At 34.2% G+C, this 72,089-nt stretch overlaps 1 pseudogene; it reads left to right on the top strand.

Moving 5' to 3' along the window:
• The first annotated feature begins 30,110 nt into the window (after positions 1–30,110).
• LOC118621443 lies at positions 30,111–32,453 on the top strand (annotated as a pseudogene).
• Positions 32,454–72,089: the final 39,636 nt, after the last annotated feature.

The following is a 72,089-nucleotide window of genomic DNA, read 5'->3' as shown; positions in this document are numbered from 1 at the left end:
GTATATAAAATAAATGCCAAATCACTGATGTACTTTGGTCAGCATTTTACTTCCCTTATCACATTTTTAGGTTTATTTTATGCGCAGTTTGGGTCTTTTTTTCCATCCACTGTAGTCAGCACTTCCTACGCTCTCCTGTGCTTCAGAAAAACATTCACCAGCACTTCTCACTTCCTCGGGGACCAAATGCAATGAGAAAGGAGATGTTGTTACCAACTCAAACCTACTCAGAAATATAAACATTTCAGTTGGTATTTTTGCTGCATTTCATATTTTGGCACTGGGAGTTTTTCTGGCAAAAATGGTAAGATGCCAATGGTATATCTGGATGATTAAAAGGAAAAAAAAAACTATACTGATTATACATTTGTACAATTTCTATGAATCAAAAAACAAAACAAACAACTACAATAACAACAACAACAAAAATACAAAGAGTTTAAAAGGAAGTAAAGTTCCAAAAATCTGTCCTTTCTCCTACTATTGAGATATTTAAAAAATATATATTGATAAGTCTTCTCTTTGACTTGATATTAGACAACTTGATATTTGCCAATGCTAAAAAAAAAAAAAAAAAAGTGTTTAAAAAGTAAATGATTTAACCATTCCATTCCTGCCTTGAAAAAAATCTAAATGCTTTTCTGATGCTACAGTTTCCTAGTTCTATTTATATGACCTCTGGTGTGAAGAAGACCTATGTCTTTTTCTATCCCAAATTCTATTCATTTGGTAAATCTATGTCAACATTGCTCTGGAAAATGTTCTTCAGAAACATGTATTACTACACAATAAAAGGCATTGTTTTTTTTCAGACATACCGAGGGGGGTGTTCTTTGATTGAGTTTTAAATAGAGAAGATATGGCATGGGGGAAGGAAGAGATAAACCAAAGAACTTATATACATGTATGCGTAACCATGGACATAGACAACAATGCTGGGGATGGGGTGGGACTGGGGGGATCGGGAGGAGGGTGTCAATGGAGGAAAAAGGAGAAACATCTCAAACAAAAATAAATAAAAATTAAAAAAAAAAAAAGAAAATATGGCATGTATATACTTTGGAATACTACTCAGCCATAAGAAAAGAGGAAATACTGCCATTTGCAACCACATGGATGGACCTTGAAAATATTATGATAAGCGACATATGTCAGTGAGAAAAAGCAAAGAATCATATGATTTCACTTATATGTGGGATATGAAACTGAAAGTAATAGACATAGACAACAGTATGGTGGTTACCAGAGTGAAGGGGGTTGGGGGTAGTAAAAGGGCCAAATATAGGGTGACCGAAGATGATTTCACTTTGGGTGGTGGGCACACATTGCAATATACAGATCATGTAGCATGGAAACGTACATTTGAAACTGATATGACCCTATTGACCAGTGCCACCCCATAAATTTAATTAAAATTATGAAATAAAAATAAAACCAACAACCCCTCCTCCCAAAATTTAAAAATTATTACAGTATTTTTCTATTAATCATGATAATGTACTCATGACATTTTGGTTATTCTCTAACATTTTATTTATTTATTTGCTTTTTCGGATAAAGTGGGAGGGCGAGAGAGAGAGAAACATTGATGTGAAAGGGAAACATCGAGTGGCTGCCACCCACACAACCCAACCAGGGCCGGGGACAAACTGCAACTGAGGTACGTGCTCTTAGCGGGAACCAAACCCGGGTCTCTCTGGACTGCAGGCAGATGCTCTAACCACTGTGAAAACCGGCCAGGGCATTTTCTAACTTTTTAAATAAATGCACATACATTATGTTGGGGAAAGCAGGATAGGGGTGGGAACAGGAAGGGGGGGTCAATGGGAAATAAGGGAGGACATATGTAATGCTTTCGACAATAATATATATATATATATTAAAAAATAAAAATAAACGCAAAAAGCAGAGAGTTGGTTTGTGTAAAATGCAACAATTCATGCATTATACTTCTTCTTCTTCTTTTTTTTTTTTTTAATTTAGAGAGGGAGGAAGAGAGAAATGGAGAGAGAGAGAACCATACACGCTCGACCACGGATGGTGCACGGGATGATACTCCAGCCAACTGAGCCACACCAGCCAGGACTCATGCATTAAACATAAGTTTAATAGGCCGCCACCTGAATTTGGCCTATCAGGTTTACAGTTGATGGGTATACTTCCATTCTTGTGGTCATCCTAAAACATCCTGATTAGCAAATATGTTTTGGAAAATGAGAGTTAATAATACTAATAAAATTTATTTTAGCACATCATTTTATATTAAATCAAAGGCTTGTTCTGCCATTATTTAGCTTTTTTTTATATATTTTTGAAGCACTGTTAAAAATAAAATTTTCTGTAGTTTGGGTGAGTAAATGCAATAATTCTTTCAGGGTACACACACAAATACAGGGACTCCTGTGCACAGATGCACACAGATATACACATGTATACTCATAACGAGCTGCCACTCTATGTTTAGCATATGCACTCTAAATTGACCTAGTTTTATTTTGGTTTCTCAATACAATATACCTACTTCATTATATATTAATCCTTGGCTTTTATTTATACCCAATGTTTTTCTCATCTCTCAAGAATTTCAACATCACCTCCTATGAGTTTCCTTTAATGTTGCAGTAAACATAGGGCCAAGAATACTAATGATTTGGCATCATTTTTTCCATAATTGAAAAAATGATAAATGATCATCTCTAAGGGTTGAACATGTAATCTATAATCAATCTACTTCGTTGTTACAGAATGAGGAACAATAGACTTCATTTCATTAGCAAGTCTATTTTATTTGTATATCTTGAAATTAACACAGTCATAGTTTTTTAATGTTTTTAAATTCTAAGATTTATTATTTTTCATTTATGTGGGTAATTTAATGTATTGAACTATATATTTTATATGTGTAAATTAATCAGCAATGTTTATATTCCTTGGTGATGTACTCATTAATTAAAAGTGAAGTAATCATTTATATTATCTTTATTTTTAATTAAAAATATTCAGAAAAAATTGTACTTAACTTGGTTGAGAAATTACTAGAAATTATATAATAAAAATAATTAGTTTTGAATGTTTATTAAATCTTTGAAGAGAAAAGAAAAATATATACTATAGGACTATTAAATGATAAATAATCTAACAAAGTGCTAATTTGGGATATAATTTGAAATCTTTAAAACATCTATTAACAGGAAACATCTATGAGAATGGGTAGTCTGGGAACTCTTTCACCCAATCCTCAGTCTTTCTGGAGTCAATGAAACAAAGACTTAGCAGAGGGTTATAACAATGCCAGGTACAATCTGAAATCAAACTCACAATTCTGTGAAAGCCACCAAAATGTATTGATCCAACTTTCATGAAACATATAAGAAAACTAACCAGTAGACAATATCTTGATGGCAGCAATGATTATTCCCTAAGTTTAATTTAGGAAAGCAACACATCCTCATTTTGAAGTTCTTATATCTTATGCTGAACTCTCAATTGTATCATGTTGTGTTAAGATAACTGTCTATTAAATATCTCTATTTTATATAATTCTGATAAAACTAACTTGCTATAAGACAACAAAAACCACCATTATCAAAGTATGAATACCAAAATATTGATTTTTAAATACAGTTTGCTTAAATGGGTGAAGAAACAAAATACATAATCTATACTATTAGACTAGCATGATTAAGAATTTCTTATATAAAATGACATCTAATTTTATTTTTCAGTGAAATAGCTATAAAATAAATTGTTAAATTTAGCTGATGTACCCAAATATGTAAAGATTATTAAGTAGTTAATTTGAACAAGTTAATAGCAAACAGTTATACTTATTAGTGTATTTTTCTACACTATTTCCATAAAAATGATTTTATCAAAGAGACTAAATAATGTGTTACGTATAAAACAACATTTCACTGTACATAGTAGTCTCATAAAATATAAAAACATCTTGTTCCAGACAACTTTTTCAAATAAGCTAAAGTTAAATTATAAAAAGCAAATATTTTGAGAATAAAACTGGATGGTTTTGAAACATGCATAGCCTTGCAACTGTCACCCCAAGTAAGATATAGACCGTTGTTATCACCCAGAAAGTTGTGTTGTGTTTCTTTATAGTCAACTCCTCCCCACCCAATCAACATGCCACAACTAATATGCTTTCAATCACGATAGTCATTTTGCCTGTTTTCAATTTTATATACGTGCAATCATACAGTAAGTCCTCTGGTCTGACTATTTTTTACTTGACATAACTTTCAAATTCAAAACATTGTTGAGTATATCAGCAAATTTTTCTTTTCTTACTGAGTAATATATCATTGTATGAATATTAAACAATTCATTTATCCTTTATTCTGTTAGTGGGCATTTGGATGGTTTCCAGTCTGAAGTAATTATGAATAAAGCTACTGTAAACATTCATTTACCAATCTCTTGATAGACACATGTTTTCTTTTTCTTTTTCTTTTTTTGGTAAATATGTAGAAGTATAATTGTTAGAATAAAGATGAAATGCATTCCAAAGTTGTAAATTTTACAGTCCTGCCATAATGAATATAAATTCTGGTTACCTCCTGGCCAATACTGTGTGTAGTCAGACTAACTGTGGCCATTTTAGTGGATGTAAAAGGGATCTCTATGTAGTTCCAATATGCCTTTATCAGATGACTAATGATTCTGAGCACCTGCTCAAACAATTTTGTATATCTTCTTTCATGAAGTATCTCTTCAAATCCTGTGCATATATTTCATAAAATATCTCTCATTTTATTATTGGCTTGCATTTATTTGTTATGTAGTCTGTATGCAAGTTGCCATATAGGTATTGAAAATAGTTTCTCCCAGTATGCTGAATGCTTTTGATTTTCTTAACATATTTGTTTGGTAGTATAATATAAATACTGTAAGAAGTATAATCTAAATACAATAAGATATATAGGTCTTCTGTACTCATTTCAATTACTTGTCAGAATTTCATATACTATATAACCAACATGCAGAATAGTGTGGTCATTATCCAAAACACATCCATTGTGTCTTTTTCTAGTTCATTCATATATCCACAGAGACAACATTTTTTAATTTCTGTAACCATAAATCAGCTTATATTGTTCTAGAATTTATATAAAGAAAATTATATGCTATATTGCTTTGGGCCCATCTTCTTTTTCCTCAATATAATATTAGTGAAATTGTGATGTAACTATTTACAATGTGTCCATAATCATCAAAACTTAAACAGCTAAAAATTGATCAGTGATATTGGTTTTGACCTTTGAGATGTAATGTTGAACTTTTATTTTTTTAAAAAAATTAATGAATTTGAGTATAAAAATGAATCAGCCATGGGGAAGAGTTTACTAAATGCAATATAAGTTACAATATAAATAAAAAAGTTTTCTGAAGAGTAAGGACAGGACAGTGTTATGATATCTTCAAAATACTATGAAAATAACCATCAAACCATACCTTTGTACTCAGCTACATTATGATTTAACCATAAGGGCAATCCTAATACTCAGTTTAAACAAGTACAAACATAGCATTTATCACTGTAAAAACAGACATTTGGTTTAGAAAAAAAGACATTCTCAAAGAAATGTTGACAAAGATGAGTGGTAAGCATATACGTTAATCTACAAAAATACTGATTGTTTAAATTTATAACTAATTTGATTTTTAAAAAGAAGTTGATTTAAAAATTTGCCCCCGCCAGGTTTCCCAGTGGTTAGAGCATTGGCCTGCAGACCAGGGAGTCCCAGGTTTGGTTCCCAATAAGGGCACATACCTCGGTTGCAGTTTGTCCCCGACCCTGGTTGGGGTCATGCAGGTGGCAGCCAGTCCATGTGTCTCTCTCATTAATGTTTCTCTCTCTTTCATTCTCCCTCTCTCCCTCCCTCTCCATCTGAAGATAAATGCAAAAATAGCCTCAGGTGAGGATAAAAAAAATTAGATCATAGTCAGTATAAACTAATATGAAATGATCAGATTCCAAGCTTTATAAGATTTTTCTATTAGAGAATAGGATACATATTTTTTTCTTTTTTTAAAACATCTTTTTAAAACTTTTATTTTTTCTTTATTAATTTTAGAGAGAGAGGAAGGGAAAGGGAGAGAGAGAGACAGAAACATTGATGAGAGAGAACATCGATTGGGCTGCCTCCTGCATGCCCCCCACTGGGAATTTGGCCCACAACTTGGGTATGTGGTCTGACCAGGAATTGAACCAGTGACCTCTTGGTGCATGGGTTGATGCTCAACCACTGAGCCACACCGGCCAGGCTATAATATATATTTTTACTATTAATTTTTTTTAAGTTAGTCTTTTTAATAAATTTGAGTATTAAAAAAATTAAAAAGAGAATAATTTCTAAACTATTCAGAGGAAAAGGTGAAAAAACATCCATGATCCAAATAAGGCAAAAAAGTAGGACAAATGAAGCATAGAAAAAGAGAGGTAAATGAAAAGCACAGATTATAATGGCAGAAATAAATTAAAATATGTTAGTGGTTACAAGCAATGCATATGGACTATTTTCTTTAGTTAAGTGGTAGAGATTGTAAACTTAGGTTGAAAATGTGGATGTATAACTCTTCTAAGCTCTGTCAGGGCATAGAAAACTGAATAGGAAATAAATGTATGGAAAAATAGATTAGACAAATACTAATAAAAAGAAGGCTTCTGAAATCACAACAGAGTGTGCACTTTCTATGAAACTGGTGTATTAATCACTTAGTGATAAGCAAAAACTAAAACAATAACAGGAAACTTAATTATCTACACAGCAGATAACCATAACAAAAATAATTTGAAACAAAATAAATTATACCAATCACATCAGTTATAATACATGTCAATGATTTATCCCCAATTAAAACCCACAGCCTGGCTGGTGTGGCTCAGTGGTTGAGCATCGACCCATTTACCAAGAGATCTCCAGTTCGATTCCTGGTTGGGACACATACTCAGGTTGTGGGCCCAATCCCCAGAGGGCGGGGGGCATGCAGGAGGCGGCCAGTCAATGTTCTCTCTCATCAATGTTTCTCTCTCTCTCTCTCTCTCTCTCTCTCTCTCTCTCTCTTTCTCCCTTCCGTTCTCTCTAAATCAATAAAGAAAAAAAAATTTTTAAACCCAAAAGTAGTGTCAAAATAATTAATAATAATAATAATAAGATACAAAGTATTTGCTGCATCTTAAAAACATTCCTAAAACAAACTGACAAAGGAAGTTTGAAGGCATGAGAATGGGCAAAGAAGTAAAAAGAAAACAAGTGAAATTAAATGTTGCAATATAAATTTAGGCAAGGTATAATTAAGGCAAAACGCATTCAGTGGGACAGACAATGTCATATTATATTGATACAAGATACTTTCTACAATGAAAATATCATAGTCATAAAATTTTATGAGCCAAATAACAGAGCATTAAAGTATATTAAGCAGAAAGTGTTAGAAATTCAGAGAAATATACAAAATACACAAATGTTCTTGAAGGTTTTAACACACCATTATCTGCACATAACCGTAAAATAGTGAAAAAAATAAGGTGATGCAGGATTCTTACTATATACTGAGTATTTTAATGGTATCATGTTGCAGCAAACTAAACAACTGAAATGTGAATTTTTCTTACCTTGCCTTTTCTGTTTCCAAAGTGTACACATACATTTATTTCTGAAGCATCATTTGGGGGATATGTGAATGGGATATTGGAAATCAAGAGAATGACTCCTTAGTTATTAAAAATATATATTTTTTTCATTGTAGATAAAACTGTGGAGAAACCATTAATCTAAATCTTATGTTCCTGTATGGTGTGCTAACAGCTGTATTTGGTAAAGATTTGGGGTAACTTTATCAAGAGCATGATTCTCCAAAGTTAGAAATCTTTTCGCTCCTATAAAATATAAAGTTAGGTGACCAAGGTGTTAAAATTATTAATTGGGAGCCCTGGCTGGTTTGGCTCAACACTTAGAGTATCAGCCTGTGGCCCTAAGGGTCATGGGTTCGATTCCCAGGGAAGGGCACATAACCTGGGTGGCAGGTTTGATTCCCGGTCCCAGTCAGGGTTGTACGGGAAACAACCAATCGACGTGTCTCTGTCATATTGATGTTTCTCTCTCTTTCTCCCTCATTCCCTCCTTCCCTTCCTCTCTCTCTAAAATCAATAAAGAAAAAAAATTTTTTTAACAAAATTATTAATTGGGAGAGGTGAATGAATATGTTTTCCCTCCAGCTTTCTTAACATGGGATAATCCATGACAAAAAGGTGGCTGCGCCCATCCCCACTTAATATGATTTTGAATAATATACAGGGTGGGGCAAAAGTAGGGTGACAGTTGTAACACAAAACAAAGACTTTATTCTTGATTAATTACTGTATTACTTTCCATATGAACAACTGTGAACCTACTTTTGTCCCTCCCTGTGTTATAAAATGTTATTACAAGTTTAGTTGGTCAAGTACACTGATTCTTTTTTATGTTTTTTTGTTTCTTATGTATCAGGACTTAGTTATAGAGTACTTATTCATGTGCAAACAGAGTAGCTTTCAAGAAGCGAGTCTTACCACAGCGCTGCCTCTTTTTGACTGTATTTTCTTCCATGTTTAACAACAACAACAACACAATAAAAAAGATGAAAGTTTCATTGTTTCCCACATGAAAGCTAGGCGGTTCCGGATGGAGCAGGGCTCTGGGGTTGTTATGGATTCTGGGCCTTTCTATTTTCTTATTCTGCTATCCTTTGTGAAGATGGACCAAGGAGGCTGCCGGCTTCAGCCTTTCTATGACCTCTTTTCTCATGCAGCTCTGTGGTTTGTTGCTTGCCTAAAGCCTGAGCTCCAGAAAGAAATATAGAACAACAACTACAGTAAAAACCACCTTGCCTCTTAAATTACTATGTCCCCGTTGTGGCCAAAAATCAACTGACCGTCTTGAACTGAGAGGCCATGTGGCTGATGAGCACTTCAGCATATTGAAGATAGATATATGATCAATACTGCCTAAAGGACTTGTGCATTATAAGGTCCAAAGCCCTTTCTTAACCAGAAGCAGCAGCTCCAAACTTTCTGAGATGGAATTACTTCCCAGTTTGGGGATCTGACTCGAAGTTATACACTGAATGTGTATATCACGAACATATGTTATTATGGCCTGTATTGTGTCCTCTCAAAATTCATATATTGAAGTCCTACATGCCAATGTGACTGTATTTGGAGATGGGGCCTTTCCAGAGGCAGCTCTGGTTAGTGAGGTCATACGGATGAGACCCTAAACCTAAGAGTCTGATGTCCTTATAGGAAGAGGAGACAGCAGGGAGCTTGAGCTGTCTCACCGTGCACTGGCAAAGGAGGGCCGTGTGAGGATGCGGTGACGAAGAGGCTGTCTTCAAGCCATAAAGAGAGCCCTTACTGGAAAACAAATTCACTGGCACCTTGATCATGAAATTCTAGCCTCCAAAACCTCCAAAACGTGAGGAAATAAATGTCTGTTGTTGAAGCTATCGAGTCTGTAGTATTTCGTTATGGCAGCTTAAGCAGACTCATACATATGTATGTGTGTGTGTGTATAAAAGAAAACTATTTTGTAATTTTATTAAAAGTATTCATGGGAGTTGTCTAGGCAAATAATTATCATATTGGTATGTTAAGAATTTTAATTTCAAAGATGCTTTTCTCTTAAATTTTGATCTACTGTTAAATTTATAGAAGAGTTGCAAGAATAGCTTCCCATAACCCTTCATTCAGTCTCCTCCAATTGTTTATGACTTACATAACTAAAGCTCAATTATCACAACCAAACATCTATAAAAATGGAGCATAAATAATGAATATCCATTGAATGTGTGAATGGTAACTCGGTTCTCTTTTACATTAATAGCAGTTTTATATCAATAAGAGCTACTCATTATTATAAAGCATTTGTGCTTATTAACTCAGTTCTTTCTGCTTATTCTGAGAAGTCCTGCATATAAGCTTGCTTTGGACACAGTAGACACTTCAGTTGACAGACTGTGAGACCATAAAAATAGAATTATGACCTTTTAATGTAATCAAACAGAAGGGGAAGGAAACTGTTCAAATATGATATATTTAACATTTAGCAATTTAGAAAAGGACATAACCATAAAAAAACAAAACACCTAATTTAATGTATTTTCAAAAGCATGTATGAATTGTCAGTAAGGCTCAATTCAAACGACTGTAAAATTGCAGGGACATCTGTCCCTGCTGTGCTTTCCTGGGCGTTATCAGAGAGGGTGAGGCCAGCGCCACTGCAAACCGTGGTCCTGAGCCACTCACAATATTCTTAGTCTTACAGTTACATTTAGCTTTAAAGTGATAGCACCTAGAGCTTTGGTAAAGTTGTAGCATCTAGTTAATATCAATTTCATAAAAGAGCTTTGGTAAAGTTGTAGCATCTAGTTAATATCAATTTCACAAAAGAGCATGATTGATCTACCTTACTCTACCATTTATATCATCCCATGAAAGATAAAAGACTGTTTAATCAAGACATCTGATTCTAAAAGTTTCAGAAGAGAAATTTTCAGTTTTCCTATCTTCTCAATTTAACTTATTGGAGAACAAAACCAATGTTAAAAGAATAATGGCTAGCAATGGGCACATCTGTGTTCAGGAGAGAACAAAATTTAAACTCCATCTTTTTTATGTGGTAAACGTCTTATAATTACATATTTTATGCTAATTGATATCATTTAAGGACTCAATCTGAAAGAAAATATTGAGAAAATGTATCCACTTACTGGATAATATTTTGTTCACATAGTGTATATAATATTTAAATAAAACCATGGCTTCATAAATGTCTCAGTTATATAGACAATAAAACATCATTGTTAAATAGAAAAAAAATGTTCTAATGTAAGTTTAGCTCTTACTATTTTTGTTTTAAGTTTACTTATGTGGAAAAAGTTATATGAGGTGCTTTAAATATTTTATTACTAATCACTTAATGAATTTTGTTATTGTTAACTTAAAAATTATTTAAAAATAACAAATTTCTTCTTTTACTATTATCCCTAGATTATTTTACTGCCAAAAATATTTATTATTTGACAGTCATAAAGTGTTATTTCCTTGTTAAATATGCCATTTTGCAACCTTTAAAGAACAGGAAGTACATATTTGATCTGTTCACAGCTTCAAACAGGTGAAACAAATTATTGGAGACTATACATCACTAAAGGTGTAATATTTAGACTGAAAACTATGAGTCCACAAAGCAGTTCGTCACCTTATGAAATTATACTTTCTTATGAAGTGATAATTAATACATGTATTTTCCCATCAGAGTTTGACTGTCTATACATATACAATAGAATGAGTAGGGAGTCAAACAGAATATGAAATAACCTGCAAATTAGGGCAAACATTCATGTCTCTGCTGAAATTATGTGTATGTATTGGGTGAGGGGATGGTGTCTTTCTAAAAGGCTGACACTCAGGTTTATTCTGGAGCCTCTTTACAGGGGGGAAAAATGTATAATGGAGTTATATTAGCTTTAACCCTAGGATGAAGGCTAAATAGAAACTGCTTGATTCTGCTCTGTTGTACACTGGAATCCGAATGCCCCATAGGTTTCCATTCGCTCGCAGGATTCTAGCTATGTTGCAATTGTCATGCATAAAGTTGAAGAGTAAAAGTAAATTTACCAAATTTCATGGAATGCATATTGCATAAGTTGTAAATCAACATACATTAAAACCCCAAATCCATCTGAATTGTTCAACTCAGACAGGGGTCCTAATCAATACGGATCATTAAAGCCATAATGAGTCTTCAAATTTCAGCTGTCACTGTGGTGAAATCACTGACTAACTAGCATTGCTTTCTTCAGTATATATTTTTAGTCACTTGTAGAGTCAGATTCTTGGGCAATTATTAAAATGACCAAATCTATAAAGCATTTGGAATAAAGTTTTCAAAGGTGGTCTAATGAAACACATAGTGTACAATCAATACAAAACAGCAGGACTGAAGTTATACAGTGATTCTCAATCATATATTGTAATGCAAATAGGGCTTGCTGTGTAATGTAGTCCATAAATTTAACATTTCAAAACTGTAAAAAATGGTAGAATTTTTTTTTTTTTTGAAAAAAAGATCAACTTATATTGAAGATACTAAATACTTGAAAAATAATAAAATATACCCCTAGAGTATGGGGAACATTATAACATTGGTATATAGTTGTTTTTTTTTCTGTTAGCCATACCTATACCCTCCTCCATAAAAATCTTTATGTTTTTATTTTTTGCTTGTTATTTTTCTAATTTCCAGTGATATATCTTTCTCCTTTGTCCCCTGGCATATCCCTAGTGTCACTGACGCCTAATAGCACATAAAGGCTAAGGAGACCGGGATTTTTCTCTTCTTGTTCATAAGCACATAATAAGTTGAACTCCCCCAAAGACTGTGAGGTCCTTTACTGTGCCTTAAAAAAAAAAAATCAATGGGTCTCAACCAGGATGATGTTGCCTCCAAGAGGATATTTTAAAATGTTGAGACATTTTTAGCACCATAGCAGGAGGAGGTTGTTACTGACACCTAGTGGTAGAGGCCAGGGATAGGTCAGGCCCCACAACAAAAATACATTCATCCCAATATGATGATTGCCAGAAGATTAAGTAAGCATGATTTATATGGATTTTGGTTTGCTCATCTTTTTTTGGTATGCAAATAAACTTTTCATGAAGTTTAATAAATTTACTTTTTCTGTTCAGTGTTAACTATGACTATTGCATATTCTCTCTCTCTCTCTCTCTTTTTTTTTTTTTTTCCTGCACTTGTCTTTATTTTAATTCTGTCTAGTCAGCATTCTGTGATGTATCTTTTTTTGTTATCAGCTGTCATTTCCAGTCAGGATTCTTTGGCTTAGAATAACTGTATATTCACTAAATTCTTTTTTTTTTTTAATCCTGATAATACTTACCACCTCCCATTCCAAAACCTAAGTAGAACTTCCAATGATATACATTACTTTAAAATTAGGCTTTTATTAAGCATATGTCGTGCACAAAGTTTGCTATAAATATATATATCTTAAATATAAGAAAATATAAAGCATTTACACTGCTATTTTGGGCTTTAAAAATTTGGAGGCAAGAACACATTAAGTAAATAGCTAACATCCCTCTTGCTTACAATGGAGAAAAAATCCACAAACTCATAAATAATGGCATATGTGTTGGAGTGTATATGTACATATTCATGTTTATACATAGACACATAAACAATTATAGATAGACACACATATGCATAATCATGACTGTAATTTTTTTAAATTATCTGGATGACAGAGTTCTTTGAAAATTATATTGAACTCATGACAAATGTAAGCTATTTTAATTTTGTGTTGAAAATTATTCTCTTGAGCTAAACTATTTTGCACTGTAGTTGACAATGAAGTATGCATAGTCACTTGATTTTTAAAATTTAATTCAACTAAACAAAATGGTATTGCATATATTCAAAGTGTTAGACAAGAAGAAACTTAGAAGTATAGAAACAGTCAGAAATTAGGCTATATGAACTTGTGATTCAAAGGTAGAAGAGTTTGGCTTAACCATAAAGCCCATGACACGGCCAAAGAAAAGGGCTGGGAGAAAGGAAGATATGTAAAGTCATTGCAAAGAGGCAGTCAAGAAATCAAAACAACATGATTTTTGGTGGATCATTCACAAATACAGAAAGTTGTTCAAAATCTAGGCTGTGAAGCAATTGCCAAAGTCTTTAGAGAATGAAGGGGGTGGGGTGACTAGAATGTTGGCATATGAGACAATGATTACACTCTGTAGGACATGAAAACAAGTTGTAAAAGTTTAACAGTCAAGGGCTTTTATGGATTATTTAAAAATTAAACCCCCCACAAAAAAGACAGTGGTCTCAAAAAGATACTGGTTAGTAAGATGAAGAGTAAAGTGATACTTCCCAGATATATGACTATATATAGACTTTGACAAAATGAACACATTTCACCTAGGAGAGATTCAACAAAGCAAATTCCTATAAAACACTCATTTTTAAAAAATTTATGGCCAGTGTTCCAGGAAGCATTCAGGAAAGAGCTTGAGGATGTTGAGGCAGCCCAGTAATTGTCCTCTACTTCCAAGGAAAAGGAAAAATTTTTTAAATAAATAGAAAAGTCAAATTTATTTCATCTTACACATTTCAATTAAAAAGATGTGTTTGATCATCTTGAAAAAGAGCTTTAAATCACTTAGTGTTTTTTTGTAAGGCAAAATGCCATATTTGATGGCAATTTTTTTACTTTTCATTTTTATGGCGATAGCGCTAAACCCTGACTCAAAAGAACATGTTGAAAAAGAATCAAAACTCCCACAGCTCACTTTGACAAAGAAGGGTAAGTGGGTCAAGGAACAACAAAATTCTCTGAGAGAAAGAAATTCTCTCGTTGAATGAAATTCATGAAGCATCATTCCCTTTGTCCTTAAGTCAGTGAGGTCATTTTTGGCAAGTTCTGCATCATTGATTTGCTGTCTATATCACCAAGGAAAGGATTACAAATCCATGCTTTAATTTTAAGGTCATCTGAGCAAAACTAACCTTCAACAATTTCCCCAGTGTTTCCAGGTTTCCACATATTTCTGCCTGCTGGTAACTTAATTGGGAAAATTTGCATAGTTGTCTTTCTCAAGTAACTTTAATACATGGCATCAGCTTCGCCAAAGCAGTATTCACAAATGGTGACTTGCGGCGCTTTGAATTGTGAAGGCTTTATTTAATTCACTCCTACCATCCATGGAACTCCACCAAATAAACCACAATATGGACTTCCTCTGGATTTTAAACTGTTCTGAAAGTGACCATTTCTCATCTTTAAAAAAGTAAAACTTCCACTGAGTTGGAATATATTCTTGCATGACATGGTCAATTAAATCATTTGACAGACACATGAATATCCTATAGTTTGAAAACTTTGTATTTTTCTCCTTCCTTTTTACAAGTCCATTTGAAAAGGTGATGACTCAAGGTTTGCTTCATAGAGATACAATTTCATGGCACTAGGAAAAAAGTTTCAGAGTCACATATTAGTGTTAGACACCGATGCATGCCACACAGAAACAAATAAAATATCACAATGTGTGGTATTTTTCTCTTCATGAAGTCCATAAAAATCAATCAGTTGTGAAGAATCAAAACAGTCTTATACGTGAGTAGAATACCAAGGATTTTCTTCCAGTTCAGCTTTTCTTTGACCAAAAAGTCAGCAACCATTTCAAAGTTATCAGCTTTTTTAGCTCTTTAAATAGGATTAAACAAGCCTTTGTTATCCTGATAGACATCAGTAGTTTCATTTTGAAGTGTTATGGCAAGACCATTTCTTGAATAACCACCATCTAAATGTTAGAAAACAGGATATTAGAAAGCAAGATTTTAGTATAGTTGAAATCATTTGACAGACACATGCCCTACATTCCAAATATACAAACCTGCTAAATCTCTGGCTTAACTAGATGCTCCACAATTGTATGATTTTCTTTTGAATATGATGAACAAGTATTTTGTGCTTATGAAAATCTAGATTTAGATAAAGTTCCAGATGTCTTAACCTAATCTTTAATTCTAAACAAAGATTTTATATTTTCCAATTTATTTTCCTTACTCTTTTGCTTTCCTGATGAATTAAAAATATAATTTTAGGGTGTCAATGGGGGAAAAAAGGAGAAACATCTGTAACAAAAATAAATAAAAAATTGAAATATATATATTTATATATATATAATTTTATATATTGTGTTTTGTCTGTTAGATTTATTTTCATTCCACCAGAATCAGTTTAAATAAAAACAAAGAATATCCTGCTTTTTAGTTTATTTATATACTTACACATTTATAAAGAAGACCTATCAATGTAAAGAAAGACCCAGGCCCTCTTTTAGGATATTTCCTTTTAGTTCCAATCTATTGGGAATTATTTGAGACACCATAAAATAATAAAATTGAAGAACATAGTATGTGACAAAGTATTGTACTATCCTACATCTATCTAAATACTAAAGAAAAAGAAATACCTTAAAAACTTAATTTGAGGTTCCAGGTTAAGAAAGAGAATTAAAGAATTAGAATTAATTTTGTCATCATCAAGAAATCTCACTTCAGTTATTGTGAGAAAATTACTTTAAATACATAAAACTACAGGGATAGAGATTATAGGAGATATAACATCAGCAAAAATATTTTGTCAGTTGGAAAGCAGATACACAAAATGTAATTGGAAGCAACATTGAGACAGAAGAGACCTCAACCAAAAGAGGGCAAAAGATGAGAAAATACCTGATTTGTACTGAAGAACCCTAAAAAGATCAGGAACTGCTATCAACAAGTTCCGTTAAAATTTGGGATAAAGGGCTGGTGGCTAAAATAGGAAGGATTAGTTGAAGGCTCTTCAGTTGGGAAGCAGTTCAATCCCTAGGTCACCTATAGCAATCTGCTACAAAATTCTGCTTTCCCCACCCCAGCAAAAGTCTGGAGTTATATCAGTTGTAACCAAGGTCAATGAAAGTATTCATATTTTATGCTATTGTTTCTTCGAGAACAAACATACAGGATTATAAAAATAAATAAAAATATTATGTTCGATTATGAGATCCACGATAGTGATACAGTATGGCTAAGAGTGAATAATGAACCCAAAATGAAGTATCTTACAAAGGTCAAATGGCTGCAGCAAAGCTTGACAATTATCTATTTGTTGTTGTTGTTGTTAAGCTTTACCCGAGAAAACTTCTCCATCGATTTTCGATAGAGTGGAAGGGAGGGAAGGAGAGAGACAGGGGAAGAGGGAGAGAAACATTGATGTGAGAGAAACACATCAATTGGTTGCCTCATGCAAGACCCAGAGTGGGGCCGGGGATCAAACCTGCAACCCAGGCCCATGTCTTGACTGGGAATCCATGATCCGTAGGCCCTCAGGCAAAGGCTCTAACCCCTGAGCCAAACCGGTCAGGACAACAATTGTCTTTTAAACAACTTGACTCATATCTCTTAAAATTAATAAATGGTAATGCAGATGAAAACACAATATTGCCAAAGTAAAAGAGATTATCACACATCTGTAATAAGCACATGTTTGCATATGTATAGATCCTTGGCATGAATGTGCAGGAAGCAGGTATAATTGTTTGCCTTGGGGAAAAACTAAAACTAGGTGGCTAGGATAACCGGAGTGAATGGAAACTTAGTCTGTACTTTTAATCAACTTGTGTTTTCTGACCTTGCTTAATATCAAGGTTTACAATTGTGAGTACATAAAACACAGTTTATTCTTATATTATTATTTATTGATTATTGTATTGGTTTCCATATAAACAACTGTAAACTTACTATTGCCCCACCCTGTATATCACCTGTTCAGAAATAATAAAAAATATATTTCCCTCCACCAATAGGAAAGTAGCAATACATATCAACCTTTGAGGGGGATGAATTTTAAAATGCCACCAAATATAAAATGTTTCTTAAAATAAAAATTAAAAAAGAAAAGGAAATATTTGAAGAAAATATTTCTTTACATTTGTAATGAATTTCTTCAAGTTTATTCATTAAATTTTCATTAATAATTGCAGAATTTAGAAATTTCAATAAAAAGGAATCTTAAAATTTATGTACTTCTTGTAATTCATAACAAGCAAATATATACTTTATTAACATATAAAGAAATATGTTTATTCTATGCAACACTTTTTCCTCTTTAAATCTGAATACAGAATATACATAGAATGCTAACAGCCAAATTAATATAGTTTAAGAACAAAACAAACAAATGCTGAATTATAAGATCCTAGATTGCTAATATATCTGTTAAGAATGCTTTAGCTGCAAGTTACAGAATACCTGACGAGACTGTCTTAGAGAAACTGGATTCTATTTATTGACATGAGACGTCTAAAGGTAGGCATTTACTGGTTCAACAGTGCATGTTATCAGGCACACCACACCTGTGATTCTTTTGGCCTTATCCTCAGAGTTGTCAGATTGCTGGGAGAAATTGAGCTATCGTATAAATATTTTATATAAAAAGGAAGGAAGGAAGAGGATGAAAATAATTCCAGGAAATTTTGGTTATGAATCATTGATGATAATTGGACCAAATAATCATGCGTTTTGGGAGCGCTGATATTTAGCTGTTAAAGTCTCTATCTCAGTGGCAGACATGAGAAAGAGAGAGTTGGGTGTATAATCCTTCTGCCACAGCATAAACAAAAGCTACTACTTGACTGCCAAACCCTTATTTTCTTGGTGGGAACATAGCTAGATCTCACCTTGAAGAATTTCTAAATTTGAGACCTTAAAAATGAATTGCCATATTCTATTTCTGGAAATGGCCATCACACCATTCTCCATTATATCTTTCTGTCTGTCACTGGATGCTGACCTCCAGGGTTACTTGGATATCATGTGAAGATGGTAGAGTCTCCTGGATCTTTAAATCACTGTTTATAACTGGTCTTTCTACTGCCAACGAGAAAAATCTATTTTAGAAATAATACTAGGGGGAAATAAAATTTTGTGTTAGAACTACTGAAATTTTGAGATATCTCTTAGAGCAAGGAGCTTAATTAATGTAGTCCCTTAATTTGTCTTTATCCCTACAGCATTTAACACATTTTTTTTCTAATATTTAGCTGCAGATTAGATATTTCTCATGACAATAACAAAGTCACATTAAAAATATTTATTTTTGTTTTATTTTTTTTTATTCCCCTTGCTCTCAATGCAATACTTACTGAGCTACTGAAGTATCTTAAATGGGTAGTGATATCAAGTCAGTGATTTTAAAAATTCACACTGGCTGTGCTATAGAGCATCTGGATCTAAGACTGAAGATTAAGAGAATACTGTCATAATAAATAGAACCGAATGATGAGATTCTAAAATAAGAAGTCCATTGATTAAAAAAAAAAAAGATGATGATGATGAAGTGAAAATGACTTTAGTAAGAAAATTACAGTTGAAGTCAATAATAAACACATTAAATAGAAGGAAAGATAAAATATAGCAATGATCTAATGAACATACACAAGATCAGTATGAGCTGATAATTACTAATAACTGAAACACTCCACAAAAAAAGAGCTGTATGAAAGCAGTATGTTAGCAACCACCAAAAGACAAGGGACAGATCACATTCTGGGGGTGGCACCAAGATGTAAATAGGTAAAATAATATATTTCTAAATATCAACCAATTCCACTGTGTCTTCAAAAAAAAATAGAACCAAAAATTGTATGTGGAAAAAACCTAACAGGGTCATATTCATTTGCTTTACTTAAATAAATAGGTCACATTGGTTTGAAGTTTCTGTCTCAGAAACTTTATTGCCAAGGTAAACAAGAAGTTGGCTTTGAGGAAAAAGACATCTCCATTGGGAGTTTTGAGCAAAAACATTTATTTCAATCTGAGCTATTTTGATCAGACTATCATCACATAGGATACCAGTAGCAGAACTCAGGGATGAAATACACAACCATCCAGCCCTCAGCATGAAATCAGCATGGGCTGTTTCTGGTAAAACCTCAGGTACCTGTTAAACCAAAGTAAAACTAATGGTCTGATTCTATCTCATGTCAAATCAGGCCTCAACTAAAAGGACAGTAATGAGTAAAGATATAGATAGCGATGAAATAGAAGTGTAAAGTGAGGTAAATCATAAAACTTTATAGTAAAAATATTGAGTTGTTGAACATTTTTTAAATATGTATACTTATGTTTCTGTCTTAAAAATACAGAAACACTTTTATGCTGGTCTTTTTAACATAAATTTTCTCTTTTACTTATTTTTGTTGAGGTATAATTTTGTGGTATGCAGACTAGTGGCCACTCAACATGTCTACATGATAATCCCCAGAACCTGTGAATGTATTATTTTACATGGCAAGGGAGAATTAAGATTGCAGATGAAATTAAATTTGCTGGTCAACCGTCTTTAACACAGGGAAATTATCCAAGATTACCCAGTTGAACTGATGTAATGACGAGGATCCTAAAATGTGGAAGAGTGAGGCAGAAGGGTGTCACAATGATGAGATGTGAGAAAGTTACAGACAGCTTCACACAGAGTGGATTTCTTCTATTTACCGAGAATTCTTCTACTTCTGCTAATTCCTGAGAAAATAGTGCCTCCAGTGATGGTGGGTTTGTCTAATCCTCCCTATTGTTCTGTAAGGATTTTATGTCTCTTGAAACTCTATTATTATTGGCATACTAAATGGGTGTGTTACCTCTTCCTTGTAAATTCTCTCTTTTATCATGATCTTTATATGTCATTATATTCCTTGGCTGAGGTCCAATTTGTCTGACATTGATGTCGCCACACCTGTTTGGGTCTTGCTTTCTTATTCAGTCTATGTCTTTTAATTCGAGTGTTTACTTCTTTTAGATGTAATATAATTATTGATATGACTTAAGTCTACCTTCTCATCTTTATTTTTGATTGCCCAAGTTCTCTTATGCAGCTCTCTTGCTTTTTCCTAGCTTCTTTTCATTCAGTAAAATACATTAAAACATTTTTTCTATTTTATGTTTTCTTTTGGGGTGATAAATATCACCTCCTTCAGTACAGGCACCCCTGACTCATTAAAGTATGTATAGCAGTAACACTAAGCCAGTGTAAACTTCACACTTGACAATTCACACTTCCCAATTCTTTTATTTATTTTCTTTATTGATTTTAGAGAGAGAGGAAGGGCAAGGGAGAGAGAGATAGAAATAACGATAAGAGCCCTGGCCAGTTTGGCTCAGCAGTTGGAGCATCGGCCTGTGGACCAGTCAGTTTCGGATTCGGTTACCTCTAGGGGCACATAACAAAACAATAAATAAATAAATAAATAAATAAATAAATAAATAAATAAATAAATAAATAAATATTGATAAGAGAGAGCATCAGTTGGCCACTGCCTGCATGCCCCACACTGGGGATTTGGCCCACAAGCTGGTCATGTGCCCTGACCAGGAATCAAACCCATGACCTCTTGGAGCATGGGTTGATGCTCAACCACTGAGCCATACCAGCTGGGCTACACTTCCCAATTCTTACTGCCCACATCTAACTTCATACATAAAAAGTCTCATTTTCCACTTTGCACTACTACATTCACATCCCAATTCCCTGTTCCACCCTCAACTTTCTCCTTCCTATTTCCTCCATTCCAAATATGATAAACATATAGTATAATTTCATTCAGTTACCTTAATTGTGCTACTAATGACAGATCTTATCTATATACATATTTTAGAAGCTCTGCATTGCTACCTGTGCTGAGAAATGTTGATGTTTGTTCTAGCAGGTAGTTCAATTATTGCCTAATCACCTTGAGCTCCTCGAACACATGCAGACCTGGTTTAATTCTTAGAGCAGATATGCGGAAAGTACAGTAAGTTTCCTAAGGTCATTTAGTTTGGTTGTTTTCAACGTCCAAATGTTATCTCCCCTGTGAATCTTACGAAGCTTAGTTTTAAACTTCCTAAGAGTGTGTCTAGTATGGTATTGTCGGTGTCTTGGTTAAGTACCCTGGGCATTGAAATTATGGTTAGGTCAATGCTAAATGATTTCTCAGAATGTTTGCCCTCTAGTCTTATTTTTCTGCTCACAGCCTCATAGCAGCTGCTCTTTTGTGAATATTATATTGTCTTGCCCTACATTACACAAGTACAACCCTCAACTAAGAACTTATAGAAAACTCCTATACAGGCTTCTTGTTCCAATCTACTTTTCTAAATAAATGCTTTGACTTCCAGATTCCAAATGCTTCAGCCGTCCCAAATTATCATCTTCCCTTCTTTAGCTTAACAGAATGACAACATTCTACTTTGAGAAACCGTTCACAAGCTGGGGTGATGGTGTTAATTCCGTGAGTTTGCATTCTATCAGGAATTGCAATGCCTATTTTCCAGTATATATATATATATATATTCTGCTCATTTTTATAGTTGCTGCTGGTAGAAATTCCATTGTAATAATTTTTCAGATATTTCTATAGATCTGAATTTTTATCCAGAATCATTTATTTCCTTTCAGTCTGAAGACCTTCTTTTAATATAGCTTCTCCTATAGGACTACTATCAATGAACTGTTTTTCAAATAATTATATAGTATGTGTAAATAATTTGGTACACATTAGTAAAAAAAATGTATGTTTAACATGATACCAGGATAATTACATTTAACACAAAAAATTTGTTGTTTGCTGTTTGAAATCTTTACAAATAGACTATGGAAAATTGGACAGTATAGGGTATAAACATTTTAAGTTGTTCAAAAGGAGTTTGTGCCAACTTGATTTATTGAGCACATACATATTTATAAAATCAGCCATTTCTTTGTGGCTATAGGAATTAGCTTTCTATTGATTATGCCTACTTATCTGTTATGTGTGTGACAATATGAAAATGGGCACAAGCTGCTCCTATTGATTTACTGTCCAATAAATAATTACTGTTCATTACTTATTGATTATATACTTCCAGAGTCACCTCACTTCTCTCTTCTTTGTGGCATCAGTGTCAGTTTTAGACTCTGACAATTTTATGCATAAAAATTAAAAATCAGAAAATGTCAGTCGTACAGATAATACACTCTGTCAAAGTGTCTCCTCTTCGCTTGCCTATTTGCCTGTGACAAACGGATACATTATTCTGATTACCAGCATCAACTCTTCTAAATATACTGAGCAGCTCTCACTAAATGGGCATTAGAGACTGTTTTGATTGATCATAGAAGGTTTCAACTTGTCTACTGTAAGAAACACTCCATTCCTTTCCAAGGTCCAAGACAAGGCATCTTTGAGGAAGTATACACAGAGCCCAGATTTCCAGCTGGGAAAGAGGGCAGGGAGTACTTTAGGCAATTATCCATAATTTATTGTTCATCTTAGTGTCCCTAATTGCAATTGGTAGAAATTTCTTCTGGCATTTGTTTCACGGAGGAGAAAACAAGACAATCACAAATGAAGAAAGCAAACTAGATGATTACTCAAATGGTATCCACACAATGACCGGGGCTGCGTCTTTCTGTGTTACCATGGTTGTTAACACAGTATCAAGAATTTTGAGGACATTTACTAAGTCAGTTTCTCCCTAATGTGTCCCAGACTAAAAAAGTTTTTAACAGATATTCACTTAGGTGTGAATGAAGTTTTTCGGCTGAAGTATGGACTAATTCTGTGTGTTCTTTCTGTAGGGATCACCTGGCATCAAATCCTAAAGGAGGAGAGAGAACCATCCCCAAAAGGGTATTAATGGTATTTTTGTTTTTATTTTATTTTATGTTTTTATAATAACTAGCAAACATAAAAATAAGTTAGAAATGTAACATTTTTCCATAGGTGGAATAATAAATAATTATTTTACTTGGATTTCTGTAAGCACTGAGAGCAATTTATTCTTCTTTCTATTGTTAGCACAGCCACTGAGACTAAAAATTGCATGCCAAAGTAAGAAAGTAACAGGTGGTTCAGTTATATTTTTATTCATTTTTAAGTGGTAGTAATAGTTAAAACTAAAGCGTATCATGTTAACTACTGACAAAAGAACAAATAAAAGTATATGATATTTGACATGTATTCACAAATTCATATTTTCTCTCAATACATAAAATTATAGATACAACTGAAAACCAGCAAGCAAATTTAAAAATTGAATTACACTCATTTTTCACTACAGTCACTATAAAGTATTTTCTTTCTATTAGTTGAATAAATAAAAACAAGTCCAACAATTAGATCAAATTAGAATTAACCTCATTATCAAAAAACATTCCTATCATAATGCTGGTTTATATTCAGTCGGTCTGAATAGGAATCAAGATGTCCTATTCTCCCATTTGACCCATCAAATTGAGGCAGGAGAGTAAGAAGCTAGGAAAATTCCTTGGCAAGTGGAATGGAGAAACTGAGACCAATAGTTAAGTGGCCAAGCAATTTACAGCCAGATAATACATCGCAAGATCTTATCTTTCCTAACCAAGGACACTTAGGATCAAGTAGTTTAGAGTCCAGTGGTTTATTTCAGACAATCCTGGTCCCCTGCCACCTCTCTCTCTTTTTTTAATGTTCTTTATTGAATTTAGAGAAAGAGAGAGAAACATTAATGAGAGAGAAACATCACACACCTGCACACACCCCCACTGGGGATCAGGTTACAACTCTGACATGTGCCCTAACAGGGAATTGAACCTAAAATCTTTTGGTGCGCAGGACAATGCTCAACCAACTGAGCCACATCAGCCAGGGTCCAATCCCTCTTTATTGACATTCTCTGAAGGTTAAACTGACCAGAGAATGACACTGGCCACTCTATACGCTCATTTTGATGAATCAGCATATTAAAAAACACACCTGGAAAGTTCATGAATATTCTATTGAGATCCTCCCCTAAGACTTCACCTTAAATTTTCACCTTTCGAAAATAGATAAAAATTATTAAGACAAAAGATTCAGTGACTGCTCTCCCTGGAGCACACCCATGCCTTTTATCTTATTTCCGCAGGCACGAAGCTTTACTCTCTTTCTCCTTAGCTCCAAGGGACCCAGACTTGCACACAGGGGAGCAGCGGCTGTGGCAGCTTGTCCCAGGATAACCCCCTTGAACCTGTCTACAAGGGCCCTCCTTTTGCCTCGGTAACTTGTTTCCTGAGTCCACACAGCCCAAGGGACTCACTACTTCTGACTCTTGTGACTTTTCTTTCCAAAGGGCCAAGGCAGTTCTGCCTTAGGCTCACTCCTGTTGCTATGATCTTGCCTCTTTTATTTGAGCTCTCTCTCTATGTTACTGTCCCAGTTTTAATAAACATACTCTCAAAATCTCTTAGAGTCATATTGTAAAATCTTTCCTGTGCAAAGTCAAACACCCACCCATTCCAGACCATGCCAGGGCAGACACGCCTTAGTCCCGGTACTTTTCCAAAAGTGTCAATAAAAATTAATTTATTTGATGGATCTATATAAAGCATATTATACCCTTTACCCAAATCACCTGCGTCTACTGCTTGATGTCCTTTGAGCTGCCTAGATCTGTCTTTTGCTATCTGTCATTAACTTTGAAATATTCTTAGCCAATATTACTTCACACATTTCTTCTGCTCTAATCTCTCTCTTCTCCTTTTGGCATTTCAATGACGCGTCTGTCACACCTTCTGAAGTCCCACAGTTTATGAATGTTCTATTTATTCATTTTCCCCCCTGTCTTCGCATTTTATTCTGGGAGGATTCTATTGACATTTTCAAGTATATTGATTCTTTCCTCATCACCTCTGGTCTACTAATGAGCCCACTGAAGGCATTCTTCATTCCTGTTACAATGGTTTTAATTTCTGACACTTTCATCTGATTTTTTCCTTACAATTTTTATCCCTTTGTTTACATTGTCCGTCTGTTCTTATATGTTGCCTACTTTTTCCATTAGCAACATAATATTAATTAGTTATTTTTAAAATCCTGTGAAATAATTCCAAAATATGTGTCATACCTGCATCTGGTTCTGATGTTTAATTTGTCTCTTTAGATTGTGTGGTTTTTTTAAAATCTTTTTTGTTGTTGTTGTTTTTAGCTTGGTATAAAATATTTTATTTAAAACCAGATATGATGAATTGGGTAATAGTTACTGACATAAATAGTCCTTTGGGATGAGGTTTTTATATTAATCTGGCTAGTAATTGCTCTGTGTGCAATATTTGCTATAGCTCTGGGTGTCAAAAAAAACTTCAAATTCCTTTATTGCCCTTCTAATATTCCATTTATTCCTGGGATTTCCCTAAGAATTTCTCCTCAGAGACAGCCTGCCCCTTTAAACTCTGTGCCTGACTGGTGTGGCTCAGTGATTGAGCGTCAACCCATGCACCAAAAGTTCACCAGTTTGATTCTGGTCAGGGCACATGCCCAGGTTGTGGGCCCAATCCCCAGTGGGGAGCATGCACGAGGCAGCCAATCAATGTTCTCACTCATTGATGTTTCTATCTCTCTCTCCCTCTTCCTTCTTCACTCTCTAAAAATTAATAAAGAAAAAAAATTAAAAACAAACAAAAATAAACTCTTTCAGCTATAATCCACTATACTCATACAGGAGCCCTGCTGGGGTGGTCAAATGTGAGGGGCAGAAGCCTTTTTAAATCTTATGATTAAATCTCAGGTTTTAGTGGGATTGCATTTCTGGACTGTGACCTACACCAGTGTTTTTCCTGTCCTATGTGAGACAAGAAGTCTAGCCAGGACTGATGTCAGAAAAATGCTCTTCTTCCAGGTAAGATAAACTCTGATCAAGTATTTTATTCTGCAGAGAAGGCTTTGTTGTAGAGAGTGTTCTGTGTGTGTTTTAAAATGGTTACTCCTCCCCTCCCCTGCCAGAGCTATGAGGGGATGGTCTTGGCTCTTCAATAGGAACACCTGATGAGATTCCTAAAGGTAAAACCACCAAAGTTTAAGGTCCTCTTCAAACTTTGGGCCCAGCAGGTGTTTTACTCTCAAGCTAGTGCATATTTGGCCTCTAGAAGTTCATCAAAATTTCCATTTAAAAGTTCTACCAGTTTATGGTTCACTCGCTTCTGGTCCTGGGGAGCAGACCTCAGCTGTGACTATCTGGATTTGTCTCTTTGTTTAAATTGCAGAGTGACAGTTTGTCCCTCATCTCATTGTCTGAGGCTAAGAGAAGTCATTGATTTTCAGTTGAGTCAGCTTTTATCTGGATGTTGGGATGACTTCCAAGCTTTATACATGTCAGAGCTAAAATGGGAAGTCCCCCCAAATATTCAGTAAAATAAAATAAAAATGTTTAAATAAAATATTTATACCTATTAAACTGAATAGTGAATGAAAAGGAAATACAAAGAAACAGACAAAAAGAAAGAAGAAAATATATATTTTTTTAAAATTACAGTCTAGACAGAGTAACAAACTTTGGTAGAGAAATATGTGGTTGAAACTACAGCATAGAAGGGTAACAAATATATATCGAAGAACAAAATATGCAGGCATTGTGTGCTTTAAAATACCACATATTTAAGAAAATCTCATATTGAAGCTGTTTTCTAACAAATATTGTAAGGAGAAACTAATGGCATGCAGGATCCAAACAGAATGCCACTATTTTTAAAGGTTCAAAAAGAAAGAAAATTAAATACTGTAGAGAAATACATAGTATAACATGAATGCAAAGCACTAAAACGGAAAAAGTCCTGGACTTGAGGTTACATAGGAACTAACTCCAACTCCACAACTTAACTTGCTACATGACCTTTCATATTTCTGAGTCACAATTTTTTTTTTATGTATAACATCAGAGTAACACCTTGCCTCTCACTCTGTGGCTTCACTGGTAAAAAATTAAATAAAATAAAAAATAGTTAACTAGTTTATTTAAGTGAACCTAGCAGAGCTTCTGGTATATTTTAGATCTTTGATCAATTTTTTCCCCTTATCTTTTCACTATTTGATGGGAGGTTACTCTCATTTATTTTTCAAATATTGCTCATCACATCAATATTTAATAGTAGCAATTTTTTCAACAAATAAATGTTTGGTTCTAGAACAAGTAGTAGATTGAAATCTGTTGCTTGAGAACTTGGGAATGAGTGTCATTCACATAGAAAGTAATTGAAGATGAAAATTTGAAATAGAGTACATTCAATAGAATTTAACCTTTTCTTAGCAAATCAAGGTAAAGATTATCAGTATCACTTATTAAACTGCATCATGATGTTTTAACAAGGAATGAATGTGATATACTACTTATATTAGTCTGACTAGCCATAGAATAGAACTTAAATGAGAATGTACTAACAAAGTAAACCTATAAAATAATTTATATAAAGCTACCAATGTTAATCTTAGTAAATATTAAACCCAGTTTATTACTTTAAACTGATTTCTCTTTCAAAGCTAGAGCTTGCATATTAAATAGTTTTTTGTTTTGTTTTGTTTTGTTTGTTGTTGTTGTTGTTGTATTTTTTTTGTATACTTTACAGTAAAGAAGTTTCTGTTCCTGTGTGAATCTAGGAAGCAGCCAGACCTCAAGAGCCCCTATCCCAGGAATTCGGCTATCAAAAAGCCCAGAAGTCCAACTCAAAAATACTAGCCATAAAGATCCATATTAAGACTTATGAGAAGAAATCTTACACAGTCCATACATCCTGCACGTGAAATCTTATGCCGATGAACAAAATAACCTTCTTGATTAAACAAAACATAATAAACCATACTTTTCTTTTCCTAGGTCAGGAAACAGGATGTATGCCTTAAAACAAATGCCTGGTTAGCCATGCCTACCACAAACTGCTAACAGCGTTCTTTTTTTTTTTTTTTTTTTAATCACATTGCAGAAACCAGCGGTCCTGGATCCTACCAAAGCCTGGGGCTGCTTGGCCATAGACTTAAGCTGACATTAAAGATCTGTATCAGGACCAGCAAGAACAGCCTCTTCCCTGATTTCTTTGTTGAGCTTTCCCTTTCTCTCCTGATAAAAATTCTTGCCTGCACTGAGATATTAAGATGGATTTTGGGATGAGAGTCCCTCATATTCTCAGGTGGATAGCACTTGAATAAATCTCTTTCCTTCTCAGCAGTACCTGTTATCAAAGGCAGCTCAAAAATTACAGCTTATTAACACCATTATTATTTCTGCCATCACTGTAACAAAAAACATGCACAGTTTCATGGGGGCATGAACAACAAGAGAGGTAACACACTAACTTCCAAGAACATATACTGAGAATTTGAAAGCATCATGTTTTCTCTTCTCTGGCCCTTGTGTACTAAAATGTGTCCTACAAATGCCATTAGGTCTCTTTTTAAACATCACATAGAGTTCCATGACAAATGGGTATCACTGCATCTTTTATATTACTTTCTTAGTTAAGATTTAGAGATATTTACTATATATCAACTATAAGAAATGGCAAGGCCCCCAATTAATCTAGTGAGACCCCTGGGCATATCATCTGGATCTTAGTATTACCTTAGACAAAGAAATGAAAGATTTTCTTTTTAAAGGTTCTAGCTATTTATAATAACATCAAAATAATTAATAATCATGATGGGATGGACAATAGTCCAAAATAAAAATACCTGGGCATGTAGGCTACAAAACAGTGTTAAAACAAAACAAAACAAAACAAAAAAAAACAGGATTTTAATAGACATGTAGATGGAGGAGAAGCAAAACATTACCTCTGCCCATATTAGGTTTTCAGCTGGGACTCTTTAACAAAAAGGCAGATCAACAAGAAAATACCAAACAGTATATTAATGTGTGCAGTGTATATCATCTAGGAGAAACTTCAATAGAAAGAAATATTTCTAAGTGTCTGCTTAGAAGTGTAGCTTATATCGCACCTTCAACTAAAAACAATACATTTGTAAAATGATGGACAAGGAAGAGTAATTCTGGGCTTCCAGGGGTGGCGAACTGTGGGAAGGAACCAATGGAGAACGATTTCTTTGCAGTGTCCTCTGGCGCCATCTCTGGCCTGATCGGTCTGTCTCTAGTAAAAGGAGAATTTATATCCTGCCTAGGCTGAACAAGGGGAGTTTTTTCTGGGTTTGCTGCTTCTTAATTGCCTTCAGTTTGAAATAATTTATATTTCAAAGAGACTGGCCAACTCTGGCTTCCTTCATAGGCTACAAAACAATGTTTAAGAAAAATGCTGTGTATGTCAGCTAAGTTATATGGGAAAGTCTTTATAATAGGCACAGGTGATTAATCTATTATTTTCACTTAAAAACCTCTTAGAATTAAAAATGGAAGTCACTTTGTAGGTTATTAAATTTGTTCACAATGAAGGACCATGTGCCATGTATAAAAGTTCCCTGAAAAAGAGTTTAAAATAATAATAATCTTCATTCACCAACAGTGTATTAAAATTATCTCAAGAAAACAAGAAAGTTAAGCCTTAAATTTGACTATTTCAGAAATATGGCTCTAAAGAAGGTTTTAGATTTGTAATTTTAGGATTACAGCTCATTTATAAAATGTTCATTTTTATAAAGAAGAAAATTTACTTATAGTAGTCACATAGGCAGTTAAGGAGAGAAGTAGAGAGACAATACTTCAGCTTTAATTTAGAACCTGTAAGAGATGGACAGTTACACTGAGGACCAAAAAGGTGAGTGGAGAGATAAGACTTGAGTCCAGGTGATGCATATTTACAACAATTTTCAATTAATTGAGTCTAAATTATATCATTTATCTTCATAAACTAGTAAAATACTTTTATAATTATTTTAGAACTTTTTCCTCTAAAGATTATTTGGTTTTTTTGTTGTTGTTGTTGGTTTTTGCATATACTCTAATATTGATAAGATAAAGATCACTATTCAAACTAGATTTTTTCTATTATAGCTTTATACTAATTAAGTAAAGAACTTAAAATTATTCATGACTCTGTGTTGTGTGTAAAACTTTAAATTCAATAATTAAAATATTATTATGTCATCATTTTATATGGTAGATTTATAAATACCAGTAAAGAGAGTCAGTGAAATCTTTAACAGACTACATAGGCAAACATTTTGGTTAAAATTTTATGTATTTTTTAATTGAAAAATTTTATTTAGGTTTTTCCACATAAAATTGCCATATGTAGCTTCCTTTTCACAGAGTAGGAGTTTTAAAGGTTATTTGTAATTCAAATTTGCACATAATATTTTGGATTTTGATATCTATCATCAGTTACAGAAATTATTTAAGACTTTCCAGCTTTAAAGTCAACAAAGTCAACCTATAATTGATTTTGATAGAATTTCCTGAAGAATCAATTAGGACACAATGAGATGCAATATAGTTAATATGTAAATATGGGACTTATATAAAATATTTATACTCCTGTACACAAAATTAAATAACATATTAGTGTGCCATAAAGCATTGCTACCTATAAAATAATATTTTAACATGAATTGAACTGTTGTAAGACATATTTATAGTATTGAGACTAAGCTATATATTATTGCATACCCTTAAAAAAAGAGTATCAATAGAGAAAAGGAAGCTAATTACTGCTATTGACCAGTATGTTTGGATTTAGAAAAAAGTTTAATGTTTACAGAACCTTATAAAATAGCTTTTAACACAATGAAAGATTGTTTTGATAAAAAGAAACAGTTTCCTTCTTTGGTAATATAGTCATAAAACAAGATTTTTCAATAAAAAATAAAGTGTGGATATATATATATATATATATATATATATATATATATAAGCAAAAAACAAACAAACCATCAAGTGTTATGTTTCTAAAATAAATGAATTTACAAACATCTTGCTCATGGGTACACCTGGGGTTGGGAAAACCACACTAGGCAAAGAATTTGCATCAAGATTGGGACTGAGCCCGGCCGGTGTGGCCCAGTGGATTGAGCATTGTCCCATGGACTGAGAGGTTCAGGTTCAATTTCCCGTCAGGGCACATGTCTAGGTTGTGAGCTCAATTCCCAGTACGGACAGTGCAAGAGGCAGCCAATCAATGTTTCTCTGTTTCTCTCTCACATTGATGTTTCTACCTCTCTCTCCCTTTCTCTCTCTCTAAAAAATCAATAATAACATATTTAAAAAAAAATTAGGACTGAAATACATTAATGTGGGTGATTTAGCTCAAGATTTCTGTCTGATCACTGATATTATAGTCTGGCAAGATGGCTTCTCCCAAGAGCCGAAAGATGCACAGATGATGGCACAAATCCTGAAGGATATGGGGATTACAGAATATGAGCTAAGAGGTAGAAATCAGATGTTGGAGTTTTCCTTCAATATGTGACCACAATTCGAGATGATGCAAACATTTATTCAAGCCATGTTAAGAAAGCTACTGTTGATGTATACAATGTGCAACTGGCAATCCAGTGTCATGTTGACCAGCCTTTTATCTCTCCTCCCCCAAGAGATTTCTTACTGGATATTGCAAGGCAAAGAAATCAAACCCCATTCCCATTGATCAAACCATTTTCAGGCCTTAGATTGCCTCCTAATAGATACTGCTTGACTGCTCCAAACTATAGACTTAAGTCTTTAAAAAAAAAATGCATCTACTCCTGCAGGAAGAATAACAGTTTCATGGTTAAGTGTTGGCTCACTTACTAGCAGACCAAGTACTCCTACACTTGGTACACCAACCCTAGAAACCATGTCAGTTTCAACTAAAGTAGAGACTCCATGTCCCCCACAGGGCAAAGGTTTACAGTACAGATGCCCACTTCATAGTCCCCAGCGTTAGAAGAATCCATTCCTGCAACATCAGCAGTTCAGAATGTTCTGATTAATACATCATTAATTGGGTCCAAAAATATTCTTATTATCACTAACATGGTATCATCACAAAATACTACTAATGAATCATCAAATGCATTGGAAGGAAAATGTGAAGATGATGATGATGATGATAATTTGGGATCTAGCCTTGATGCCTGTAACATGCATACTTGATCTTGAACTTACTCTACTCAGATTAAACATGCATGCAGGATGTTTTTAAATTGTGTTTTAAAAAACTTATAACAGTATTTAATGAATATATATAGTTACCATACTTTTTATATTCAGATGTATTTACTTTAATAGAATTCATAATGATTTTTAATCAGCCTTTAAGTGTAAGAAATAAAATTGTCATTCACATACACACAAAAAAAAATTAAAGGAAAACATATTATTTCAATATTATTTTAACGTTGTTTCTTATGTTTTAAAATTGGGGTGTATATAATTCAGTGCAAACCTGTATTCAACGTGTATTAGCCATTAATTGACTTAACCATATTGCCCTTAGCTACTGTTCATGGAGAAAAATTACATCGTTATAAAGAAAAAAATCACAGGGCTATACCATAGGAGAACTGTTTTATAGCTTAGACTCAAAACAATAAACACATATTTCCTCAAAAAATAAATTAAGGTATCCTTGTCTCTTCAAACCACAAAACAAGCAAACAAAAAACCTTGACCAATAAAAGGAAAACACTGACTGAACCAGAGAGAATACATTCTAGAAATATTATGCAGAAATAGGTCTGTGTACTGGTTTACACTCTGATTACAATGTGAAGGGAATTCTATGAGCAACATTTCTTGGGGTATCCCCCAATGCATATGTTGTGAACCACCAATGGACTTGAGAGTCACTGTAGTACAGAACAAAGGGCTATAGCAGCACCCAGCTAACATTTTGTAAAGTATTAGATGGGAATATAGTGTTTCAGAACAATCAACTACTGAACATAAAGCATTTAAAAACCCTTATTTGAATGAGTGCCTTTCTAAACACCTTAAACTACCCAAAGAGCAAGAACCCAAAAGTCAAAAGCAGATCTCACAGGATACCTGGAATAAGAACAATTTGAGTCCACAACACATATATAGTTTGGCCCTGACTGAGTTGCTCAGTTGGTTGGAGCATTGTCCTGTACACAAAAAGTTGTGGGTTTGATTCCCAGGCAGTACACATACCTAGGTTGCCAATTCCATTCCTAGTCAGAAGGTGTATGGAAGGCAGCCAATCAATGTTTCTCTCTCTCTCTTAAAAATAAAAACATATCCTCAGGTGATGATTAAAATATATCTATAGTTTGAATTAGAATTAATACATTATCCAGTTATATAAGTCATAGAACGAGGTTCTGGACCATGTAGACTAGGGTTTCAGTTTCTGGGTATCAGAAACATGATCAGGAAGGAGACACATGGTATCCAGGTAGTTACATTGCTTTAGGCTTAAAGATTCTTCTTCCTGTGGAGAAAATCATATATAAAGGATATTCATTAAGCCCTCTCAAGCCTGGAGCTTTGAACAGGGGTACTTCTTATTGGGTCTAAGGATGGCCGTCTCAAAGCCAGCCCTCTTTGTGCCACCATGCCCATCGGCTATAATTGTAAAGGGTTAACATAGAATTTCAGTCAGGATAAATCAGAATTCAGACTCCCTGTCCACATTTCTTATGTTACTATACAATTTATTAGAGGTATTTATAGTGTTAGAGAAAAAAGCACAAATATTTCCCATTATTCAGTAAGTTTCAGCCATTCTGAACACATTTTTAATGTATTTATGAAGTTTTGATTTAAAGAATCTTTAATTATTAAAGGCTTAGAAATAAATATTTTGACAATTTGACAATCAGAGTGACAATTATAAAGCAGAGTCAATTGCTAAATATACCTTAAGAAGAACTATCCTTTCTATATATTGCACGGACCCATATTTAGACAGCTTAGGTTATTTATGTGCAATTAAAGAAAATTTAATTGTGTAAATATACATTTTTAGTTATCTCACTTATTATTTTTTCTTTATTGATTTTAAAGAGAGAGGGAGAGGGAGTTAGAAACATTAATGAGAGAGAACATTGATTGGCCACCTCCTGCAAGCCCCCAACTGGGAATTTGGCCCACAACCTGGGCATGTGCCCTGACCAGGTATCAAACTGTTGACCTTTCAGTATATGGGTCAATGCTCAACCAGTGCCCCACACTGGCCGGGCTAGTTCTCTCATTTATTATAAGGTTGTTTTATTGATTTTTTTTTTTTTTTTTAGAGAGAAAGAGATAGGAACATTGATGTGAGAGAGAAACATCTATCGGCTGCCTCCTGCATGTCCCCCCACCGGGGATCGAGCCCAAAACCTGGGCATGTGCCCTGACTGGGAGCATGGTCAGGTTATTAAGGTTGTTTTAGTCAGGAAGCATTTGGTTTCAAGGGTGCAAGACTCAATCTCCAGGTATCCAATTTTAGGTGGCACAGTTATATCTCACAAAAAATGCTAAGTCTTTTGATAACTGATCTTGTCCTAATGCCTAGGGCTGCAAGGACTCTATTTTCTATTTTTTATTGTAGAAATACTTAGTTCTCTCCTAAGTATATAAGTTCTGCTCGGTCTTTGGTTTCTGCTAACCCAAATTTAACTTGTTCAGGGTTGGCATACAATTAGGCGAAATCTAGCCTGATTCCACTTAACTTCACTATTCCAAGGTCTAACTTGAAAGTTGAAAAACACATTTTTCTATTTCTTATTTCAGATTACTATGAAATAGTTGAATAGAATCAACTTGGGTCAAGTGTTAACATGCATTCCTTTCTAATGGTTCTTTGTTTTTTCATGAAAGTTTTGTTAGTCTATAAAAAGAAGGCAAAATTATATTTATATTCTATTACTATATAAATTTTATCACATTTGTTAAAAACCTTGAAAGGAAAATATATGTATTTTTTTTTAAAGTTACTCATCAAACTGATTTTTTTCAAGAGCGAGAAAGAAAATGAGAGCCCATTTATTTTCACTTCTATGCAAATCATAATATAAAAGGCTACATTATCAAATATTTTACATAATTTGTTCTTAATTTTTGTTTCATAATCCAATTATTTTCTAAAATAATAGAAAACTTTTTTATCAAAAACTTGCAAAATAGATGTCATTTTGGAAATATAGTATATTCTTTGTACTTTTTGCACACTTGAGAAAATTCGGACATAGTTGGCAACCATTTCCTTTAGTGATTAACAAAATGGCACTGCTTACTAGTTAACAAAAGATATATACTACTAGTCAAACCAATTGCTACTGTAAAGCAGAAAATTTATGAGAAATGTTGATGTGTACACTGATAACTAATTTGCACATTTATTATTTATTAGTGTAAGCTACTAAAATAGAATTGGGAGGACATTGGCACAAGGAAAGTATATAGACTCAGAGCAAGAAAAATCGTTATCAGTATCGTAATGTGTTTGGTTACTAATAACTATGTTTGCCAGTATTAGCAACCTCTCTTCAGGGCAAATCTAAAAGCACACTGACCAAAGGTGTCCACTGTCTCTACCCCAAGATATGCCTTGTGCTTTAAAGCACATTAATTCTAATGTATTATGATCACACAGAGAGATTATTGGTTACCCTGGCAATCTTACACCATGAAATACACATTCTTTGAACACTGATTATAGAAGAGTCCCCATTGATTACCCCCTCCCCAACCAAATTCAATTCTTCCCATAACACTTGCTAAATGAAGAAGTCACTTTAGAAACTAAGGTTACTCATTTTAAAACATGAGGAAAATTTATAGTTATCACATAACTGTTGTGAAGATTTTATCTAACACCAAGTAAACCCTCGGTGTGTGTGTGTAATAAAGATAATGTAATGGCAATAATGATAAGGAGACATTTTTCAATATTAAATATTGTGTGACATAAAAAAATTGGAAATGTACCATGAACTTGAGGAATTAAAATATATCACTAAAAGAGGATAAAATGAAAAGATGGGGAAAAATAATTTAAAAACCTATTAAATTGCAATGTCAATATTTATATATTGGAGTAGTTTTTACTGTTCTGTAAATATGTTACCTATCAAATGGGTAAAAATACTGAAATTAATATATTTTTTTAAAGTACCAATATGAAAAATCACCCAAAAAAATTAAGGCTTACCTTTGGAACAAGACTTAACCTGATGTTACATTATTTAGATTTTTAAAAATGTATTGTTCTAAAATGGGTTTGAATTCAATAAAAATATAGAAAATGAATAATTTATTTTTAATGCTTTTATTAAAAATGTACTATGTGTCAGTCACTGTAGGTATCAAACAATACTCTTCTAATAAAAGGAAAAAACTGTGTGCTCATATAGAATAAGATAGGAAACTTCACCTGTCTTTGAGTATAGCTTTACAAAGAAGTAATAAAGTGTGCAGTAAAGATGAATGGGACTTAGCTCAAAAACCAAGTGGAAATAGAAGTGTTCCAGTAAGAGTACAGTGTGTTCAAAGACCAGAGGCAGGTAAGATATAAAAACTTTCAAGAAACTGCAGAAAACCTTTCATGGCTGGAGAGAGTGATGGAACATGAGCCCAAAGACATTTTTTTAAATGATGACTGTATTACTCAATACCTTGAAGATAGGAATTATCTTATTGTATGAAGAATGAAAGTGGTTCAAAGATTTTATAGGAGTAAACAAACTAAAGTTTGAGATAATCAGTATATATATCAATGTTTATCAATATATAATTAAGATAAAATATTAATACTTGGGATCAAGAAAATCTATGTATTTTTATCTGAAAAGAATACTGAGCAAACAGTGAAATCAACTTGCCTAAGGAAGAAGAAAATAACTAAATATTTGTATTACCCATCATGTCCAAGGAGGTAGATTCTAGTCACCCAATACTAGGTAATTCCATGCCCCCAAAACAAGATCTTTCTCTTGTGTATGGCTGCCAGGAATTATAAAGAGTGTTTTTCACACAGTAGGTGTGGCTCAGTGGATTGAGCATTGTCCATGGACTGAGAGGTCCCATTTTGATTCCTGGTCAGGGCACACGCCCAGGTTTCCAGCTTGATCCTCAGTAGGGGGTGTGCTGGAGGCAGCTGATTGATGTTTCTCTCACATCGATGTTTCTACCTCTCCCTTCTCTCTATGAAAACAAAAATCAATAAAAACATATTTAAAAATGAAAAAGTTTTTTTTTTTTCCTTCTCATTGGCCAGATCAAATTTCTAATTTTTTTTTCTTAAAAAATTATCTTGAACATTATATTTTGAGTCTACATTTTACATATCTGTTGTATCAGAAACGATTTGAGAGAGCTTTACTTTGTGTTTCTTGTATTACAGAAAAATCCATTGCTATAAGTACATATTTGATCTATATGTATATATATTTATATGTGTGTGTGTGTGTGTGTGTGTGTATCCATGTATTTTTTATAAACGCAATTTTTTTCTGGAAAATTTTCTGAGTACTTTAAAAGAACTGTGCTACTATGAATGGGAAATAACCAGTGATATTGTTGCTGGAGGACAACGTTAGCTTCAAGTGGCTGAATATTTCAATTATTAAACTTCCCTTGCTCTCATTTTATACTCACCAAACAACTTGGGTTGTGATTTGATTGTCCAAATACATCTATTACTGGCAGAAAAACTGATTTGTTATTGAAAGACATGAGTGCTCAGGCCTGTGTTGCGGTTATCAGTAGCTTCCCCAAGATTGCACACTTGGCATGATGCCAAGGAGGGTTCTAATACAGACAGTCACACATCTCCGCATCCATGCCTTAGGATCATACAGACACTAGTCAAATACCAGCTGAGAGTTCCTAACTCTGTGACCTTGGATAAGTGAATCTCATCACTAAAATGGAGAAAGTGCTACAAACCTCACGGGGTGTGGCAAAGATGAACTTGGGTATGTTTAGTGCTCTGCCTGGTAGCGTATACATTCAATGAACTATTTATCTTTCTATTTACTTTTGAGTTCAGAATGTTTGTGTTTACTTTAGCCACCTGTGCATTTTCTGTTCATTCCTGGGCCTTGAGAATCTCTGGATAGTGGAGCTTGTCATCTTATTTGGCTTCTCTGCCGTGAAGCTTCTACAGCTTCAATGTGTCTTGTCTTTGAGAACAATTTTTTCCCATGTATGTCCACCAACTTGTAAAGGAGGAGGAAGACAAGTGCATTCCGTGAAAGGTCCTATATGTTGAACAGATTTTCAATATCTAGTGAGTATTTATGACATGAAATTATTGGGTACAAGGTAGAGGTATAACATATCCCTAATTATAGTGACCGAGAAGTTCAGGTTAGACTTAATTACAAAGTATTTTTTTCAAGTTCAGGAGTGATGATTCACTCAAGTTATAATTAAAAATGTTTACATTTCAAGAATTCTGTGTACAAAAGTTCATGAATGAATAAAATACATGAGGATTTTTACATAGATTTCATATTATTGTTTGGGGAGGGTTAGGAAAAATACGGTCCACACAGTTAAATATACTCTCATAAAATGTTAAATCACTCTAAACCAGCATTATTCAGCTGGGTTAGGAAGAGTTTATATGAGATATCTTGTGATTTTTCAAAATACACATGGCCATCAACTGCTTCTCCAGCTTTGCTCCCCATAAACCTCCTTGGTGCAAAGAGTCTCTGGAAGTCATAAGCATGGGGAGGAGCAAGGAGCATGTGTAATCTGGGGAATATTCATTAAGACATTTATAGAGGCATTATTCCAGTCTGGCAACCTACGGATCTAAGCAATATAATTATCAAAGCATTCAATCATCTACTTTCTATACCATGCATTTACTTAAAATGAGTTAACTGGAAAGAAAATTCTATTGCTCTTCTATATTATAGGTAATATGTTTGAGAGCAGGTTAGAAAGAAAATTCCCAAGTTCCAGAAATAGTCTTCTGATCACTTCCATTCTAGCTACTTGGTTTACACGTGATATATTAGATGCAGAGAAAGCTTCAAAAGCTTTCCTAAAACATACAACTGATATACAAAAAGCTAAGGTTATTTGGTGTTATTTTAAAATTTTTGTATTCAAGTGCTATCCTAAATTTTGATCAAATTAATGACTTATTATATGTGTGTGTGTGTGTGTGTGTGTATTGTATTAACATGTCCCAGATTTCTCTCATTCTCTTACAGAAAATAAGTGATAATTTTGAATTGTTTAAAAAGAGGAACTCAGTGATGAATATAGTAATTTTGGTGTAGTAAATCTTGTTTTCTTCCAAAATAAGTCATTCATTTTTTTAGAAAAACAATTTATTCCCCAAGCTTCACAGTTATAATCTTTTTTTTCCCTAGTAATATCACGGTTAATGATATTCTTAGTTAATTAGGTACATTTAGGCAGACACATAAAGTTGATGCTTTCAACTTGTTAGATAGAGCAGTCTGGAAGTCAGATAAAAGGATTTTTTAGTCTGGCTCTTGACACTTTTTCTTCTTTCTCCATCTGACTATGCTATTTAACAGAACATTTTTTAGTAATATATTTACATGATTGCTCATAAAAATGTAATTACATTCTTTGTCTTCTAGCTCCACATTTTCCTGTCCCATTAAACAAAGTCATGAGCTTTATGCTTTTTTTCTTCTAAAACCACAATATTGCCATAAGCCAAATATGATAAGTAGGAAATTTATCTAACAAATGCATGGTGAAATTTCTGTCCACCAAATGGTTTTCAAATCACAAATAAAAAGGAGCCTTGGGAAATGAATCTACAGATTTTGGAAGAGCTCTTTAAAAATTGCCAAACTGATCTGCATGGCCCAAAGCAAGATGTAAATTAAGAAGTAATACACTATGAGTGTAATGGAGCATGTATTATAAACTCACGGTCCCATTCATCTCATGTAAACAGCTCACACATTGCACCTCTCAGGAATTATTACACAGCACTAAGGAATTTGAAATTATGAATATTGAAACAAACAAAAAAAATTATGTGTATTTCTTTTGGAATAAATCTGGACAGATTAAGAAGTGATATAATCCTTCATTGTTATATTGTTTTCTAATTGTAACTTTGTAGGCCGAATATCAAAGAATCAAAAAGTCTTTGGGCAAAATCAGCAGGAGAGATGGGCCTGTTGTCAGTTGAAAATAGATGTTTGCTAGTCTGTTGGCATGGCAGCATGAGTTGCATGACCAGGCAGGCCTTAGCATTGAAAAAAGAACATGAGGCTTTTAGTGTTTCAAGTGGTAGAAGCTGGATTCATTAAATGAGTAACAATTGACCTCTTCAAGAAAGAAAACTATTAACAGGAGACTGAACAAAAGGTGTCTTGTACAAGAGGATTTGTTTTTAATTTCCTCAATACATGCTATATTCTTTTTATGTCTATTGATTTTTAAGAGAGAAGAAGGAGAAGGAGAGTCAGAGAAACATCGATGTGAGACAAAAACATTAATGGGTTGCCTCCTGCACCCACCCCGAATGGGGACAGAACCTACAACCTGGGCATATGCCCTGACCAGAAATTGAATCTGCAACCTTTCAGTACATGGGACAACACTCAGCCAACTGAGTCACACCAGCCAGGGTTCAATATATGCTATTAAATGCAAGTTTTAAAAAGTTAGATCAGGTTAGTAGTGTCGTATGTGCATACATTAATGTAGTATAATTTGGAGAAAAAAATTTAAGTCAACATTGAGTAGAAGCCCAGAGATACTTAAATTTGAAAAATGAAATTATACTTTAAAGATTAGCTCTCAACATTTTAAAGGATATATATGACATAAATACTAGAGTAATATTGATTATATTTGAAGGGGTAAACAATTTTCTGTGTTGATTGTATATTTCAAGAAAAAAATACTTCATAAGAAAAGTTAACTCAAAAAACCAAAAACAGCCATTTTGATGTGATCACTAAAACTCTGAAATATTAGAAGTTGCAAAGACCAGGGATAAATGCGCAAAAAATTAAAGATGGCAGAGATATATATATCTAAAAACTTTTTAAAACTGTTTCCTTTATTGATTTGAGAGAGAGAGAGGGGAAGTGAGAGGGAGAGAGAGATAGAAACACTGATGAGAGAGAACATTGATTGGCCACGTTTTGTATGCCCCGCACCGGGGAAAGGGGCCCACAACCTGGGCATGTGCCCTGACCAGGAATCGAACTGGCAATTTCTTGGTGCATGGAAAGATGCTCAACCACTGAGCCACACTGGGCAGGTTGATATATATATTTTAATGAAATAATTGTTTTTTGTTTTTTTTTTTTGAAAGTGTTGGCTGATAAGCCTAATAGTAAGAAGAAGAAATTGTTAAAGGGCAATGAAAAGCTAGGAAAATTCTGGGTCAAGTTGCATAGGGAAACTGAGGCAAGGAAATTAAACAAAGCCAAAAGGTTTTGCAGGTCCCTTGTAGTAGGACTTTACCTTGAGAACAAAGGGTTAAAACCTCTTCTCAAAAAAAGAATGCAGAAGACAGGGAAGAGAAGGGAAAGAGGAGAGTTGGGAGGAGGAATCAGAGACCACTTAGTGCAAATCATTCTGAAGTTGTTAAAACAGCAGGGAGGAAGGAAAAAGAAGAGCATAGTTTTATCTCATCCCACTGTTTAACAAAGAGCTAGCAGTTGCGATTTAATTGCCAGATGCTTCTCATAAATTTTAGAAAAGCCATAACAAAGGAAAGGGTAGATTTTTAAAGTTAGTCTGTACCAGGATATCTAGTAGAGGCATTTTATTTTTTTTTTTAAATGTGGTATAGACTGGAGGGTATATTAAGGCAGAAACCCCCCACTCCACATGCTCTTCAGATGAGCTGAGAGACCATCTGTGCTTCATAAACCAGATGTATAGAATTGCTTGACCTGCTTCATTAATAAATGTGCTTGCTTTAATTTTTTAAATAAATCCACTTGCTTTAATGTTTTAATAAATTCAATAAACACAAGGAATCACGGTCTTTTGTATAAACTTATTGACATGAGAAGACAAGGACTGAGGTCCGGGACAGCTCGCTCCCTCTGATTTAGGGCACTGCCCAATAACACCTCTCTGGTGACGGAGAGAGAGGCCTGTCACAAAAGAAAAGTCTCTACCACATTCAATTACTGTTTCAGGCAGACTTAGAAAAGGAATACAAATGGGATGGCATCATATCTAAGGTCTTGGCTTCAAGACATATCAAAACCTCAGTAATAAGCATGAAAAAAGAGAGAAAGCAAGAAAGGGGAGAAATGGGAGATACAATCTGTCTGCTGCCTTATATGACGTCAAAATAGGAGAAAGTACCAACCAGTCTCAAATTTTAAAAATTAAAGTATGCTACTAATTTCCAAGATGCCAAACATGGTGATTTGGTGATGGTGGCCTCACAAGTCTAAATTGACTCTCAGTTTGCAGAAGGACGATTAGAAGAAAAACAACTTTCAAGAAGTGGGGTTCAGCCCTGAGCCAAGTTGTCTGACATTATGGTAGCAGGAGGCAGAATTATAGCCAAACAAGTTCAGGGAAGATTCCCATTTTTATGGAAAAAATAAAGTTCTGTGAGAAAAAGTAGGCAGATATGAGGAAGGAATTTTAAAACACTGAAATAACTTATTAAAATTATTTTTACATTCTTGGATTTAATTTGTTAATGTTTTAATGAATATTTTTGCTTGAGAGATATATCAGTTAGTAGTTTTCCTTTCTTGTACTGTCTTCAGTTTTGGTGTTAGGATAATAATGGCCTCATAAAATGAATTGAATACAAGTATTCACTCTACTTTTATTTTCAGAAAGAAATTGGAGAGAATTATTTTAGTTTCTTTCCCAAATAGTTGGTAGAACACACAAATGAAACCATCTGGGCCTGGTGCTTTCTTTTTTTGGAAGGTTGTAAATTAGTGATTCAATATCTTTACTAGACATAGACATTCAATTTATCTATTTCTCCTTCTGTGAGTTTTGCTTGTATATGTCTTTCGAGAAATATGTGTGTTAGATATAAGACATTAAATTTATAGGAATAGAGTTGTTCATAGTTTCCTTTATTACCATATTATTACTTGTGCAATCAATATTCATAACTCCTCTTTCATTTCTGGTAATATGTGGCCTTTTTTTCCCACTTGGTTAGCCTGACAAGAATTTAATCAACTTTATTGATATTTCAAAGAATTAGCACATGGTTTTATTGATTTTCTCTACTGTTTTCCTGTTTCCAATTTTCCTAATTTTTGTTCAAATTTTATTGTATATTTTATATAGCTTGCTGTATGCTTAAACTTTTCTTTTTTTAAAAGTTTTCTATGATAACTTTTAAATAAGTTTAGATTACTGATTTCAGATGGGAAAGAAAATCTAAAAATCATTGGCTGCATTTATAATATAAATTTAACTCATAGCATTATTTTTGTTGAATCCGACCATTTTGATAAATTATATTTTAATTTATATTTAGTCCAAATAGTTTAAAATTTCCACTGAGACATATTCTCACACCCATGTGTTATTTAGAATTGTAATGTGTAATTGCCACTTGGGGGATTTTTCCAGCTATCTTCTATAATTTACAGCAGTAAATGTATTATTAGAAATCCTCAACAAATTATTTCAAATCACTTATGAAAAGAATTATAGCCAATGCAAGTAAAATTAGAGGTCTGGAAGTCTGGTCCAATACTCAAATTTCAGTTAATGTAAACTACTACATTAACAAACATGTAGATAAACTGTATCACTAATTGCTGGTGGGAAAGCAAAATGGTACACCCAATTTGGAAGACAGTTTATCAGTTTTATTCAAAATTATAAATACACTCCAGTAATCACATGAATAGGTATTTATACAACTGATTTAAAATGGCCAAAATCTAGATGCAAGCAATATACCCTTCAGTTGGTGAACAGATAAATAAACTATGGTACATTCATACAAGTGATACTATTTATGATCAAATTAATGAGCTATCAAATCATGAAAAGACACAGATGGCTCTTAAATGCATATTTCTAAGTAAAATAAACCGATCTTAAAAGACTACTTATTGTGTAATTCACATTATATAACACTCTAGAAATGAAAAAAAAAAATTATACAGACAGTAAATATATCAGTGGTTTCCAGGGGTCCAGGTCTAAAGGGAAGAAGTTTGGGTAGATGAAGTACATGAACTCTTTCTAGGGCTATGAAGTTATAGTATGATACTATAAAGATATATACATGCCTGTATCCACTTGTCCAAGACACACAGAACTTTACAGCACAAAGAATAAACTTAATGTATTCAAGTCTTAGAAAATCATTAGGTGGTGTAGGGATTCCAGGACAGAATATGCAATGTGACAAAAATAATCTAACTCTATTACAAATGTGTGAAGAGACTTTACTGAAAGTGATGGGCAGAAAAGTCACTTCCCTAAGTCACTTTGGAAATAAATGGAATCTATAGGATTAAAGAACAAACTCTATAGAACTAAAGTAAATTATATGTACACACTATACTCTAGTTGATAAAGCTGTTTCTTTGAAGATATGGGCAAACAAGTCTGAAACCACAATATATCTATATTGAAAATGAACAGTTAATTAAATGGATGACAGCTGGTGGGAGCCAGTTTTCTTCCTGCTGAGTAGAAGGTTTCAGGTAAGCAAGAGGAGGAATGTGGAATGATTCATTTGTTAAGGGATTAGAGTTGGAGATACCTGTATAAACTCAAGTTTAGCTTAATATAGATACAGAATATACATACAGAAATATTTATAGATATGTGTACATACAGAGGTCAGTATACACATATTTCCTTGTTCTCTTAGCTGAGAGGACCTAGATTCAATGACATTCCAAGAGTAATGATTGCACCTCCAGACTAGATACTGATTCTTAGTACAATTCTCCAGTTAAAGGAACAAAAATTCCTTGGAGAAATGCTGATTCTAGGGCTGGAGCAGGGAATATACAAATTAGCCTATCATATTGTGGTGCCTAAAAGTAAAAACTCGTTTGAAGATAGTGATTCTCACGATGCGTGTATGTCAATGTAACAGGTGTACACTGAAAGAACTCCCAAAAGTCAAAGCTGGAACAATCTGAGCAATACATAAATAGAGGTCCTGGCCAGTTTGGCTCAGCGGTTAGAGTATCAGCTTGCGGTCCGGAGAGACCCGGGTTCGGTTCCCGCTAAGGGCACGTACCTCGGTTGCAGTTTGTCCCCGGCCCTGGTTGGTCGTGCGGGTGGCAGCCACTCGATGTGTCCCTTCACGTCGATGTTTCTCTCTCTCTCTCCCTTCCTCTCTCTTTCTCCCACTCTATCTGTACAAAAAAAATGGAAAAATATCCTCGGGTGAGGATTAAAATAAATAAATAAATAAATAAATAAATAAATAAATAAATAGAGTATTATTCAATTATAACAATGTATTAAATTAATATTCATGAATTTGTACTGATATAAATAATTAATAAATAAAATAGAAGAGACAAATATTCTGTATAAAATAAACTGAGGAACATTCTATGAAGAACTTGACTAGTACTTCTCAAACAGTCAAATTGCTAAAAATATATTGAAAGTCTGAGAAATTGTCATAGACAAGAGGAACCTGAAGAGACATAATGTCTTAATGTAATGAAGGATCCTGGGACAGCAAATGGGTAGTCAAATAGAAGCTAAGGAAATCTGAATATTTGGTGAAACTTAATAATATTAATATTCATAATAATGTCAGCATCAGTAGTGGTTCATTAATAATATAAGTGAATCATTTAAATGCAAGACATCAATAATGGAAAACTGTCTACAGCTTGTACAAGGTAGACAAAAGGAGGTTTACAGTGTGAGTACGTGAAACAGTTTATTCTTGTATTATGATTTATTTAATATTTTCCATATAAACAACTGTAAACCTACTTTTGTCCCACCCTGAATAGGCACTCTACATTATCTTCACAATTTATCTGCAAATATAAACTGTTCAAATTTAAAGTTTATAAAATAAATATACATTATAGTTTAAGAAAAGCTATGATTATCTAGATACCTTTCAAATAAAGAATTAAAAATATATAGAGTAAATACTTTAAAGTGATCACCAACCATTTTTTCTTTAGGAAAAAAAATCATTTGTCACTTAAATGTTTCTGCACAGCAAAGGAAGTCATTAACAACATGAAAAGGCAACCTATGAATTGAGAAAAAAGATATTTATTTGTAAACCATGTAACTGATAAGGGGAAATATATGTAAATATATTTAAAAACTCATACAACTCAGAATAAAAAATGGGCAGAGGAACTCAATAGACATTTTTCCAAAGACAACATCCAAATGGCCAATAAGTACATGAAAACGTGCTCAGTATAACTAACCTTCAGGGAAATGCAAATCAAAACTGCAATGAGCTAGCTATTCACACCTGCTAGAATGGCTATCATCAAAAAGACAGGAGACAAGCGTTGCTGAGTATGTAGAGAAAAAGAAACCCTTGTGCACTATTGCAAATCTAAATCCCACTTCTAGGTGTTTATCCAAAGGAAATGAAAATTAGATCTTAAAGAGAGATCTGCATTCCCATATGCATTGCAGCATTATTCACAATAGCCAAGATATGGAAACAACCTAAGAGATCAATGGATGATTAGATAAAGAAGATTATATATATACATATATATATACACACACACACATATATATGTATGTATGTGTGTGTGTGTGTATATATATATATATATATATATATATATATATATACACATATACACACACACACACACACATATGCATGCAATGGCTTATTAAGCCCTGACATTTGTGACAACATGGATGGACCTTCAGTGCATTATGCTAGGTTAAGTAAATTAGACAGAAAAAGACAAATACTGTATGATATAATTTCTATGTGGAATCTAAAAAAGCCAAGCACACAGAAACAGAGACTAAAATGGTGATAAACATGAGATTGAGGGGAAAAGGGAGATGTTGGTCAAACAAAATATTTAAGCTTCCAGTTTGATAATTTGGGGGATCTTATGTACAGCATAGTAATTAGAGTTAACAATTCTGTATTATATACTTGAAAACTGCTAATAGAGTACATCTTAAACGTTCTCACCACAGAAGATATATGGTAATTATGTACGGTGATATGTTAGGTGTTAAATTTTTAGTAGTAATAATTTTTAACACACAAGCTACCAAATCAGCATGTTATACAAGCTTAAATTCACAGACTATTACATAACAGTTATATCTTAGCAAAGCTGGGGGGAGCAAAAAAAAAAAAAAAAAGATTACCAACCATCCTTTCTTTTTCAAAAATGCATGTTACTTAAATCTGGATTTCAGTTATTCTACATTTTCTCAGAACACATTCTCAGTTTTCCTAATATTATTACTACATAATAAAGATTATTTAAACTAATTTTGCAGAAAGTTGAACCATCATAACTGAGAGTGAAGCGGTCCATATTATATGAGTCACTTCTATCCATAACACCTGTGAACTTAAGTTGAAAATGAACTAATATGATGACATGCTTAAAATCCTTCTCTCTGACCTCCCCTTGTTCCAAAACAGATAAATAAATTGGGGATGATAATTTTGCAATGCGATCCATAGATGTCTTTATAATTTTTAATAACTATTATCTTTCTCAAACTATAAAGCAAAATGTCTATTTTAGATAGCTTGTAAAATGCAGAAAAGGAAAATATGCATTGTTAAATTGCTCATAATTACAACAGCAAAAATTCATTTCCTCATCTCATTCTAAAGTTTTGCTTTACAAATCTGTGTTACTATTTAGCCCCTGTTTCAGAGAACATGTCTTAAATTACCTGACCATAAAAATCCTAAGATTTTTAGGAATAAAACGTATGAATATATATGTGTGTATGTGTATGATGTGCTGAAAATACACATACAGGCAGATTAATAATTCCTTAGGCGTGTTCAAGCTACTAAATAAAACAAAACAGGCCATCACATTCACCTTGACTACCCTGAGCTCATATCACAATTTATGCACATATTTGTATTTTCATTTAGTGACACACAACACAACTTCAAAATGTACCCATCACATTTGCTTTTTGCATTAATGAATTTTCCATGGAAGTCCTCCACCTCCGAGTAGTGTAATGTGGTGTGTTCTCTAGCAAACTAGGTCACTTTTCTTACCCCACGCATTCAACCCCTATGCTGCAATTCTTATAATAAAGCATCACTACATGAAATGTAAGAAAAGACAGCTATGCACTTCTTATGTTGCATATTCAGCCTTAAAGGGGAACAATTTTTACTATTTTAAAAATTCTAGCTGCTGCTTTATCTAAGTAGTATAATCACTGATGTTCAGAAACTGATTATTAATGTGCAATCAGAGAAAGTTTCCTTTGAAAAGGATCTCCTCTTCTTCCTGGAGAGCTGTAGGTTTTGTTTATTATAAGAAAGCAAGGCAACTTTCCATCCTATAAATAACTTTTTCTTATTTATGTGTTCATACAAGACACCAATTTCAATGTAGAGTTATCTAAACAAGAACAAAAATTGAAGTCTCTTGCCATTTTTAAAATGTGTGTGCATTTCCAGCTGTTTTCTTAAATTTTATTTTTATAATCTATTGTGAAGTATAAGCTGTGGAAAGTAAAATGAAAAGTTAGAGAAAATTATAGCTCTTAGTGGAATTAAAATGTTAATTATAAGCAATACATGTTATATATTTGTATAGATGTGTTTATGTTAATGTATATTAGTATTATACTATATGCATGCATTGTTTTATAATTTTAATATTTTAGTTATTACTATGTTACTATTACTATATTAATGTATTACTATATTACTCTTTAAAATATTATCCTTAATATTTTCATATTAGTTTATAGCCTCTGCCTTACTGAACCAATTTTTTGTCATTGGACATTGAGATTATTTTCATTTGTCTACTATGAAGAGAACTACACTGAACAGCCTTGTATGTCTAATTAGTTTGTAAAGACAAGTTACTTGAAGGATATTACTGAGCTAAAAGAATTCACCATGTTTAAGGGATATTTTCATGAGACAGTTTACAATAATTCATATTTATACTCATATATGTGTATGTATATATATATATGTCTATATATATTCACTACCAATGTAAACTTAAATTGTATGCATGTATATAGGTATATATATGCAGCTATTTATACATATATATACATAGGCTTCTGTATACATATATATGTATATTTTGTCTATGTGTGCATGATAAATATACATATTAATACAATTAAAGTAATGCATAACAATGTCCCCTTATTTATATGTCAACAATCCTGGTTATTAAGTTTTTATTTTTAATAAGTGATGATATTATAAATGGTGTTGTTTTTGTTTTTTTAGAGAGAAAGGGGGAGAGAAACATTAATAGGTTGTCTCCTGCACATGCCCCAGACAGGAATCTTACCCACAACCTGGATATATACCCTAACCAAGAATTGAACTCTCAACTTTTCAGTGCCCAGGACAGTGCTCCAACCAACCGAGCCACACCAGCCAGGGTTATAAATGGTTTTATTTTTATATGTTTTTCTTTCTTTGGGGAATTTATAATATTCAAAATTTTTCAAATTTATCTTGGTAACTCGTATTTTGAAAGGTAATAGCTATTCATATTTGACGTCATTTTCTCTTTTGAGATGCTTTCATTCAGTGATTTCTAAAAATGCATTTTTATAAAAGAGAAAATAAATCTGTTCTTATGATTAGGAGATAATTCAATTCCAATATAATAAAATGCAATTTTAGCCAATACAGTTTTAGTTTTTCCTCTGTTAAAAGAGGTCACCAACAGTATTAACTTGGAAAATGAACACTCAACAGAAAACAAATAATATAGCCAAAAAACAGTTGCTTGTGTACCCATGAAAACTTGAACAATTGGAGTAAACTTTAAGGGCATCAAATACTTGGCTAATTATACTAAAACTGAAGCTGCAAAGGTGGGGGAGGGGGTTAATACTTTGATGGTTTTGCAATAGTAGGTTCAACTAATTTATAATAAAATCAATACAGTGAAGACATTGATATACTAGAGGCCTTTGAAGGTCATTCTAAAAGAACATTTAACAGGATAATTTGCCAGATCCCAATAAAGAAAATGGAAAGTGTTCAATAAAGAGTAACCAGAAAGTAAACAATGCTGCACAGTAAGTTGAGTAATTACCTCATATGGAAAGAAGACACTGGCAATGGAGAAAAAGGTTATAAATAAGAGCATATTTTGTTAACTTTACAGACAGAAAACATTTTTATAGGCCTATCTATGAGTATTTGAATTTACCTGAGGTACTTTTTTTAATGTTGTAAAAATATTATTAGGTTTAAAATATTTTATTTTATTAAATCATAGTTGTCTCATGTTAAACAAACAATTTTGAACTCTCGTATGTATTATATTTTCACACATATATTTTTAAGTTCTATATAGCAGGATAAAATGTGCCCAAAGCCTCCCTAACGTATACCAAAACCGTAAAACCAAAGCCCAGAGACTGACACATACAAGCTAAAAACAAATCAACAAATCAACAAAAACACGCACAAAAGCAGTCAGTTTATAGTGGGAGCACCAAACTGTTTTTTAAGATGGTAAGGCACAACAGGTGTTGTACTTTAATGGGAGACGTAGAATAGTTTATAATCATGTAACCTACTTACCTTTCCGAATTTTTATTCAGGAGACACAAAGGCCCACTCCACCTCCTTTTCTCCGGTGATTCAGAATGAAACCCTGCCTAAAGGCCCTCCCCTGTATATAATGGACCGGAAATTAGAGAGGAGAGGCACACCTGAGGGAGGAGAGCGCACCTGATTCTCTAGTGATCCCCGCCAGAGGAGTGGTGGGGCCGATCTCATGAAAGAAGGATGGAGTAAAGCGTTTTTTTGGGGAAGTAGGACCAGCTTCAGAAACCTCCTTGTAAGACAGTGTTTGCAAGGTGGGACTAAGGATCTGGAGTGTACCCGAATTGCCCATCTTTGCCCAGGTAACTAATCGCGATGTATCTAATGAAGGGCCAAAGTGTTTCTACCTGTATGAGAGGTGGCACTATGTAAGGACTCTGGAAAGCAAATATCAGCAGGCAGCTTGGGGAACGAAGCTAAAATTTCAAGAACAAGGAAACAGGCACAATGGCAACGAGTTTCTGGGTTGTGTTTCCCTTATCATCTCTGGGCTTGGAGGAAGGCCAGGCTAAATCACGAAAACGCATGGCGTGTGTTGTCAGCGAAGCCTTGGAGAGGAGGCCTTCTGTCTGGTCAGAGGAACAGATGTTCTAGAAGGATCTGCCAGCCTCAGTGTTTGGAGATTGGGAGTCGAGGGTCGAGGGTCCGGGATGGGGGGTAGGGAGGGATAGTTCCCTTCTTTTTCTACTTTTTCTTTTCTGGACTTATCCTGAGACACGCCTCTGTTATGGAGCTGTACTGACGTAGATGGAACTTAAATACCTGAAACTTTTAGAGCAAACGTGTCCCTCTGGATAGCAGAAATAGGAAAGGGTCCCTACTGTTAAATTTAAACGCTAAATGGAGACCGGAACTGAGAATATGCCGAGCAGATAAAACCATTTAAGCCATGTAAGCCAACTAAATGTAGCTTATATCGTGAACATCAGCAAAATTTAACCTAGGTTATTTCTTGAAAATTCTTTTGATAGCCACAAAAGAAACTTAAATCATTTAACCAGTCCTTTGCCATCTGAAATCCCCATATACAAAGACAGGGAGAGATAGGGAGACACCGGCTTCAGTGTCATAAATGTAGGATAATACTGCACATGAGATTGTTTGCTTGACTCACTAAATATTACACTAGTTATTAGTAATGCCAATTGATGGAGCAGGATTTTGACACTTTTCCTATTGTTTTATAGCTGGGCTTTTTTTTTTTTTTTCTTTTCCCCTGAATACTTTTTCTTATCTGGGTTCCTTCCAGTTACACCTGTGAGTGAGGGCAGTGTTTCTTCAATGGAAAAGCAGGGAGAAACCAGTAGCAAATGGTGACTCCTGGTAAAAGCCAAGGCCATGGCGGTATCTCAGGACTGTGTTTAATAAGAAGCCAAAATGCTGCCGGGTATTATCTGCTCTATAGCAACTAGCAGGAAATTCGTGGGAGTTAATTATTCAACAATGTCAGTAGAGGCTATTTTGCAACAAGATTTAATGTGGGTAATTAATGACCCTTAGCATCCCAAAGCTGTAGGACTAAACATGTAGATTAGGGGAAGATCACACAAATGTCTCACACTTCATCAATTTCCTTGCCTTTTTCTTGACTGGTCCTGTGACTATATCTACTAATTAGTTCTAAATGCCACAGGCCCATTTCCAACTTTCAATGCTATCATCAGAGGACAGCGAGCATCTCAGAAGGGTTTGTGAAGCCTGCCATGTATCCCTATCTTAGCTAACATGTCTCAGTAATACTGAACATTTTATCTGAGGGTCTGATACTCTGCCAAATTCTTGCCAGATTCATCCTTTAAACAATGATGTATTAAATTTATTATGTTCTAGGTATTGTGTGATGTACTGGAAATACAATAGCAAATATGGCAAAGGACTAACCATCCAATGTTTAACCTTAGTTTTGCATGCAGATAAACTCTTTTGTTGTATTAGTTAAGATGTTTACTAATACATGGATTAGGAACCCACTCTCTAAGAAGCCAGCAAGTAATGATTATCTCCAGTAGGAAAATACAGAAGCAGGGCAAAATTCAGGATCTATTGGTGATTCGATTGCTTTAGATGCCATCAAAGATTCAAGCTTTTCCTACTCCCCCAATTTTTTAAATTATAAAAATTGCACTCAACTTGTATTGAAGTCACAGGCAGAAAAGCCCTCTTACCAAAATTGTCCCCCCTTTTTTTTCCTTTCATTTTTAAGATAGTCACCTTCAGACAAAACTAGCTCCATTCATTTACAAACTTGTCAAAGGCCACAAATAATTCTGAGCACATGCCAACATTCTATCATTTTCCTACCATGTGAAGAAATATTGTAGTCTTGGTCAACTTCTGGTCTGGAAACAATGCATGCTATGCAACACCCTAACCTCCTTCACACCCAAGTTCTCAGATAGCAACTGTGAGGTCCTCATTGCCTATAGTTCTACTTTTCCCTCAAAAGTAATTTCATATTATAGAATTTCTTGCTTTCAGGGACCCCAAAATGGCACCTTATTTTGAACCAACTGAGATATAGTTTGCTTCAATTACCTCCAGATTTTAAGAGATAGAGACTGAGTTACTCACATGATAGGAGGTTCAGATGCGGGGCAAATTTCAGGCTCAGTTAATTCACTGATTCAATGATGTCTTCAGAGACCTAGGTTCCTAGGATCTTCTTCTTTTTTTTCCTTCATTGATTATAGAGAGAGATAGAAACATTGGTGAGAGAGAACATCGATTGGTTACCTCCTGCATGCCCCACACTGGGGATTTGGCCCACAACCTGGGCATGTGCCCTGATGGGGAATTGAACCACTGACCACTTGGTGCATGGGTCTATGCTCAACCACTGAGCCACCGACTGGGCTCCTAGTATCTTCTTGAAGTTCTATGTGTACTCTTAAGTTTACGAAAGTTTGGTTGTCCTTATGGCCATGAAATAGTTGCTACCAGGATTGAGACACTCTGCTTCCTTGTATTCAGCTAGAGAATAAATCTACTTAACTTTCCCTAAAGTTCCAAACAAGCCTATTCTTTTGGTACAAACTAAGTAATGACAAATTAAAAATGATATTCAATCTTCTTGTTAGAAATTAAGCTCACAATAATTGTGAATTCATAGTATAATGAGAAACATCTTGATAAGGGAGTTCACATATTTATGCAATAAAACTAGTGTTTCCATTTCAATAGTACCCACCTTTCTCCTCCAAATTTACAAAATCATTTGAGACATAGATGCATGATTCATAATTATAATGTTCATAATGACAATACTCACCAGTGTGCATTGCCTACTGACTTGCCTCTAGTAAGCAGAAGCTGGCACGTGACTCTGGTGTGCTCACTTAGTGGAGGGCAGGAGGACTAGATGAATGTGCCAACCACAGGGCAGCATAGCTAGAAATGAGAGGGAAAATGTATGCATTATCCTTCCTCCATTGGCACTATCTTTAGTATTCAGCCTTCGGGAAGAGTGAGAGTGAACGAAAAAACATAAATCACACTTTCCAATATTTTCAAATATGTCCCAAGGTAAAGGTATTATATTTATGGAGAGACGAAAATAAATGTGGGACTGGTGCTTTCTACCCTCTGTTCTTCAAGATTCTACCCGGTGTTTTCCTTCTCCTTTTTACAAGTCCAAGCTGCTGAAGTTGGTATGTTCTCTAAGTAATCAAAGGTGTTGACCATTGACTATGCAGCTATGATGGATTATTTGGAATGCTTTTGCTTTTTGGAATAGAAGTCTTAATTCTCATAGGATGCTCTTGTCTATACTTGCTTTTCTGTAGTGCAAATTCCCTCAAGGCAGTTAGAAAAAAATATATAAACTAGAAGGATAAAAATTCAGCCTGGTTATTACTGCTCTTATTCTGATCCAAGAGACTTTGGATGGCCAGATTCAAGACTGAATTAGTTTAAGGATTTCTGTATTTGTTGACTAATTTCTAAGTCATCCATCGATGAGCCTAGGATGATGAACTAGTTCATATTGCTGAGAACTAAAATCCCCACATAACATTTACCTTTATAATACAAACAACATAATATAATATTGTACTGGACACTCTATAAAATAGTGCATTGCATGAAATACCAGCTCTTTGCTTGTTTTTTTTGTTTGTTTGTTTTTTGTTTTAATATACACTTGAAGATAGTAAAAGTGCACAGCAAAATGATACCTGAGGTGTTCTTTTTCTTACAGTAATTTTTTAAATTAACAGGGTTATTGAGATATAATTAATATGTCACAAAACTTGTCCTTTTAAAATATACAAGTTGATGTTTTTCAATACGTTCATAGAACTGTGCAGCAATCACCACTATCTAATTTCAACATATTTCCATTACCTCAAAAAGAAAACTAATATACACTAGAAGTCACTATTCATTTCTACCTCCACTGGACACTTGAATATCACCAGTCTACTTTCTGTTTCTATGGATGTGCCTATTCTGGATAATCCATTTAATTGGCATTATAAAATATGTGGCCTTTGGTGTCTGGCTTTCTGTAGTTTGCATAATGTTTTTAAGGTTTTTCTACATTGTGGCATACATCAGTACTTCACTCCATTTCACTGACAAACAATATTCCATTGTGTGGCTATTCCACATTTTGCATACTGATTCTTCAATTGATAGACACTTGTGTTGTGTGTACTGTTTTGGCTATCACAAATACTAATGCTTTGATCAATTATGTATAGATTTTAGTATGGGCATATGTTTTCAATTCTCTGCTATGTACCTAGAAGTAGAATTGCTGGGTCATATGGTAAATCTGTATTTAATATTTTGAGGAACAGTTAAACTATTTCCCAGAGTGGCTGCATCATCTACCAGCAATGTATGAGCATTTAAATTTCTCCATGTCCTCACCCGCACTTACTTTTGTGTCTTTTTAAGTTTAGCCATTTTACTGGGTTTGAAGAGGTACGTCCAATGTGCATTTCCCTACCAACTAAGGAGGTAAGCATTTTTTGTGTGCAAATTCACTATTTCTATATAAACTTAGAAGTATCTCTTCAATCCTTTGCCTACTTTTAATTGGATTATTTGTCTTTCATCATTATTTCAAGAGTACTTTAGATATTTTGGATATCAATCCCTTATCAAATACCTGCCTTGCAAATATTTTCTCCCATTCATTGAGTTGCCATTTCAAATTTTTGATGATATCCTTTGAAACAACACATTTTTTATTGTGATGTTTTCATTTATTTGATCTTTTGTCACATGTGCTTTTGATGTCATATTTAAGAAACCATTGTTTGCCTGGCCAGTGTGGCTCAGTGATTGAGCATTGATCCATGCATCAAGAGGTCGCCAGTTCAATTCCCGGTCAGGGCACATGCCCAGGCTGTGTGCCAAATCCCCAGATGGGGGGATGCAAGAGGCAGCCAATCGATGTTCCCTCTCATGGATGTTTCTGTCTCTCTCTCTCTCGCTCCATTCCCCTCTATCTAAAAATCAATGAAGAAAAAAACAAAGAAGCCATTGTTTAATCAAAGGTCAAAAGGTTTACTACTATATTTTCTTCTATGAATTTACAGTTTCGTCTCTTAAAGTTACATCTACAATCTACTTTGGGTTGATCTTTATATATGATGTGAGATATGGGTCTAAACACATTCTTTGGCATGTGGATATCCAGTTACCTCACACCATTTATTAAAATGACAACTCCCCCTATTTTATTGACTTGGCACTCTAATCAAGTATCAATTGATCATAGGTGCATGCATGGATTCATTTCTGAACTTTTGAATCTATTCCATTGTTCTATTTTTTTTTTCTTTATTGACTTTAGAGAGAGAGGAAAAGAGAGAGATAGACACATTGATGAGAGAGAATATTGATTGGTCACCTTCTAAATGCCCCCAACTGGGGATCAGGCCCACAACCTAGGCATGTGCCATGACTGGGAATTGAACTGGTGACCACTTGGTGCAAGAGCCAATGCTCAACCACTGAGCCACACAAGCCAGGCTATTTCATTGTTCTATATATCATTATGCCAGTACCAAACTGTCACAAGTACCATAGCTTCAAAGCAGTTTTGAAGAAATGTGAATCCCAATTTCAGTTTTTTCTCCAATATGTTTTTGACTATTCAGAGTCTTTTTCATTTTCATGTAAATGTTAGGATTAGTTTTGTCAATTTTTGCAAAAGGCCAGTTGGAATTTCAGAGGGATTATACTAATCTTCGCTCCCCTTTGAGAGTATCACCATTTTAACAATATTAAGTCTTCCAGTCTGTGAACACAGAACCCATTTTTAAAAATTTGCTTCAATGATGTTTTGTTGTTCTAAATGTATAGATCTTGCACTTCATTTATTAAATGCATTTCTCATTATTGTGTTCTCTTTGCTGCTTTTAGTGAAATTCTTGTGTTCATTTCATTTTTGTATTGCTTTTTACTTATACATAGTAATATACTTTTTGTAAATTTTTCTTATATCCTGGAACCCTGATAAAGTCTTTGATAAGTTAAAGAGGTTGTACTGTATTACTTAGAATTTTCTACATAAGAGATCATACGTATTATTTTCAGAGATAGTTTTACTTCTTCCTTCCTAGTTAAGATACTTTTCATTTCTTTTTCATTAGTAGTTTCTCTCACTAGGACTTCAAGAGCAATGGGGAATTAAAGTGATGAGAGAAGACATGAGAGTATTCTTTCTATTCTTAGGGGTAAGCTGTTCAGTTTTTCATTATTAAGAATAACTTTAATTTTGTGTTGTTCATAGATGTTTATCAGGTTGAGAAAATTCTGTTCTATCCCTGTTTCTTTATTTTTGTTTTGTTTTTAATCTTGAAAAGTGGTTGTTTTTTCCAAATACTTTTTCTGCATCTTCTGAAATCATGTGGTTTTGTTTTTTGTTGCATTGATAGGGGAAAATACATTGATTGGCTTTTGAACCCACATTGCATATCAGATTTTTGGAATAAATTAACATGGTTGTGGTGTTCAGTTGTTTTTATAATTTACTGATTTCAATTTTCTAATATTTTGTTGGGATTTTTATATCTATACAAGAATGGACCAAAGTAAGTTTATAGTTGTGAGCATGCAAAACAGTGTTTATTTTTGTATTATTATTTATTGATTTTTTAGAATTATGAAAAAAAATTAATCCTCACCTAAGGATATATTTTTATTGATTTTGGAGAAAGAGGAAGGGAGAGAGAGAAAAAAAATTGATATGAGAGAGAAACATTGATTAGTTGCCCCCTGTACGCACCCTGTCCTGGGACCTGACTGGGTATCAAACTCCAAACCTAGGTATGTGTCCCGACTGGGAATAGAACCTGCAACCTTTTCATGTATGGGATGACGCTTCAACCAACTGAGCCAACCAACCAGGGCTATTTATTTATTAATTATTGTATTATTTATTGTTACTACTATTAACTTACTTTTTCCCATTCCTGTATTTATAAGGTGTAATAGTCTGTTGTTTCATTTTCTTAGGATGTCTTTGTCTGGATCTTGTACCAGGGTAATGCTGGCCTCTTAGAATGTGTTGAGAAGTTTTCTCTCTTCTATTCTTGAACATTTGTAAATGATTGGTGTTATAGATAAATAGATATAGATAGATATAGATATTGATATAGATGATATAGATATAAATATAGATATAGATAGATATATAGTATCCTCAAAAATATATACACAACTTTGAATAATGTTTGTTAAAATACATTTTATTTTTAAAATGTCATAGAATCTACAGACACACCCTGTATACATTTTTGGAGGGAAATTCTCCTTTGTCCTTTCTCTCTGTTTTATGATTTATGCCCCAATACCTTCTGATATGATATAATGTGATAAAACATGATGCCATAATATAATCTTTATTTAATTAAAGCGTTTGATTTAGTCTGCTCCTTGTTTTAGAGTCCAATGACATCCCATCGCCTGAATGACAAATTCCAAACTACCTATCCCATCATGGAAAGCTCTTATACACACCTTTAATCAGAACTATTTGTTTCTTCATTTTTTTCTACTCTCATCAAATATATATTTACTATTATTTGAAACTATATGTCATTAGAATTGAAAATAAAGGTACTGAATTATCATGTTTTACCTTCCAATCTCCTTACTCCCTCTTTGTAGGTGTGTGACCATTGCCTAGTAATGTTATTTTATAGCCTCATTTTGTCCATCTATATGATGGAATAGATATACTACTTTGACAAGATTATTAATGAGACAATGAAGTAACTCATATACTTAGCATTTATGAACTATGAAAATTCCTAGTATATAGTAACTGTTATAAACTACTGTTAGTCTTTCTGAACTTAAAAATTTTCAATTACAGTTGACACATAATAGTATATTAATTTCAGGAGTACAACATAGTGATGAGACATTTATATACCATAAGAAGGATCACCTTCTAAGCGTAGTATCCATCTGACACCACACACAGTTATTACAATGTTATTGACTATATTCCCCATACTGTGACTATTTTTATAACTAGCAATGTGTACTTCTTAATCTCTTTCACCCTTTTCACCTCTCCATCCACCCCTGCTCTCATCTGGTGACTATCTAAGAGAAATATCATATTGTTTCACTTACATGTGGAATCTAAAAAACAAAATAAACACACAAGCAGAAACACTCCCCGACTTCTCTATGGGTGGCCAGCACCGCTCTTGTTTCATCTTGGGGAGGAAGTCTTAGGGTCGAGTGCCTTCCCTGCACCTCATGAACTCAGGTCTGGTTCTGAGAGCTTCCTGTTTATTTTTCCGAGATCAGTGCCCTGCAGTGTTCAAGGCTGTGCTCTGCTCCCCTCCCAGCAACGCTGAGCTGGCTGCTTATACGTGTACTGTCTGAAGTGTAAGCATCTATGGAGGATCACACTTGTGCAATTTGTGGCAGAGTATGGCGTGCCTGCCACAGGGGTACATGCAGAGTGGTGGGGGTGTTCATAGGCTGGCTGTGGGGATCCTCAGGTGAGGCAGTCCTATACATTTTGTGCACCAGCTTCTTGTCGGAATTCCTGAGTCAGGTAATAGGATCCGAGGCTGTTTGTTGAAGTCCATGTGCTATTTGCTGTGACCCTTTTTTCTGCTTAGCCTTCCCAGATAATTAAGCTGTGCAGATCCTCTTAGTGTTTTTGATGTGGTGAGACAGAAGTGGGCCTTATGGGAAACATTCCTTAGGAATTGGAAAGCTGGGCAATCTCTCCCCTTTCCACCCTCGGGAGAAATCTCCAACCACGAGATAAAGTAAAACTTCTTATTCTCTTCAATGTGTCTATTCTCAGATATTTTTTTTGCTCCACTGAGGTACTGGAGCCTCAGTAAAACAGGTATCTCTTTCCATATAGGCACTTTCGTCCATAGGTTATTAAAACTGGTGCTGTATGGGGGTATGAGAGCTGGTACAACCTATTCAACCATTTTGATGATACCAGAGTTCATTGTTCTCTTTTCTTCATGAGGCCAGATACGTATATCCATCTTTTTACTTAGCATATCTTTACCATGTATTCCCTATGGACACACCTTGTTTTCTTAGCACTTACTGAAATCCTAAACAGCAAACCCCACAAAGGCTGCCATTCAGCCTGTCTTCCTCACTCTGTTCTACAGCGTCAAGAACTCGTTAGTAGTTCAATAAAGTTTAAGTAATTCAATAAATAGTGAAGCAGATAGCAACAAATAAATATTTAATTATTCTTCTTCCTGTGAAACTATTTCCAGAAATCTGCTTTTGCCTTGATGTCTTTAGTCTTTTCTCAGATTTTTATGTTGCAAGTTTTTTTAAAAATTTTTTTTTAATGTTATTCTGTTTCCTGTTTATTTATCCTTGGATTAAGATAATTCGGTCTAGATATTTTTCTTAGATACTGTCTTCCACCACCCCTTTATATATATATATATAGGTTTTCTGGTAGAATACTTTTCTTATATTTTAAAATCTATAAAAGCATTGATGCATGGCTTTCAGCTAATATTTAGTGTGTGGTGGGAGTTCATATAGTTTGTATTTTCTATAATAGATCTGGACCCTCTTCTCCCTTTAGAGTTTAATTATTATGAGAGAGCATGGTTCTTTTCTGTATCTTGCTATTGTGTACTCAAAATTATTATACTTTGGGGCATGCTTCTTTACTGACTTTTTTTGTCACTGACACTATTTCAGTTTCCCAGAGTGGCTTACACATTTCAGGATATAACACACAGTTCTTAGCCCCACTTCTTTATGCTGAACTGAGCTCTTTCTGAATGGGTTTAGTAACAGAGTGCCTGATTGGGGTGGGAGGTAGACACATATGTAACTGCTTGTTTTTCTAGTCTTTAGTCTAGACCTTTATCATAATATCTGCAATAAACTAAGACCTCTTCCTCATTACTTCTCAAGTGCTGTGCTATTCTGGTTAGTGGGCTATGTATTTGTAGGCGATATCTTTATATCTCATTCCAAATCCATTAGTAGTTCCATTAGTTGAGAGACTCCCAGAGAAGCTATGATTAGAATTTTATTTTATATCTTCAGGAGACTTGTAATGAGAAATCTGAAAAGATTATGCAAAGAATAAGTAATAGCATGCCATATAAACTTGGACTGGTGCTGTGATAGTTAATTTAATGTATCAACATGACTGGGCTAAGGGATGCCAGAGAGTTGGTAAAACATTATTTTTCTGACAGAGTTTCTAGAAGAGATTGGTATTTGAATCTGCAGGCTGAGTAAAGATTGCCCTCACCAACATGAGTGGACGTTATCCAGTCGGTTGAGGGCTGGAATCAAACAAAAGGCAGAGGAAGGACAAATGTGTTCTCTGCTTGAACTGAAGCACTTGCCTTCTCCTACCCTCAGACATTGGTGCTCCTGCTCCTCTGGCCTCCAGACTCAGCCTGGGGCTTACACTATCAGCCCCTCAATCTCAGGCCTTTGGACTCAGACTAGATTTACACCACTGGCTTCCCTGGCTCTCCAGCCATTGAGTTTGGACTGGACTACATCACTGGTTTCCCTAGGGCCCCAGCTTGCATATGGCATATGGCAGATCACGGGGCTTAGACTTCATAACCACCTAAACCAATTCCTCATTATATATTTCTTTCTATATATTTATATAATCTGTGTGGCTGTGTATCATTGTGGGTCACAATGTAAGATAAAATGTAAACAGATTAATGAAGACAACTCTATGTGTTCTCTATAATTTTAAAAATGTTTCCTTAAAGGACACTGCCAATCTCCTTGCCCCCTGTCACACTCCTTTGTACCACTGAGGGAAACATATGGGCCAAACAGACATGAGATTTATGCCCCTTTCTCAGTGCTTAAATTATTAGGGATTAATTTAATTTAACTTAAGAGCAGAAGCATCTCTGAGGAGCACTTGTTGACCTAAAAATCTAAGGCCAAAGTGAGAGGCAATAGTGATTATTTGAGATTTTAAAAGGCAGCTATTCAGAGAGCACTAATCAGAAACCCAAACAGTGTTCCAGTTAGGAGGTGAAGGCAAAAAGTACTTAGGAGAAAGGGAAGGAGAACAGTTACATCAATCGGAGGAAGGAACTTCTACAGGCACGACAGATAGGCTAACAGAGTGGTGCTAGTTTTAAAGGCTATAATTTTCAGTCCCATAGGTAATCGTAATGTTTGCTTCTTTATCTTTAAAAATGATTGCTTAGGATATAATTCTGCTTTAGGCCAAGTCTACAGATCTTTTTGTCCAGTTTTAACAATCCAAAGTGTTTTGTTTTGTTTTGTTTTGTTTTGTTTTAAATCCTCACCCAAGGACATTTTTTCCATTTATCTTCAGATAGAGAGAGACAGAGAGAAACATTGACGGGAGAGGGACACATCAACTGGTTGCCTCCCACATGACCTGAACCCTGGGCTGGGGACCAACCACAAGCTAGGTACGTGCCCTTGACCAGAATCAAACCCACAACTCTTTGGTCTGTGGGCCGGCACTCTAACTGCTGAATCAAACCAACCAGGGCTTAATATTCTGAAGTTTTGAGGAGTAAGATCTGTCAAGTAGTTCCTCCTGGGTGGCAGCTCCAACTTCATTTTAAAGGGGCTCTGTTTATAATAATTTTCACACACTAACGGAAATCTAATGGATGGAAGAGTTTAAGAAATTCATAAACCTTAGAACAGTTTGTAGAAATTAGGAAAACTCATATTTCACAGTCGATTTTAGGCTATAACTATATAGGCAACGTGAAAGTAAAACTTGAGCAACTTCTAGGATGAGAGGGTCTTAGAGATGTAAGTAATCCAACAGGATATCTAAAAGCACAACAAACAGTTTAAAATGCATACCATTTTGACTCCCCAATTATCTGCATAATTACATTTTAATTTTATTTCTATGTTGACATATTTTAAAACATGTCTCTTAAAGTGAGGGTAACAAAGAAAATGGAGTGGGAGGTTTGCCCTCGGCAATAAAACTAGGACACATTTATGTAAAACTTGGTATCTCAAAATATGCACTATATGGGGGGATGTAAACTTGGGAAGAACATGACAACTCTTTATAACTGCCAGTCATGTAAAAGCATCTGGCAGAACGGGAGGCGACCTATTAAGTCATTAGCACTGAAAAACTTCTACAAAACACCTGGTATATACAGACAGAGGAACGAGGACATGATATATATAAGGGGAAACCTCTTACAAGAACAAGTAATTGATTTTCATTTACTATTTAATCTTGTTATTTTTTTTATAATGGACAAAACAATCATTGGTGATTTGATTGTTTTTGATTTATGCTTCATCATTATGGCATTTTGAAGAAGAGAGTAATTAATTTAACCTACCTTGTATATATTTTACTTAATTTGTTCCTACAGCTTTTCAGAGAGTTGTATGCTTTACAAACTTATTAACATAAAAATCAGGACTTGGAAGTTGCTTACTTGATTTAGATGCAGAAATATCCATTGACAATTCTAACATAAAAAATATTTCTTCTCTCCCTGACAGTGTGGCTCAGTGGATTGAGCATAGTCCCATAGACTGAGAGGTCCCGGTTGGATTCCAGGTCAGGGCACATGTCCAGGTTGCAGGCTCGATCCCCAGTAGGGAGCGTGCAGGAGGCAGCAGATTGATGTTTCTCTCTCTCTCTCTCCCTAAAAAAAAAAAAAAAAATAAAAAATATATATATATATATATATATATATATATATATATATATCTTCTCACACCTCACCCTTTCTCAGCTATCAGAAACATCATTTCTCACAAGTGTGCCAAGCACAAAGTCAAGATAGGTCTTCAAGAAAGAGGGTGGTTACAATTTAAGACAATTAATAACCTCAGTTAGCTAAGTACAGTGAGAAATGGAAACAAAACATAACATTTAGACTCGAGAGAGGTAACTTAAAAAAATCAATAGTTAATCCAAATAATTTTAAAATGTGCCAATATTTACCTTTCCTTTCTTCCTTATCTTCCTCCCCCCAGGCTGTTCTTCCTCCCTCCCTCCCTTTCTGTCTCCCTTTCCTAGTGCAATCTTCTCATGTAACCATTTATCTGTTATTATTCCTTTAGAAAATACATCCCTATTTTAATGTAAAATAAACTCTAATATTTGTAGTTTTTTTCTTTTATAAGTAGAAAATGTGTTCAGAACACTCTATCTTGTAATAGAAAAGAATCACACAGACCAATATATCACCAGTGCTTCTGAAGTGTTTAAAATATATATATATATATATATATTTTAGTAAATCTAAAGAATTTTAAATTATTTTTATTCTAGTGTTGAGAGCTATTTTCTATGCACACATGGATAAAGACATAATGCACATTTTCTGATACTGCTATTTAGATAGTTGCATTCCTCTCAATGATCATTGAGAATAAGTCCCTTCATTCTTTTTCAGTAAATGTAACTGAACATAAGAAAGGGCTTCACAATACTGATAAACATGCACATATTGCATATTGGAACCCGCTATGTAATCCTTTTAATCCTTTTTTTTTTTGATGTTCCCATGGGCATAGCTTGTCACTTCAAACTGGATATTTGATCAAAGTCATGCCTCTCAGCTCTGATTCTCACCTCTCTATGAACTTGTAAATTGTCCTCATCATCCTCCAATGACACTTCATTGTCTTTAGGATAACATTGCTTATCACTTATGATTTATGATCAAGCCTTTGCTGACCTCTACACACACACACACACACACACACTTATATTCACACTCAATTCCTCAGGTAATCTTCTCAAATTCATTACCACTCTATAATTTTTTTTGGTGACATTCATTACAGTTTGTCATTGCTAAACTGTAAGCTCTGTGGAAACTGGGGCCACATTTATTTAGCTCACTGATACATATCTGGCCCTTTGCAGAATACAGCAGGTACTAAAATAAGTATTTGAAAATGAATGACTAGCTTGGTATACATTTACATTTTCTTTACAAATGAGGTTATATCTTTTATACTTTCACTTTTAACCTTTTAAATATCCCTAGTATGGATTATGTCTTTATACTTAGATAATAACCTTTATGTGCATAAATTTAATTCTGGCATTATCAGGATTGATCCCATCCTTCAGACTTTTACACTCTTTTTAACTACTCAGACACTTACAATTAAATCTAATTATTATACCCACATGGTTTCACTTGGGAGAGCAGTTCACTATTATCCTGAGATTGGTTTTGGGCTGGAATCAACAAGATTTGGCCTTACTTGACTCCTGTTCCTCATGCTGCTTTCTTAGGCTCCAAAGACTTTGTTTTCTAAACTGCTTTGCCTGCCTGAGATCCAAACTTTAATTTCAATACAGCAAACCAGTTTTCTCATCATACTCTGGACTCTGTGGACGATTTGATGATTCATTGTTTGCTCATAGATTTGAACTATTCACTTGCTCAGCCTATAATATGGGTCCTATTTGATGTGAGTTCTGATATTCATAGCATTGAAATTTTTGTCTTATCTTTTGCCTCAGTCTCTGGTATTTTGTGTTTCTCTAAATTATATTATGCATCTGATTCCTAATAATATAATTTAGGTTTTCCTGGTAAAGAGGAACCTCCAATACTCTTAAATATGTTGTTTTTCATATATGGTAATTGAGATCACTTTTGGATGGTAATATATGAATAATAAACAAAAAATTATGAAATATGCTTCTTGACCATTAGTGAAACACTGATTATATACTCAAATGTAATTCATTGCTATGCAGCCTGCCTTCTACATAAATAGGGTTGCTATATATAGCAAATAGAAATATAGTACACCTAGTTATGTCATAAATATATTCATACATTTACTCATATTAAAATATTATTCATTGTTTTTTAAATTTATTTATTTTTATTTATTAATTTGTTTTGTTACAGATGTATCTCATTTTTCCCCCATTGACACCCTCTTCCCCCCTCCCCCGCTCCATCCCCAGCTTTGTTGCCTGTGTTCATTGGTCATGCATACATGCATGTAAGTTCTGTGGTTTATCTCTTCCTCCCCAACCCCCCTCTTCTGAGGCTTGTCAGTCTGTACCCTACCTCTATGTCTCTGGGTTAATTTTGTTCAGCAGTTTATTTAGTTCATTATATTCCACAAATAAGTGAGATCATGTGATATTTGTCTTTCTCAGTTTGGCTTGTTTCGCTTAGCATAATATTCTCTAGGTCCTTACATGCCATGTCAAAGGATAAGAGATCTTTCTTTCTTAGAGCTGCATAGTACTCCATTGTGTACATGTACCACAGCTTTTTAATCCACTCATCTACTGATGGACACTTGGGTTGTTTCCAGATGTTAGCTATTGTAAATAGTGCTGCTATGAATATAGGGGTACATATATTCTTTCTGATTGGTGTTTCAGGTTTCTTAGGATATATTCCTAAAAGTGACATCACTGGGTCAAATGGAAGTTCAATTTTTAATTTGTTGAGGTAACACCATAGTGTTTTCCACAGTGGCTGCACCAGTCTGCATTCCCACCAGCAGTGCACTAGAGTCCCCTTTTCTCCACACCCTTGCCAACACTTGTTGTTTGATGATTTGTTGATGGTGGCCATTCTGACAGGTGTGAGGTGATACCTCGTAGTTCTTTTAATTTGAATCTCTCTGATGATTTGTGATGTTGAGCATTTCTTCATATGTCTCTTGGCCATTTGTATGTCCTTTATCTGAAATTTACATTTAACTGGAAACCCTGTATTTTATATGGCAACTCTAGCACTATACATTGTCTAATGTTAAAAAATTGATAAAATTATTTTTATAAATAAACCAGAATGAGCAAGAATCTCTGAGTTCCTAGAAGGAAGTCTTACTCAGCATTATTACTAACTATTGAATGCTATTACTAGTGAAATATTCACTTTACAATGTTATTTTCAAAATTACAGGTCTTTTTTGCCTTTGATTTACCTAAAACTGTTGTCTCTAAATGAGCTCTTGTAACGATTACATACTTTCTTTTCTTGAATGACTTTTATTATCATAATGTTTGTTCTAGTCTGTTTTGTTATTACCTCTGGCATTTTAACCACCTTCATTTTTTTTTTTTTTTGTCTTAGATGTTTCCTATTTCTTAATTAGCTTATTTTAATAGATTTTTCTTAATTCATTTTGAATTGCTTGCTTCTTATCTATTTTTCCTGAAGATACCCATAAATCAACAATACATGAGTTAGATTAATGCTTTATTGATTGATGACTATAAGGAAATTTTAATGATTTTTTCATAATGTATGAATTTGAATCACTGACTGCATAGGCAGGTAAAAATGTCAATGTAAATAATCCTCTGGCAGATATTTTAGAGGTATTTAGTTCTTAGATCAAATTATAAATATGTATAAATAGAATTATATTTATTTGTTTTCAGAAAGGAGGAAATAGCTTTAAAAATACCTTTATATTTAAATTGTCATTCAGAAAAATATTTAATGAATAACCCCCCATCACCAAAAGATATAATCTATTGCTGTGAAATATTTGAAGAAATAGGCATATTTACTTATAAACAACGCAGTTTTCAAGAATTTAAACATTTAAGGCAAATTTGGATAAAATTGCAATAAGTCACTGACATATCAAAGCTACTATACTCATAACAATGATATCATTAATTATTGTGTAAGAGCTTAATTATTCTGGACCAGGAATTGTACTCAGCATTTTATTTCTAATTCATGCTTTATATTTATTATAATTCCATGAGCTGAGCATTATGTCTCCTGATTTTCTGAAGAAGAAATATTTATGCTTATTTCTTAACAGTTGCTTTTACAACTTAGGAAAACAGCTAAAATGTATATTAAACAAAATTATATTTAAGCATTATTTTGAACAATCAATGTTTCACGTGATATTTCTTACCATTATCACTCCTGGCCTTTTCCCAGAATACCACCTCTCATTACTCCTTTGAAGAGAAACAGAATACTGTGTTGAAGAGAAATGTCTGCTAACACAGTTAGTTAGGTGTAGATTTCAACCCTAGTCTGCTAAAGCTAACAGTGATCTTGGACAAATTACCCAAAGACTTCATTTCCTCATATTAACTTGGATTTAACAGTGCCTGCATTATAGGATTTTTGTAGAAACTAAATTACATAAAATGAGATACACTTAGTGCCTGGCATGTAATAATTATTCAATAACTGGTAGTAATCATAATTACTTATTTAACCTATTGTGGGCCAAATTTTTCCAGGTCTTGTTTTTTCTCCTTTGCCACCACCTTTTTTCTTTTTTGTTTTATCCTCACCTGAGGACATTTTTCCATATTTTGTTCAGGTAGAGTGGGAGGGAGAGAGAGAGAAAGAGAGAAACATCGACATTAGGAACACATCCAGTGGCTTCCACCAGCACAATCAACCAGGGCCGGGGACAAACTGCAACCGAGATACGTGCCCTTAGCGGGAACTGAACCTGGGTCTCTCGGGACTGCAGGCTGATGCTCTAACCGCTGAGCCGAACCGGCCAGGGCACCACCACCTTTTTTCTTTAGTTTATATTGAGTTGAAATTGTCTCTTGGTAGCTTTCCCCACTGTTTATCTCAGCTTCAGTTGTAAGTGGTCAATTTTGCATTCTTACATTCTTAGTTTGTCTGTTTTTCATGCTTCGAATCAGCTAAACAAATAGACCATTCTATTACCAGGGGATTTCTTTAATCCGACAATCATTTTTCTTTGTCACATTGCAGAAGCAAAAAAACAAAATGATCAGCTAAGAAGCATGTGTTTGACAAGTATAAAAAAAAACACTGTGTGATTATACTTTCCTAATGTGAAAAAAGAATTCTCACTACTTATTCTTTTTGTAGGGGGTATACAATACAAACTGGGAAATACAAATAAATCAGTTACAAAAAAGATTATTTCTAAAAAGAATTTTTAAAGGGAATAAAATGGCTTGAAAAGAGAAGTTAAGAGAAAGATAAAAAAGTAAGTATGAAGACAATTCAATATTAAGACTGCAATAAATGTTGCTGACACTATTATATTTCATCTATACTTCTACTTTTTCAAAGACAAGACTAGAGAATAGACTGTAAGAGATCCAACGTATTAAAGGTGGAGAAGACTTTTTTTTAAGTGTTAAGGTCTTAACTGTTTTTTGTTTTTTCCCCCCAGTTTCTGTTGCTCTCAACTTAGAGCACTTGTCTCTCTCCATTAGCAGGAAGTCTTATAAGAACCAATTATATTATTATTAATTTCTGATTTTTTAAAAAGTGAGGGTTAATAACTAAACAGGGGGAGAATCAAGGAGTGTGATTAAATAAGCATGAGAGGTAATTAATTAAAAATCTGAGTCAAGTAAATGCTTTGGAACATTGAAAGCACAGTCTAGTCACAGACTGTCATGCTGGCCTCAATGCTGACCTCAGCAATGGGTACATCACTCTGTTACTCAGCTCAGGCCAAATTCTAGAATGCAGTGGTCAGCTTTCCTTTACAAACGTCGTTCTCTTTGAACCTACTGAGCTGTAGGCCCTGGCTCAGCCCCATCCTCCATTCAGCTCCCTACCTAGTGGTCCACCTCAGCCTCTGCTCTGAGGTTAACACGTCCCACAAGGCTGTCCATGCGGCAGGATGGCTGGCTCTAAGCTCCGTGTGGCCACACCACTCTGGGGATACTTCTAGTATTTCTCTCTTCCTCTCTCTCCCTCTCTGTCAACCTGAGCAACTTTGTCCCCATGATTAAGCTATGATTTCCACCCTTTGCTTCAGAGCAGTTTATAATAAGTGTTCCTCATTAGGGTAGTGTGGCAATTTTGTTACTTTTATCCTAGCTAATACCTGCATCTCAATCTGAAACTCAGAGAAGAGAAATGAGTGCACATTTAAACAGCCGATTGATTCACTTACCTCTCTTGCCTTCTTTCTACTATACATTTCCTGGGGGAAGGGAAAATTTCCTCTCTTTCCAATTTAAATACTTTCATAATATATAACTCCAGACCCAGTCCACCAAGTTCAAGTAGAAAGACAGCTTAGTTTTAACCGTTTCTCAGAAAGATAGGCTTGTGATTTTTTGCAGCAAAATTTTGATTGTCATCAGCTGAATATTCTTCTACAAATTTACATTTTTGATGCCAATTACTAATTTCCCACCAGGCAGAAAGATAAATTGGTTGAACCAGGATAAAAGTCATATATTCAAAAGGGCAATAACAAAGTACACATTAATTTTTAAATTATTACCCATTATACATGTTATTATAGACATGCTAAAAGAATCTATTCAATGGCCATATGCTATCGTATAAAGGGTGTTGTAGCATAAATTATATAAAAGTTTTCATAATTTTTCTAATTTAATTTATTTTTAGGGTTTTCTATAGCATTGTTTAAACAACAATTTTTACCAACTTATGTGTTGTTTCCAGAAGTTAATACATTAATATCATTTTTAAAAATATTTTTTCTTTATTGATTTTAGAGAGAGAGTAAGGGAGAGGAAGTGAGAAGAAGCATCGATGAGAGAGAACATTGATCGCCGCTTCTTGCATCCCCCCCCCCCCGGGGATCAGGCCCACAACCAGGGCATATGCCCTGACCGGGAATCGAACCGGCGACCTCCTGGTACATGGGTCGATGCTCAACCACTGAGCTACACCAGCAGGGACATTAATATCATTTTTTTGAGAAATATTTTAGCATCGATAACTAAGTGCTCTTAGTTCTTAGAATTGATGCTTTCATATTTGAAGAAATTTGATTATTTAAGTCAGTGAGATTACCTATGAGAAAAATGATAGAAGATGTATCAGTATCACTGTGCCTTTCAATTTACTGATTCCCACCCCCCCACCCCTAAACAATGCTAAGTTCCTTTGTAACTCTTGGCCTTTCTTTTTAAAAAACTTTTTTTTTTCTTTATTGATTTTAGAGAGAAAGGAAGGAAGAAGGAGAGAGAGATAGAAACACTGATGAGAGAGAACATTGATTGGCCACCTCCTGCCTGCCTCCCACTGGGGATTGGGCCCACAACCTGGGCATATGTCCTGACCAGGAATCAACCGGTGCATGGGTCAATGCTCAACCACTGAGCCACACCAGCTGGACTCTTTGCCTTTCTATATATGAGAAATTATCTTTAGCATCATTATTGTCTTATCTCATTCATAGCATATAATTATATTTAATTTAGTATAATCTCTGATTTTTAGAAAAATAATGTGTGGATTTTCCATGTAAAAGCAAATACTATATTATTGAACATGAATAAACATACCAGAAATTTATATTTTTTAAATATAAATTCACTCTGAAAATGCATTGTTTTCTGGAATTTGGCATAGCTGCTAAATATTTTAAGGTCTTTAGTTTCCAGTGTAAAAAGAAAAAAATTAATTAGTATAATCATTTTCCCTTAAGTACAATCTCATTTTTAAAAAGCCATTGGGAATCAGTTGTTTCTATGGTAACTAGGAATTCAAGTAGAATTACAACCTACTGAAACAGGATCCATTTGATCAATCACATGAAAGAAATTTAGGGAAATACTATCGAAAAGCAATAAAAGGCATCAGTTTTCTTTAAGTGAGTTCTTGGGAAAAAATACATCACTTCTTTATTCATTGTGTTGT

Source organism: Molossus molossus, unplaced genomic scaffold (assembly GCF_014108415.1).
Source record: "Molossus molossus isolate mMolMol1 unplaced genomic scaffold, mMolMol1.p scaffold_m16_p_8, whole genome shotgun sequence".
Taxonomy (NCBI): Eukaryota; Metazoa; Chordata; class Mammalia; order Chiroptera; family Molossidae; genus Molossus; species Molossus molossus.
The sequence above is the reverse complement of the archived record's forward strand: the minus strand, read 5'-3'. Positions and strand labels throughout refer to the sequence as shown.